This window comes from Ischnura elegans, chromosome 6, assembly GCF_921293095.1.
Source record: "Ischnura elegans chromosome 6, ioIscEleg1.1, whole genome shotgun sequence".
In the NCBI taxonomy this organism is placed as follows: Eukaryota; Metazoa; Arthropoda; class Insecta; order Odonata; family Coenagrionidae; genus Ischnura; species Ischnura elegans.
This window is the reverse complement of record NC_060251.1, coordinates 38,917,952-38,990,040: the sequence shown is the minus strand read 5'-3', so window position 1 is coordinate 38,990,040 and position 72,089 is coordinate 38,917,952. Positions and strand designations below refer to the sequence as shown.

At 37.9% G+C, this 72,089-nt stretch overlaps 2 protein-coding genes across 5 annotated transcripts; one reads left to right on the top strand and one right to left on the bottom strand.

The window, feature by feature from the left end:
* The first annotated feature begins 8,729 nt into the window (after nt 1-8,729).
* On the top strand, nt 8,730-11,980 carry LOC124160196. The gene is made up of 4 exons (XM_046535972.1): nt 8,730-9,002; nt 9,117-9,210; nt 9,365-9,546; nt 11,222-11,980. Exons 1-4 carry the CDS (start codon nt 8,841-8,843, stop codon nt 11,306-11,308), a joined length of 525 nt encoding a protein of 174 aa, XP_046391928.1. The 5' UTR covers nt 8,730-8,840; the 3' UTR covers nt 11,309-11,980.
* A 17,086-nt stretch (nt 11,981-29,066) lies between these two features.
* On the bottom strand, nt 29,067-62,385 carry LOC124160347. 4 transcript variants are annotated; one of them, XM_046536191.1, is made up of 4 exons: nt 62,061-62,385; nt 59,035-59,282; nt 54,856-54,993; nt 29,067-29,455 (listed from the first exon to the last, which is right to left on the bottom strand). In XM_046536191.1, exons 2-4 carry the CDS (start codon nt 59,227-59,229, stop codon nt 29,369-29,371), a joined length of 420 nt encoding a protein of 139 aa, XP_046392147.1. In that variant the 5' UTR covers nt 59,230-59,282; nt 62,061-62,385; the 3' UTR covers nt 29,067-29,368. The 4 variants fall into 4 exon arrangements, with proteins under 4 accessions (XP_046392147.1, XP_046392146.1, XP_046392148.1 ...); XM_046536190.1 differs by having other exon boundaries at nt 59,035-59,273; nt 62,065-62,385; XM_046536192.1 differs by having other exon boundaries at nt 54,852-54,993; nt 62,065-62,384.
* Between the last annotated feature and the right edge of the window lie 9,704 nt (nt 62,386-72,089).

Sequence of the window (72,089 nt, the reverse complement as noted above, 5' to 3'; positions counted from 1 at the left end):
TCAGCAAAGACTTTCTCAGTGTTTATTGTTCTTCGTACCACAGGATCTTTACCACCCATAAATACGTCAGATTTATAATTTTAATACATACCTCAGCCCTTGGGCCACAACCAAGGAAGGGAATGGTAGGTATGTACACCTGAGTAGGTAGAAGCACTGGTAATTGTTCCTGGTAATTTAACTCATGCTGGGTAGTTTGTAGCACAGGACAAGGACGAAAGGGAGTTAGGGCGCTGCGTGTTTCTAAGTGAACAGGTTGTAAAAAAAAGTCTGCCTCTAATATACCGGCCTCTCATGTGATAGTGCCACATAAAAAGTCCCTATCTGAGAAAAAACGTCCAACCGCCTCAATTATCTATCCCACGTGAAAATAGAAAATGATTTACTGTTGTGAATTCCGGCAACTTGGGGACTCGGCCCACTGAGATTGGGGTTGCACCTGATAGATTGCGAGAGGGGACTCAGTGGTCATCACCACGCCAAGTCATCGTCTTAAAGAAATGATACATATTTCCGAAAACAAAAACAGACGTAATAAAATATCATACAACGAAAATTTGAGAAAAATTATTTTTTCTATATACAATCAATGAACAGATCGTATTCATTGCAAAAAATCAACGTGAAAATTATTGTCTTTTTCATTTTTTTTAAATGTACAATTTAATTATTTTTTAATTTTTAATTTCATTACTGTTAAAACATTGCAATAATCTTCCACGCCTTTATGTATTAAATTGATGTAATCATATTCATGTATAGCCATGATAAAGGCATAAACAATATTGAAACGTTGGCCAAACATTTTCCATTTAATTAAAGACATACACTCCAAGATATTAATAAATATTAAAAATTGAGGTGAAAAGAAAGAAAATAACTTTTTATTACCTATTTTAAAAAAATAGTGAAAGGGGAACTTCATATGAAATCAACAAAAATACGCACTTTAAAATTATATGCCTGTTACGTTGTTTTATCAACTTCCTATATCTAATATGCGTTGGAGAGCTATCTCCCGTAGTGAAGTTCAATTTCCCTGAACAACGCTCCAATATATTATTTAAATAACACACTATCCTTTGAAAGTGCTGCCATGAAGGATGGCACAGGGCTAAATACCATTGCGTTGCCGTAGTTGTGCTTTACCGCACGTAGGGAACAAAATAAAGATTTTATCCAAAGGAAGCATTTATTAAAGGATAGAAAATTTATATCACACAGGAAGAAGATTCTTCAGCCGTAACGTATTTTGGAATATGCAATTTTTTTCGGTTACGGTTCCACGGAAGTTCCATTCTTCGGTGAAGCGTGAACATTTCTAGCTGATAAGTACGAAAACATCGCAGTGTTTCTAAACACCGTTATGAGTTGCAGATAAAACAGAGAAAGGTCTCCTTGCCTACACGAATCTCCACTTCCCATCTTATTTTCCTCTGCTTCCTCTACCAAAATTACTTCACGCTTTAACTCGTGTCTAGACTCAGGAGGTTTATGACTATAACTCCTAGACTCTTTTTATGAAAAACAGAAGCTCCAGCAACCTAGCGGTACCTACAGAATTCCTTTTTTCGTCAACAAAGCATCAACAAGATGTCTAGTTTGATTTGACACCTTGTTTGATAAAAGGTGACCAGTTTCAAAACAAAATTATTCAACTACTTATTTTTTGAAAAACGAAAAGTCTTCATAAGCACAGTTCATAGCATAAGGCATCCTAAATTAAGTTTTTGTTTCATTCTGTGTTATCAATATTACGTATGATCTATTTATTCTTTTTGCATGAGTGTAAATGTGGAATTCCTGTAAATGGTAAACAGAAATGATGTTTGTAGAGTAAGCCACCATGAATCACGCTCCAGTCAATTTTTCTTTACATATTTTGTGAACTTGACTCATTTTTTCCCAAATTCCCTTCTGCTATAGATCAACACTGTTTCATGTTGCGCCTCTTGTTGCGTAATAAGCGGTAGTTGTTGCTACGAGTACATGGAATGAACTATTTATTTCTGTTGAATATGATATGACTCTTGTAGTTCTTTAGGGTTTATGGTTCCTTCATTTTTCTAATTGTAAAAGCATGCTAAATTTTTATTTCTGTTAAGTCTTTAGGACTTTTTGGGTCGATGACACGACACGATAAACTTTAATTATTTTGTTTCGCGCCATTTTTGCTTGTTTGAGGCAAGGTGCGGGTTACTCCAAGCACTCTCGTCATTTTATTCGGAATTTAAACATTTTCTGACTATTCGCTATGCATTTAAAATTGCTGAATTTTGTACGGTGAGGAACAAATTTTCGGCAATCCGATAATTTTGAGACCTTAATGCATTGAATGAGGCACTACATCTGTGGCAGAGATAATAATTGATGTGATGTGCACTTTCCTTGATTTCCCTAATCTATTAAATTCCTAATGAAGTAAACATTTTAAAATAATTTTTTAAATTTTTAATAATTTTCCTCGATTACAAAATTTATTCCGACCCAAGTTTTGAGTACATTACATCATCTTCAAAGAACAAGTTTTATAATCGTGGCAAATTGCAAGTGTTTAATGCAATATGGAAAAATTCCACTCCGTTACGCTCAGGTCTTCGGATAACATTTTTAATTTCCTCTTCAAGTTTTTCATGTTATTCCACATTTTCATAATAAATAATAATGGTATATATAACATCGTATCGGCAAATTATTATAATTAAAATCAATTTTCCCAGTACTTAATCCGTTTTCTGACCTTCCCAAACCGAAAGACCAGAAACCGTCAAACCGTGCGAATCCCACGGATTTCTTTCCTTCGATCCAATTGCAAGCACCAGTCCCTCCTACTCATTGGACTTTTCCCACCCTTGTTTACAGCTCTCGCCACTCTTTAGCAATCGGACTGCTTCGTCGGAGATTAAGGTTTAGAGGGCAGTCTCTTACTCTAGCTTGGACCCAAGAGGTTGATCATTTTTGCGAACACTCTCCCATTGCTTGGCGTACTGGCGCGGTGAAGCGCTGGGAATTGGGTAAATGACGAACTGCGGTGCTCGGAACATTTGGATGAGTGACCCTCTTCTCACTTGATCTCGCATTGAAGCGAGCAATGGGCGAATCCAGGACATAATTTCGGCATTCAACTTTCATTTCATGTTACAGTGCAATCACGGTAATCTGACACGTATGTATTAATTTATTTTATTATTATTTCTCACACCACCGAAAAGAGCACTATTCGGCCTTTACAACAGGGTTGAAAGCATTTGACAATCACAAACATCCATGCACTGGATAAGGGTAACTTACCCAGGCGGGACTCGAACCCGCGACCTTCGGTTTGGCAGGCGAGGACTTAACCCCGCCGCCACCGAGGCCGGCAAGCCGTAGTAAAGCCGGATAATCGAAAACGCCGAATTATTGTAAGCGCACAGGAAAAAACATAATGCAAAAAACAGTCTTTATGGTAAAAAAAATTCTATTACATACATATATTGACCCCACCTCTCAATACTGCTTAGGATGTGATACAAGGTTGATAACCAAATTAATAATAACGTTTATGATCGAAAAAGGCCGAATAAACCCTGGACACCCCTGTGACACTGCAAAGAACATTTCTTTTCCCCGATTCAGTGGGTCACATAATCAAAACTACATCCAAATTATGAACTGACGAACAACTATAAGTGGTAATGAATCATGGATCTATAGCTACGAGCCTGAATCAAAACACCAATCTTCAGTATGGGTCTTCCAAATGAGCTCAAACCAACAAAAGTTGTTCACTCTCGCAGCGTTGCCAAGAAAATGGTCGCATCGTTCGTAGCCAAATCAGAGCATGTAGCAACGATTGCCCTTTAAAATCAAAGAAAAGTTAATGATCAATGGTATTCGACCATTTGCTTGCCAGAAGTGATCGCCGAGCTTCGGAAGATAACACAAATCGATGCATTACGCTCCACCAAGACAAAGCAAGCTCACACACCGCTCGAGTCACAAAGTCGTTTTTGGAACAGCAAAACGTCGAAGTTCTTGATCATCCTCCATGCAGCCTGGAGCCAATGATTTTTTCACATTCCCCAGAACCAAGAATATGCCCTTCCAGGCGTCTGAAGAAGCGGCCAATGCCTATACAAAACAGCCATTTTTACTACCCCTACTTCGGAATGGAATAAATGCTATAACGACTGATTCCATCGAATGCAAAAGTGCTTTGACTATCGCGGAGAGTACTTTTAAAAACAATTTAAAAAATTGCGTTGCTGTAGGTACCTCTTACAGTTTTCTTCATTCCCACTACCCTCGTAAACAATATAATTCGACTTCCTTTGGTCAACCCTGCGTAACGAATTAGCCATATGAACTAACAGTTTCTTCTCCGCTGCATAAGAGTACCTCAAGGTAAATATGAAATTAAATATTTCATCTAAAGTTTTCGACGAGGATAAATGCCGACTATTTCCCCAGAATTTGTCCATGGAAAGCTAGTTTAATACTGTTATTATTGGCATCGCATAAATACACCATCTGAGTCATGAATCCATGATAATTCCCCCAGAAAAGTCAAGTGAGTTAATTGATGTGTAATTACGGTAGTGGTGGATCCACTGTGGAATGAGGAATTCTCCGTCTCCAAATACGACAGATAGGGTTTCAACTGTAGCTAACACTTTAGCCCTCCGAAATAGAGTGTCAAATTTAGCATATCGGCCGGACTTCTCCGGATTAAAGCCTTCCATTAGGAAAATGCAAAATTAACTTATGGAGTACATACGGAGCAAGGTGCGAGGAATGAGAAAAATCCTCCAGCTGATGCCTGCGAGGTATTAATGAATTAATGAATAGGAGCGGATAAAAGGACATTCCATCCAGAAAAGTGAGTTTCTGAGGATTCTCCGGACGGGTATAGATATAGTGTCATCTGTAAATTCTTCGCATTGAAATGAGACGATATGGCAGCACAAATGTTCCTAGTGGTCGCATATTATGCAATATCTTTCGCAATTTACTAATACGATTTCACGCGAGATGCATATTATAAGTATCCGTTACTGACATATTGGGTGTCTTCTTAAAAATTCAAGATATTTGGAGGAGGCGACCGACAGCTGAGGTCATTTGCACCATTAGGGAAGGGTATGGAAGGAAGGGTGGAAAGAAACCCGACGTCGGCATTAGCCTGCTCTTACCGAAAGGCGCCAAGGGGACAACGGCTTAACGTCCCATCCGACGGACGGAGTGTTGCGCTTGAAATATCCTCCACACAACCCTCAAGCAGGGATCGAGCAGTCTCTGAAAATTCTCTGCCACCGCCGCGCCGGGATTTGAACGCGAATCCGCCGGGTGGGAGGCCAACACTCTAGCCACCACACCAACCTGATCCCCTTCTTAAAAATATTTGACCTCCAAAGGAACTGATATAATTGGGAGGCAAAATAATGCCAGGGAAGCTATGAAAAAGTATCCTTATTTAATTTTTATAATGAATGGAATGAGGAATTCTCCGTCTCCAAATACGACTGATAGGGTTTCTACTGTAGCTAACACTTTAGCCCTCCGAAATAGAGCGCCAAAATTACACGTCTATACGTTAAAATTTGGCCGCAAAGTCGCCCAAGCCAGTTAATTTACAATTATATCGTACTTTAAATCAAATAAAACGTAACATTTTATCAGTCAATGCCATGGGGAAACAAACCAATTTGGTCTTAATATAATGGTTTATATTTCGTTAATGTGTAGAAATAAAGATGTCTTAACCCTCTCCCTATTGAAGTTTAAATGCCTCATTCTCCGCTCCGTCCTAACCCGGCCGAAACCGGCCGCCAGCATTTAAGTCGCTCCTTCATAAACCGGCCGAATCCGCCCGGCCTGGCCTGCTATACTTGGGGCAGCCTTTTGAGCTTCATAGGCATCTGTTTTATCTTAAGAGTGTTTATCTTTGCTAGCCCAAGCATCCTTCCTATCTCTCGTTTCATTAAGAAGAAGCAGAGGGTCGTCACCATAAGCCAAAATCCCGAGACAATAGGGTGCTTTGTTCCAGCGTGGCACATTAACTGAGAAATAATGAGAGAAGATTTTTAAGCCATTATGATGGGATTTTTAGGAGGGCCAGTTTTGAAATGGTGTGATACGAAAACCCTAGGCCTGTCCTGTGTTATTTAGAGTGACTGTCACGTCTAATGGCGATATTTCTTTCTGTGTGGTCACACACAAGCTCACGCTTTTCCTATCTCACATGGCAAGGAAGCGAAGCTCAGCTCAAATGAAAAGAAAATTAATCCCCCTCAGTTCTGTTTGTGGGTGGTCACAGGCACTCTCACACTTTTCCTATCTCATATGGCGAGGAGGCGAAGCTCAGCTCAAATGAAAAGAAACCTAATGCCCCTCAGTTCTGACCATGGCTTCGTTAAGTGAGGATGCTATCGCAGAAGAAGTGAACAGAAGCGAATTTTCGAGTGATTCAGATAGTTCTAGTTGTTTGAATGGAGAAGAAGGATACAGTGATAGTGGCAGATCAAGTGAAGTAGAGCTGGAGGATGACGTTACCCCAAGTACGAGTGATTTAAAAGGTGATCATCAGGTGCATGACTCTTGGAGGGACACCCTGATTTTTGAAGAACCGTCGGAGTTCAAAGAAGAGAGAGGGCCTATTCATAATTTGGCGATAGGTGACAATGAATTTTCCTTCCTAAAATATATGCTAGGGGGCGAAGATTTTTTTCACAACATTGTCAAGAACACAAACAAATATGCAGAACATCTTCAACATTCCTCAGGAAAGGCTGATAAAGACTGGGTAGATGTTACGTGCGATGAAATGGTGGCATACATTGGAGTGCTAGTATACATGGGAATATTCGATTTGCCTGAAAGCAGGGATTACTGGCATAGCCAAGATATTGACTGCTCAATTGTTCGTGACTGTATGACCTTTGGAAGATACACAAAAATTTCAAAATATTTCCATATTAGTGATATAACTCAGGAAAAAAACAGGGAGAGGAGGGTTTTAATGTATTGCATAAAATTAGGCCGGTTCTTGATGTAATGGAAACTTTTCAGCATAAGTATAAACCAGGTAAGGAATTAAGTGTTGACGAGGCGATGGTTGCTTTTAAAGGACGTCATTACATCAAACAATACATCCAAGGAAAGCCAACGAAGTGGGGATTTAAAGTTTGGGTTTTATCAAGCTCCCATGGCTACGTCCTGCAGGGAAATGTGTACTTAGGGAAAAAAGATAAAAGAAATCGTGAAATGTTTCTTGGGACGCAAGTTGTAATGAATTTAATGAAAAACTATTTAGGGAAAAATCATCATGTGTACTTTGATAGCTTTTTTTCGAGTGTGTCTCTCATGAAATTATTACTTATGAATAACACATACGCATGCGCTACTACAAGATCATCTCGTAAAGAATGGCCTGCGGAATTTAAATATCCAAAAAAACTTAGACTCCAAAGAGGAGAGAGTAGAAATTTACAGAGCGGAAAAGTTACTGCAACGGTTTGGCATGATAATCGGGATATTTGTATCCTTCAAACCAATTGCGATCCCAATAACAAAGTCTATGTGCAAAGAAAAACAGGAAAAGGGAACAAACAAACTATGGTATCATGTCCAAATTCAGTTGCATTGTACACCAAATACATGGGTGGTGTTGACAGAGCTGATCAAAGTAGGTGCTACTATGGCTTAGGTAGGAAAACAAAAAAGTGGTGGAAATATTTATTTGCCTTCGTCGTAAACACGGCTATAGTGAACAGTTTTATTTTGTACAAAGAAACCAATTCACCCTCAAATACTAGGCACGGAGTAACACAGAAGAATTTTCGTTTAGCACTTTACAGGCAGATGATAGGGAAATTCTCCTCGCGTAAAGTAGTGGGACGTAAAAGAATCCTTCCGATGGGCACACTTTCACAGAGACAGCAACACTCTCTTGTAAAGATCGTGGGGAGAAAAAAAGTGTGCGCCTATTGCAGCTCAAAGAAAAGAAAAACTCCTGCTGGTCGGAGCATAGAAACGTCATGGAAATGCATCGGATGCGATTTACCGCTTTGCAAAATAGGATGTTATCATCAATATCACCAAGAAAATGGAGTTGAAGGAGGGAATTAAATTCAATATAAGGTAAGGCCAACTTCTTTCAATAAATTAATATATTCTTAAAACGTATACAAAATTTAAAACAAAACACTTAAATATATTTCAAGTTATTGCAAGTTAATTGAAGTAACCTGCGTCAGTTCCTCATCGCGGAGAAAAATAGGTCTACCAGTGGGGCAAATGGGTATTTAAACTTCGTGCATGACGGGGAAATGTTTACGGCCGGTTTCGGGCGGTTTAGGAAGGAGAGGGTTAAAGAGCTCTCTAGAGATGTTAATAGCCTGTGCAATAAGCAAAGTTATTTTAATTATGAATGTATCTGATTCCTAAAATTTTCGCTTCTAATCATAGTTAGTTACCACATAGAGCAAGGGATTCAATAATATTATTTTTTGTGTTGCATTATTATTATTATTGTATAACTGTTATTTTCCCAAAACTTTTCACCAGATTGACGTATCATCGAATTTTTTAAAGGAATTTCAGCGGGTAGTCAACTTTTTACCCCGAGAATTAACTGTTTTCTGTAAGGAATCATCTGATACCGTCTAGAGGACGATGAAATTCCCGCCAATATTTCATCCAGTCATCAACCTGGCGAGCGGAAGATGAACCGTCGAAACAAGAACGAAGCGTATTTTCATGTGCTTATTTAATTTGTGAATATCCGCAAAAAATCAGAAAAGGATGCTTTGGACGTGATATTGAAAGAGATATATTTCCTTTTGCCTCAGGGTTTCATCATGAAAAGAAAAAAGTTATTAACATACTTGTTAATACTAGTAGGTGCTTTATGTTACGTAGAAATCGACACATCACAATTTGCAGCAGAAAAATCGGCTATTATTAATGTAAATAGTGATGAACTTTTTCAGTTTCTCATATTACCCGATACCGTGGAGCGAGTAAGCATTGTTTTTCTCCCTTTTTTACATCAGCTTTTGTTTGCTAAAAGAGAGAGAAATCTTGCTGTCGGTGCTGTAATTAGCACTTGTTGTGTTACTTTTCATCCTTTGTAGTGGTTCCGAATGGTCACTCACTTTCGAAGTGCAGATATGAAGCCTATGGTTCCGGGAAAGCTTTTCCAGGTCATTTATTCTTTGCCAATGCTAGGTGAGCCGCCATAATCCCCGAGAGACAGTCACGGTTAACTCTGTACATATGAGCTTTCTGTCAATGCAGTGGACCTTTGTGTGACCGAATCTAGTATTAGGTGTGCAAGTTTGGATAATTTTTACTCACGATGTTTACCATCTCTTATTTTAAGGAAAGCATATGATGCTGCTGCGCCTTGTAAAGTTTGATCCTGAGTATTCCCAAGTGGTATTGGAATCCGATTGCTTCTTCAAAACGAGAGTTGAAATAACCGCCGTGCCATATGGACCAAATGAATGCTCCTCTAATCTAACTATGAAACTGACATTCAGGCAGAAGTCTGCCTTTTTTCAGGTAGGTGGAGGCAAATTTACATACTTAATTAAATGATCTTACCTGAGTCATAGGATTAAGTGTAGGTATGGAAAATACTGTACATATTCTTTTGATGTATTTGGAATTGAATGTGATTCAGCCAATAATTTATAATTTTGAGAATAAAGGGCTGCTTTATTGTACTGATTGTATTATTCACGGCCAGTATATGGGTTTCACAAATAATAATATTAATAAAAGCATCTGCCACAAATGATGTTATCACAAGATGTTTTAAGTTAATACTGTGAAGCATTGGCCATTTGCTTTAATGGAGTCCATCCATGGTCTATTTGATCTCAATGTAAAAAATGGGAACTTTGTCATTATGTGGGGCAGAAGGGTGGGGTGACCGTTGTTAGTATTGGGTCACCTCACAGAAAAAAAGTGGAAGTTACATATTTCTAAAGCATTTAATTGTTTGCCATTCTTTTTAAAATTTCCATACCATAATTGGTTCCATTCTGAAGTGGATTCTCCCTTCTATTGTTAGCAATATAACTTGGAGGAAGTTTATTCTGCAATAAGTAGAACACCGATTTGTATTTTTTTTACACATTTTGTACTTCTTGACCTCAACTAATTTGAATGCCTTAGCATCATTTTCAAAAGTGTGCAGGTGACTTACCTTTTGGAAATGATGTGAATGCAATGACATTAGTCAAAGTAAAGAAAAAAAGGGTATAAATTTAAACTTGTGTTTTATTCACTCTGAAATGTCCAATACTCAGTGATAAAAATTAATTATTGCATAGATTGCCACATTAAAATTGCTCGCCTTAACCCTTTCAAGACGGCAGAGTTTTTGTCTTAGCATGACTGCTCTACTGAGCCCCAAGAGACTCTTCTTTCTCATGGTAAGGAGCATTTTTGGAGGACATTCATTAAGAAGGGTCTCACTTAACCTTTTTCGACCCCTCCACGCTGGGACTCCGCATTATCTCGGACTCGGAAATTAGTTGTGCTTCCTCCTTTCCCGGTTTACGACCATACCTGCGGCATTGGTTCGCGGTCAACTTATGGATAGTTTATATGTATTTAGCAAATGGATAATTGCTGCATGCACCTAAATTGCAGACTTTGAATTGAATTCCTTATTTTTTTCAGAGCATTGTCAAATTTTAAATGAAGTTCTAAGGTCATTATAAACGCATTTAATGCAGCAGCAATTCCATGTTGATGTTTATACATAACTCGAGATATAATTCAATAATTATCGTAGAAATTCGTTTAAAAATTGTAAGCGTTGCTCAAAAGACAAAGAATTCAATTATTAGTTTATTTTTTATGAAAAAAGAACAAATATTTATTTCAAAAACTGACTGGATAAACAATTGTACGACCGCTGTCCCTTACGGCTAAGAGGGGTTATACCTGCTCCCGGATTCCGAGGGTAAATCCTAAACCCCACAGGGTTGCGTCCCGAGACAAAGACGACATAAACCCGCGACCGTCCTAAAATGGGGAGAGGTAGAAAACATATATATATGGCTTTCGTAATCCTGGCCAGGCAAATCTCACACGTAAATATACAGCCGTCGTCTCCCGGGTCAGGAAACGTCCACACGTACAGTAGGGAAAAGGTTAAAACCATGAATGCTACCACAAATTCTATGCTTAGTTCTGATAAGCAATTTTCTGTATTTCTTTTTAGTGGACCATAGCTCCAGTACTACAATACCATGCTCTTAATCAACTTAACCAGTCATTCCACCTCTTGAATAAAATGGTTCCTGCATGAAGACAGTATTTATATGGACCCACAATTCTTTGGATTTAATCAACTTGAAATTTTCAGCATTCTAATATAGACTGTTTTTCGTGGTGATTTTGGTATTGTCTATCAGTCTTTTGCTTAATAAAAGCATTTCATTTCTTTTTACTCTGGCATACTTCAAGAATTTAATTTTTAGAGGCCACGAAATATTTTATTTCAATTCTGGAGTGTGTGCGCAATCATTTATTGATTGATTAATGTAAAATATGACTTTGGTTTTAAATGGTTTATGTGCTAATTTTGTATGTATACGTTTGTACAGCCAGGATGAAATGACCTGAAGTTTAAACATAAGGATTCAAAATCATATCAGTTTTTGCCTGGGGCATTTTCTATTGGCATCTTCATATTTGATTTCTTATGAAGCCAATGTATTTTCTACAATATGTCCAATTATTTAGTTTTTCTATCAGTCCCATTCTATTTCCTACTGCATGCCATTATCTGACTGTGTTAAGTTCTTAGCTAAGTATTTTTGTCCTTATAATTACAGATTTGTTACTTTAAAATATTTTTTTAAATCAACTTTTATCCTGTGCTAGGTGATGATTGTTTATACCTTGTAATAGGGTGGTTTCCTATGTTTTTTTATTGCCCAAATCGAAAGATTATTACTCCTGGAGTATGTATTTCACGCTTTTAGATTTTTAAATGGCGATATCAATTTTTCGCGATTAAATGAAAAGTAAAAATTTTCAAGCCCACGAAAACACGACGGCTAAGTATGAATTCTGGGAAAAGCCTTTGTGATGTCATTCTGGCTCCGGCTGCCACCGTGTGAGGCCACCTTGATGCAAGGCTATGAGCGCCGATACAATGCAGGCTGATAGCAGGTAGTGCTTGGCTTGAATAAGGATTATTAATACCCTATCTAACGAAGGAAACTTTCCGACCATTGCCAATTTTAATAAGTGATTATTAAGAGATGTTTCCCTGAGCTCTGTGCCTCATGCATGCATTGGTAATCTCAGACAATGTAAAACTCGTATTAAATCTAGGTCCCTGTGATGTCACGTGGAGTGGCATCGCATGGGCACCAATCTGGCCTTTTTAAAATGAGATTAAAATTGACCATTAAGATTTGTCTAAACCAGTATTTCTAAAACTAAATAATTTGTATGTTATGAATTTACTAATGGTGGTTAAGGTATCGCAATCAATGCCTTTTGTTGTCTTTGATGAAGGAAACTACCCTATTGTGATTTTTTAAATCCAAAGTCAGTGCCAACGAGGGAATCTCTGATTTCACTTGTTTTATATTAGAATCTCTTAACATTTTTACCCCACAAGGGTTGTGAGATAGTGTTAAGTTTTTTTCATGACATGAAAGTCACACAGATGGTATGCCTATCCAATGAAAAAAAACAAATATTTATCTCTTTTTTGATCAATCGTGTGCGTTAAGACTGGTTTATATCTATAAATTAACAATAAATAATCTTCTTAGTTAAAAGAAGCATTGCAATATTTCCACGTTCAATTTATTCTAACACAATGTATTTCATTGTTACAAACACATTCTAAAGTTCAATATGTGCAGCCAAATTCTTTCTTAAATATGTCTAGGAATAATTGTTAATTTGTTCTTTAAACCGGCCTTTAGGATGGAGGTGACAGTATTAATAGAAAGTCTGCTTCACTTGCTACTTATCTTAATGTATTCTCTCCACTCGACTCGAAATATACCTTGGGTGAAAGGAAGGGAAATATACTATTTTTGAGCTTAGTTACCTTTTCCGTAAAAGTGGAGCGGACACTTGAATATTCAAGAATTATGATGGTTTTCCTGATTTTAATTATTTTTTTCTTGCTGTTAATTTTTCCTTTTCTTGGAGTTGGTGCTAGTATATACTGTGATAGAATTTTTTCATGTTGATTGCAATCATCAAATGGAAAAGTAGAAGAGAATGAAATGTGTTACTTGAAAACTGTTTCAGTTCCCTTATCTGTGTTATGTCTCTTTGAATAGTTAATGTACATATGGTTGTATAATAAGTATTGTTATTTAATGAATGATGTTGTACACAACTTGTTGGAATGTGCCTACATTATGATATTGATGTGTGAGTTCAAAATGTCAATTAAAATTTTTAAACTTTTAGTAATATTTCATTACTGATGAACACTTAGTATAGCTTAACGCAAGTGAGAGTGGAAAGGATATTCTAAGCTTTCTTATTACAACTTGGTATTCTAACAACAACTTACATAGGGGCACGCATAATTTGTTTTATAAGTGGGATTTAGCCCTCAGTTTCATGAAGTTAAATATCCAAGTACAGTGCACGCCTGATTATCCATGCTAATGATGGGGAGAGATGGCTGGTATAATTGGAAAACACGGATAACCCAAACCTTTACTTAAATGTCTCGCAATGTTCATAATTTAAGTAAAACAAACAATATAATATGAAGTATTTATGCAGGTATTCTGTTATTTTAGAGTGCTTCCCCGACTCAATCAGAGCTTTCTTTTCCAGTTCACAATCTTTTTAGCGGCGATAACATGGTTGCACTCGTATTATTAATGATCCTTGCAAGGCCTGGTATCAAAAACCACACATCCGTGGCTGTCCCGGATACAGTAAAGTAGGTCCCGAGTACAGTAAAGGTTTGAGCGAATGCTTCAGGAACACGGTGCTCCCATCAATGCAGCTAGCGTGCGATCACTTCCGTTTTACGTAGGGAATTCTAGCAGAATTAATAAGCCTGGTGTATTCTCGCATTAATTTATGAGGTAAATTTTCAAAAGTCTGTTTTTGAATCGACAATTACTTCCATCCTCAGCCACAAGGTCAATTCATAAGAAAAAACCATCACTCACTAGAACTTCATGAACTTTACTCTCACAATTAATAGACATTCCAAATTTATTTGTATTTTAAAATTTAAGATACCATTCTTCCTTGATCTGTTCCTTATTAAACACTTTGCAGTGTAATGATCCAATTAAGAACACAACTGACACCATTTCCCGTATTCCTGACATTTATTTATTGTGCGAACCACTGCAGTACTTAGAGATAACTATTCTTTTAGCACCAAGAATACTTTCACTCATCATTCTGCGATTCTTGACTGCCGGGAAGGTGTTCTCCCTCCTTATACACCTCCATGGTCACCACATGCAGGCTGGGGGCATCAACAGTCTTATAGAACTTCATTATGTAATGCAGGGTAAGCTGCTGGTCATCTTCCAAAATTAGACTGGTCTTAAAGTTCGAATACATATTTTGAATCCAACCCAGCAATTATCTTACTCTTCGGGCCGGTTTCACCAATCTCTCATTGATTTAAGATCACTTGATCGGCATTAATTCCCTGATCAATGAAGATCAAATCTCACATCTGTTTCACAAACATTTGATCCTTGATCTATTACAAAAATTACTTGATCAGCATTGCATGGGATTATTATTCTCATAGATTTGTAAGGAGCTTTTCTATTGGCTGTCTGCAGCGCATGAAAACGGCATTTGTTGAACTACGTGACAACCGTGTCATTCGAGGTAAAAAATCAAAATGTGTGCTTCATGAGCCAATGATTTTTCTGATTTGGAGAAATCTTTTCTCATACCTGACCTGGTAGAAATTCATTTGAATGTAGTAGAAAACAAAGAACAAATGTAACCACGTGCCAAAAGAAGAAGAAAGTGTGGGAAAACATAAGCATTTCAGTAGTCATGTCCTCGTGCAGGGACCCAAACTCGCACTGCAGACTATTGTTAATTAATGGCATAAAAGTCCTAGAACTTCCCTTATGGCATCTGTTTCCGTGAGAAGAAATTGTGCCTTTGTACTGCTAAATTCTTTTTTGAAGAGAAGTACTCTTCACAGCGACTATGCCATATAACTGAGCTCACTTTCATACATTAGCTGGCAGTCAAATTGAATGAGCTGAAAACCAAGATACATATTTCAATGATACAGTTCAACAGAATATTTACTTGACGATTCTCATTTTCCTCATTAAGTGCATGTAATTGCATCTCTTTAGGCCATATTTCTCTTATGTTACCATTGCTAATGGGTTGCTAGGGTACTTAATGCATTGAGTAGACTATGCAAAAAATTCTTGGACTTCAAAAATGAGATAGATAAGGGAACTAATGAAAATACATAACTTTTGTATACAATGTGTACTTCCCATGCAAAATATGCATGTAGTATGTACACATTTCATGCAATGTATACAATTATATAAAATGTATACTTTGTACCTATACCAAATGTGCACTTTGTTTGAATATGGAATAGAAATTGTGTACGTTATATTTGCAGTAGACTCCCGTTTATCCGGCTGCAGTTTATTCGTGTTGCAGATTATCCGTGCATGATTGTCACTGTCGCTCAATTTTTTCTGCGATCTTTATAAAAAATAAAATCGGATGCAAAATCATCGGAATTACTGCATGTTAAGTTTAAAATTGGTTCTGGTTCTCAGTGCAATAGATGATTGGTTTCCATGTTAATTCAGCGTTGACTCATTTTTGGCGGACGACAGTTTTGGGCACATTCCAGCTCCCATTTTCGGGTCCAAATGACCTGCAGAGCTGCAATTCTTAGCCTATAAGGCTAGTTGGGTGCTCGCTGATTCGCTCGGTTTGAATTCCATTGTTGGAGGAGCAATTTGAATGATGCAGCTTAAGAATAGCCATCCTCCCCATTGAAGTTATTTTCATGATTCGCAATTTCTATCTCCTCCCTTATCAGCCGAGGGAAATATCAATTCTCTCTCTGGAGATGATTGTTGATTCTTGGAATAGTATGACGTGCCCAGGTTCTGACCAAGCATGCTCCACAACTGCCAAAAATGAGTTGATACGGAATTAGCCTAGAAACCAATCATCAATTTAATCACCGTGGAAGCTTCCCTAATATGTAATTTTACCTCAGTCCAATATTTTGAACAAAATATTTTAGGAGAATTGGTTAAAATAAAATCTTACCATGCAAAAGGTATTACAATTAGATCATCAAGTGCACTAGTTGTTGGTTGTTACCCTATAAATTTAAGTGATGGTGCTCATGTAGTACATACATTAGACTTTGTCATATTTGCCATTGATTTTTCTCCTGTAATTAGTCTGAAATCAAGCATAAAATCAAATCTTATTCAGATAAATAATTTACAACTAATATAATACTAATGATATCAGATTTCGTTCATTTTTCTGTATTATGATGATTATGCATTGTAAATATTCCTCAAACAAATTTTCAGCAAAATATTAATAAGAAGCAGGAATAAGCCGGGATCCATATGGCACCCATAGGTGTAAACGAGGTCTTTTTGGTCGCAATGGTTTGCTGATTCTCAGGAGAATAAACATGCAATTCAGTCAAAACCAGTCAGTTTGTTATGTATTTACTGTTTTTTAATTTTTTATCAATAAATATTGTACTAAGTTTTTTTATGCTTTCAGTTTGGGTTTGTGACAAAATTATCCACAGAGCTAACTTCAAACTATTTGTATCACTGTTTGTCTCCTTACAGTTTCAACTGAAATTATGAGGCAATTTATTCCAGTTTATTGATATAAATTTCCTTAGAGTCTTTCAAATAAATATTTTTTATTTATTGCCAATGAGCAGGGTAAGATTAGTAACTAGATGGATAGAGTGAGCCTATCCCTCTTTACCTTCAACAGCTAAATATCCAATTTTGATTTTTGTATTAGCAGGATGAAGTAGTGAAAATAAATGCAAAAGAGCCGCTAGTATTTACTGCCTGATTTTATTGATTCAATGATAAGATTGAATTACCATTCCACAAGGTCAGTGTAGCTAAAATAGTAGCCCGGAGTACAGCTAGAAATTAAGGTTTGGGGGGTTTTAGGCGTAAGTAATACTGAGGGGTTTGGAAATCCTGCCTGGGTAAGTGGGGGCCCTCGCCAAGAAAAAATTAAGATCAATGGTTTTTAATGGCGAGTTTTATGGCTTTCAGAAGGAATTTTCAATAATCCTACACTATTCTATAGGTAATATAAATCCAATTAAGTAAAATGGATTAAACTTTTAAAAAATTCTGAGCTCTAGGGGGGGGGAGGCTTTATCCCCCCAAAACCCCCCCTCGCTGCACCACTGATCGCAGCTGTTTTTATTGAATTACTCATTCAATTTCTGATTTACGAAATTCCTTTTTTCCCAACTTATGCTTTTTTTAAGCTAATGGAAAATGAAATGAACACTGCTGCATGAAGACAAAACCTTCACTGAGAATAAAAGAGCAGGAGTAAATGGTGGTAATAATGATCATTTACTCACAGTTTTGATTAATAATGCACTTTTTCTGCAACTGGTTGTAGTGGATATCTCTAGTCGGAACTATTCTGAATTGATCCTCATCCAAGAATTCTTTTGTTCATCATTCTATTCTCCTGAAAATGATACTAGTTAGTGTTCTCCAGCCTTTAGGCAGGTGATACGGTGATCTTCCCCTCTCTATGGCATAACTCTCAGTGCCCAAGTTATCTCTTCAAGGTTTCATCCTTGTCTTTATTCCAAGGAATACTTTTCCTCGGAAAAAGGACAGAATCCAGCTCCAGAATCCAATAGCATTACATCTACTCATATTATTCTCACTACAGTTCCTTTCAAATGACCCACATTTACAACCTGAATTGTTCAATAAGTACCACTAAGTGCTAAGTACCATTCTTTTCCCTCACTTTGTAACCCCTTGCACAAACAGAGATCCTTTAATGCCAGGTTATCCCTGCCTATCCAAACTATACCATTTTACCCTCACACCCTTCCCCTAAGACTCCCACTTAAAACACCACACAATGGGGGCTATGCCTCTCCCTTTCTCTCATATCTTCACCCATCTGTTTTTCGCATACTTATGAAAATATATCATTTTCAGATGAGAATGCCAGTATGTGGTGGAACAGGAGACATGTTCATAAATCAATGTATTTTTTGGACCTTGGTGCAGTACATATAATTTTTTAACTCCATATATTTCTAAAGTTCCCAATATGTGAAGCTGATAATATCACACTTTTGGTGAAAACTCATCCATGCCTTGTGAGCCCAATCAAGCAATGGCACAGCGAGGCGGTACTATAGTCACAGAGAAAAAATATCTCTGAAATTGCATTATGTTCATGCAATGTTGCGAAAAGATAGATAATAATTTTAGACCCTCGTTCAATTTCTACCAATTTATTCTATTAATTTATTCCCCTTTAATATTCTATTAATTCTACAATTATGAGCCTGTTCTCCCATTACGTTGATTCTCTTGTGACTGCATGGAGGATTTCTTGAAAATATAGCATTCCATGTTAAGCTACCATTTTGGGAGCATCAAGTTTATTTTTTCACAGAAAGCCCGATAAAAATTAAGGATGAGTTGCTGGTGATATTGAATGAGGTTGCACTTATTCTTCGAAGTCTAAACAGCAGTATCTATCAGTTCCTTCAAGTCAAATCATTCCATTCAAGTCCCAATTGACGGGGGTTGACCAGTGGCGCAGCGAGGGGGGGTTTTGGGGGATAAAACCCCCACCAGAGCTCAGAGAAATTTTTAAGTTTAATCCATTTTACTTATTTGGATCAGTATTACTTATAGAATAGTGTTAGGATTAATCAAATATCCCTCAGGAAGCCGTTAAACTCGCCATTTTGAACCATTATTCTTAAAAATTTTCTGGAGGAGGGCCCCCGCAACTCCCATTTACCCTGGCGTGTATGCGATACCCCCACACCCATAAGTATTAGTTGCACCTAAAACCCCCCCCTAGACTTAATTCCTGGCTGCACCCCTGGGGCTGACTATACCTCATGAGATCCATAATCTAAGGTCAACACCTACAGGCCTGGTCTAAGGATATGTTATGAATATTTTCCGACCATTCCTGACAGTGGGCATTAACACATTTACGGTAACTTTCTCAGCAAATTTTAAATAATTTAAAGCTTGGAATGTGATTAGTTTTTCCAAAACCTGGGACTTCATGTAAAAAAACAAATTGCAAATATTTAGTATGAGCTATGGTGCAGTACCTGAGATGTTGACATTATTCCTGTAGGTATAGGAGGGAATTGGTATGGTATATGAGGGAATTGGGATGTTATAGGAGGAAATTGGTATGGCATAGGAGGGGCAAAGTAGGAAGATAAGGGATAGGGTGGTTTCCTATTATTTTTTTATTGTTTTAATCGAAAGATTATTACTCCTGGAGAATGAAATTAATGCTTTTAGATTCTTAAATGACGATATCTATTTTTTATGATCAAATGAAAAGTGAAAATTTTCAAGTGTACGGAAACGCGATGGCTAAGTATGAATCCTGGGAAAAGCCTGGGTGACGTCATTATGGTTCCAGCTGCCGCCATGTGAGGCCACCTTGGTGCGAGGTTATAAGTGCCGCTACGATGCAGGCTGCTAGCAGGTAGCAGAGTACCCTGCTAGCAGGCAGCACTTCGCTTAAATAAGGATTATTAATATCTTATCAAACGAAGGAAACTTTCAGACCTTAGGCAATTTTAATTGGTGATTATTAAGGGATGTTCCCCAGAGCTCTGTGCCTATTGGTAATCTCAGGAGGATGTAAAACTCCTTACTACTTGTATAGCATCTAGGTTCCTGTGACGTCACATGGAGTGGTATCGCATGGGTGCCAATCTGGCCTTTTTCAAATGTGGTTAAAATTGACCATTGACATTCGTCTAAACTGGGATTTGTAAAACCAAATAATTTGTATATTATGAATACACTAATGGTGGGAAACGAATCACAATCAATGCCTTTCGTTTTCTTTGATGAAGGAAACTACACTATTGGGATAGGAGAGGAGTGAAATGGGGAGGTATAATTGGAGAAGTGTAAGAGGAAGGGTAATTAAGCTAGGATAGAAGGGCATTGAGATGGTATCGGAGGGTGTATGGGAATATGGATGGGATAGTAGAGAGGCATGGGAGTGGAGGTAAGGGGCATGAGATATGGGGTGTGCATCCCTCTCCTAATTGTTTAAGAATATGAATAAGTTATTTTTGTATATTATCATTATTATAATTGCATTGGAATATCTGTATTGTGCATGATTAATTAGGGGCAGAAATTGTGGGTAAGTGAGGAGGATTTTGCATAAGAGAGAGAATACAGTGGAACCCCGCAGTATATCGAGAAGAGCATATTGTGAGAATTGCGTTATAGTGGGTGACAGTAATTGTACCGATGCGACCTACGTTTTACAAGTAAAATAAATCTGGTATTAAGAGTTCAAAATTTTCCTTCCTTGGTATGCACTCCGTATTAAGACAGATATCTCTCAAGGGCAATGTACCACAGAGCAAACGTTAACTGTGGTGGAGCTTGTTTTAGTGAAGTCGGCTTACAATGGAAATTGTGTTATGACCAGTTATTCACTATGTACTGTGAAAATGCCTATGACTAAGTGTAAAAATATGATAAGTATTTGTCCCACTATGTTCTCGGTATTGGGAGGTTTGAACTCATAAGAGGGGTGCATAAACACCAATCTACAAAAAAAGTAATCGGGATCACTTACTTTACCGGTGACGGTGGAAAGAATAACTCCCAAAAGATGGGCATGAGGTTTATTTCGTCAACCAATTAAGGCTTAAGCATCACTGGCACAATACACGTGCCGATTAATTAATATGCACAACTCAACTGAATGAATACTCGGCTTGTGGGCGCCGAGTCATTAAAATCCTCAAAACATCAGGGGTGATCTGTGGTGATTGGGGGCCCTCACCTTAGACTCATAATGGCCCAGCAGTCCCCTCCAGTGGCGTAACTATGGGGGGATGAGGGAGATAGATCCCCCCCAAAGTCTCAGAGAAATAAAAATAATATTATAAACTCTTGTCCAGTTTTGACATATACATAGTAAATTTTAATTTAACCTTTTAATGAAACCCAAATTTAAGCGCAAAAATTATGTAAAATGTACTTGCAGGCATGTCATTTTTCCAAAATTTTCCCAAAAGGGGATGTGGGGGATGGGAGGTCGCCCTTCCCCATCCCCTCTCATCCCCCCCCCCCCAAAGCTTATTCCTAGTTACACTACTGGCCCCCTTGCTGATTGGCTAATCAGCACCTGATTGTCTGTGAACCTTACCGATTTAAACATCATTTCTTCCACTTTCACTCCAGCTTCCAATTCGTCCCACGCTCCTCTAACCATCTCCTCACCATGTACGCTAAAAAGTAGTGGTGATAAAGGGCAACCTTGTCTCACTCCTTGGCCAATGCTTCCCTACCCAGATTCTTCATCCGCTACCCTCACTAGTACAGTCTGGGTCATGTACAGATTATGAATTAGTCTCCTATTCCTCCAATCTACACCTATCCTCTTGAGAATATCTATTAACTCTACCCAGTTCACCCTATCAAATGCTTTTTCAAAATCCATGAAACAGGCATATAGATCCTGGTCATATTCTAGGTTACTTTCCACGAGGGACCTCATTATCTCATTATTGCAATTGCATCACGAGTTGACTTCCCTTTTATAAAATTACACTGACCTTCACCCAAGTACTTGTTTGCCCTCAATTCCATTCATCTGTTCAATATTTTCCATACCGCTTTTGCCTCGTGCGATATTAGGCTAATTGTCCTAAAATCTCCACATTCCACAGCTTTCTTCTTTTTCGGTAATGGAATTAGAACCATCTTCAGGAAATCCTTCGGCCAACATCTCTCCTCATAGGTCCTGCGTAATAGTTCCAAAACTCTTTTCTTGCTATCCTTCCCTTGATGCTTCAGGAGTTCAGACGTGATATTGTCCATGCCAACTGCTTTCCTAGCCTTCACATCACTAAGTGCTCTCTCGATTTCCGAATCTAAGATTCCCAGTCCAAGATTGTCCTCCTCCACTGCACTTTCCTCCTCTAAAGTCAGTCTCACCAGCCAGTTCCTTCCGTCATACAGGTCATCCTCCTATTCATTCCACCTACTCTGTACTTCTTCTCGCTCAGTTAGCATCCTCCCATCATTAGCCTTAATTTTAGGCATACCTTGTCCTCTTTTGCCGCCTGATAGCAAATTAATTTTGGCATTACAGGTGGTCGCAATTCTCCTATTGGTACCACACTCTTTAGGCTTTTTTGGATATGTAGTTTTAAATACCTCAAGGTAAATTGGTGATACTTCTACATCCTTCTGGAACTTATCCATTTCCTCACCCTGGCTTTTCCATCAAGCCTCCCTTTCCCTCTTAGTTTTACATAGTAATCCAATATTTAGTTCCCTATACATTCTTTTGCCCTGCTCTGTGTCCACTTTTTCCACTTCCTCCTCTCCTCCATTTCCCTTATCATGTTCTCCGTTATCCACAGATTCTTTATCCTTCTACTGTCAACGTAGCCAATTGACTTCTCCGCCGCTTTGACTATTCCCGTTTTAATATTATCCCGCCCTTCCTCCAGAGTATGTCTACTTCCAATCTCCCGGGTACTATTGTCAACTAGTCCCGGATATTCTCTCCTCGTAGTCCCCTTCAGCGCCTCTACATTCCATTTCCTCACCTTCCTAACTTTCATAAGTCTTTTGAAACTTACGTTGGATTTCATGAGCACTAGGTTGTGGTCTGAATCCGCATTCGCTGCAGGGAAGCTGTTCGAGTTTTTCACATTATTCGTAAACCTGTCTTACCATAATGTAGTCTATTTGATATCTCCCCACATCCCCTGGAGGTTTCCATGTGTACCTTCGCCCTTTATGATGATTAAACCGCGTGTTTGTGATGAATAATTTGTTTCTCCTGCAAAATTCTGCTGCTTTTTCTCCCCTGTCGTTCCACATTCCTCGTCCAAATTCTCCTACTTCGTGTCCATCCCTCCCTTCCCTGACTGAGACGTTCCAGTCCTCATCACTACCAGTCAATGGAAAAGTTCCTTTATAGCATCATCACGCAGAGTTTGCATCGACATAAAAAATCCGCTCCTGGTATGTACGTTGATATATTTCACCCGATCCCCGCAGCATGTGCCACCGCCACCTGGTCGGAAGAGTGTCAGTAGCCGCCACGAACAAAAATGTCATCGGCACCCACGTCTGTCTCAAACTCGTCGATCGGAGAGCGCATCACCCTGTTCTTCCACCACTCAACTTGCGTTGTTGGCATTTTGACAAGGAGGAGCTTGCTGTCTTGTGAGCTTAGAATAGCGTTACGGCGGGGAGCAATAATGGCTAAACTTAGGCCCGTTTCACATGGACGCGGACGGTCCATGCTACGCGCGCGGACAAGGTTCCATTGACGTTAATGGAAGCTTACACATGAGTGCGGACCGTCCGCACGCGGAGGATCCACCCGCGTGGCCTCTCCGCCCCGCAGATCATCCGCGCTTATACGGGCCACAGGGAAAGGTCTGTGCTTATACATGAACGCGGATGGCTGATGCGGACGAAGCAGATTTATAATTGGAAATAGAGCGAGCTTGGAGATAACGGCGTGAGTGAGTCTTTTTGCCATGTATAGTGAATTAGTTTGTCTGCAATGGTCTTCTGTTTTGGGAGTGAGCATGCGAAAATAACTGAAAAACTTATATTAAATAGCACGTAGCTCAGTAAACGTGGTCACTACAGCGGCTTTTAATGCTCTTAGAGCCACGATAGAGTTCAACCTAATCCTCCTTTGTCGGGCTTTTTTCTTCCGTTTTTCTGAGCGTTTTCCAAATTTTCCTGTTATCTATCTTCCGCGTTGTCTAATCTTGATCCAACATTCTTCCTCCAACTGCAAACGCCCGGCTATATTTCTCTCCTTGTACATGTAGCTCAACTCAGTGGCGCAACAAGGGGAGGTTTTGGGGGACAAACCCCCCCCCCAGAGCTCAGAGAAATTTTTAAGTTTAATCCATTTTACTTAATGGATTAGTGTTACTTATAGAGAAGTGCTAGGATTAATCAAACATCTCTCATAAAGCGGTAAAACTAGCCATTTTGAACCGTTAATCTTGAAATTTTCTGGAGGAGGGCCCCCGCAACTCCCAATTACCCTGTGGGTATGCAATACCCCCACACCCCAAAGTATTAGTTGCGCCTAAAACCCCCTCTAGCAGTAATTCTTAGCTGCACCCCTGGCTCAACTAAAACATACGAAGGGATCAACTTTAATCAATGTGTCACTAATGGTGGCTTAGGATAGATAGCGAATTTGAATTACGTTTTTCTTTCCAAAACTATGCGATTGGGGAAGAAAAACGTGAGTCAACAGAGAAAAGTTTGATATAAACGCTAATTCGAGAACAAAATAAAATCCCCAGCACCTAGGATGGTATTTAGGGGGTGTCCATTAATTATGTGAGGTGTTTTTGCGATTTTCGGACCCTTCCTCCTCTCCTTAGAGAGATATCGTGAGATTTCGAGGCCCCCCCCTCCTCCCTCCAATCTCCCGTGAGATGGTTCAAAATGCGTATTTTCAGTGTAAATATATACACTTCACTGCATTTGATTCATTAAAAAAAGAATTTTCGAGATAATTTTTTTATTTAAGATTGTTTAAGAATAGTATTTAAAATTACTAAAATCGTAGTCTAGAATCACATTTTACAGTTTCTTGCGGAAAAATACTTACGTGATACTTGCCAGAACCCACCTAGCTTCTATTCGGCTTGAGCCCCTTCCACCCTAAACGCCGTACCCTAACCCCTTGCCCTGAAATGACGAGTCTTTGCTCGACATCAGATTTTCATTGTTTTTGCACTATTCAAGGGAGAAATATAAACATTTTGAAATGAAATTTTGGTACATATAGAAGTCACATTTCATTATATACGATGCATTGGAAGGAATAAAATGATTTTATACGAGTACCAATAGATGAGTTCTCGATGTTTAGTATTCAATTTATATTTCACTCTTCTACATTGATTACAAACGAGGAAATATCATTTCATTACCAACCATGTCATTTAAAAAGAACCACAGAAAAAATAAATAGAGGATAAGAGAACGATATTCAGAAAATAAATAGAAGTGGAAGCGATTATCGTATACACAAGGTTGATCGAACGGTCCCCGGATTACGAGGCTCGAGGCGAAGTCTAGAGAAATATTTCGCAAATTGTTTCGCAAAGTCTTCTCATAATCTGGTCATCTGGTCCTAATTCGGTTCCTATTTGTTTTCATTTCTGACTTTCATATCTTCTGATAAATAGAACCGCTGCTAGTCGCATGAATCTGGTATCAGAGCTCTTTCTCGGCTCCGATTAAGACTGGTAAAAACCGGTAAAAAAAAGTGCTCCACTTTAATCCAATACCAATAAGATATCCTTTCTTGCAACATAAATGGAAAGAGTGGAAGATGTTTGAAATTTCTCTACGGTTCACAGAGTATCGTTTTGAATCTTTAAAGACAGTAATTATCCGGTATATACTCTCGTGGACGTAATGGTATTTTTACTGTAGTGCTTACATCAATATTACCCATTATAGAACAAATGTCAGTTTCTTTTAAACCCTTCAGCCGCAAAGTTCAATGATCTGAAATAGAGCTTTATCGTTTATGAATAAATCGTTCAAAATGAACGTTCGTTTTGAATCAAATTCCGTTTAATAAAAAAATCGTTTCAGATCGAAACAAATCGTTCATTTTGAACGATTTGAGCTGGAAGATTAAAATCCGCCGAATCCAATTCGTTCAAAATGAACGATGGAAAATTCAAATCCGCCGAATCCAATTCGTTGAAAATGAACGATGGGAGATTCAAATACGCCGAATCTAAATCGTTCAATAAGAACGATTTGAATACGGCTTGACTGCGTTGATATTCCCCATGAAAGGCGGTGTATCATCATTATATTCTGACGAATGGCCATACAGGTTGGCAATAAAAATGATCTTTTCACCATAATTGCCATTGATTTGACACGTAGGTATATGCGGTACCTATGTATTTTACTGTAACGGAACTATATGTGCAATGATTTCGTAAAACGTGATAAAAGCTTTTTCACGGAGTAATATTCTTCTGACTATATCAGTGAAATGAAAATTCTCGAGGAACGGGAATTTTTAGATGGACTTAAAACGAATTCTTCACTCTCACAATTAAATGTTTTAATAACAATGTAAGTGTTTTAGAAATACCTACATGTACGCTCCCATGGCATTAGGTTCCATTGCCTTTTATATGTTATTATTCATTTAAATAAAAATTTCTTAAACTTTGCATGTAACTTGATAATTTTTCATTACGGTAAAAGTAAAGTTAGTCAAGATGTCTTTTGCGCCCTCCCTTGAGTTTCTTCTGTATCCGCTACCGAAACAAACATAAGGGAGTAACGAGTAAAGGGGGCTTTTTAATAGGGTGGTTTCCTAATATTATTTATTGCCTAAATCGAAAGATTATTACTCCTGGAGTACGTATTTCACGCTTTTAGATTTTTAAATGACGATATCTATTTTTCGCGATCAAATTAAAAGTGAAAAATTTCAAGCGCGCGAAAACGCGACGCGTAAGTAGGAATGAGGGGAAAAAGTCCGTACGACATATTTCTGGTTCCAGCTGTCGCCGTGTACGGTGATCTTGGGGCGAAGCTTTGAGCGCTGATACGACGCTGGCTGCTAGCAGGTAGCAGAGTACCCTGCTAGCGAGTAGCGCTAGGCTTAAATAAGGATTTTTATTACCCTATCAAACGAAGGAAACTTTCCGACCTAAGGCCATTTTAATGGGTGATTATTATGAGATGTTTCCCTGAGCTCTGTGCCTCATGCATGCATTGGTAATCTCAGACAATGTAAAATTCCTATCTACTCGTATAGAAACTAGGTCCCTGTGACGTCACGTGGAGTGGAATCGCATGGGCGCCAATCTGGCCTTTTTCAAATGAGGTTAAAATTGACCATTAGCATTAGTCTAAACTGGGATTTCTAAAACAAAATAATCCGTATATTATGAATACACTAATTGTGGGTAAGGAATCGCAATCAATGCCTTTCTTTTTCTTTGATGAAGGAAACTACCCTATTAAGTTTTAGACCAGTTTTTCAGTAAAATTTTCCTTAACTAGCATTACAAATATCGCCACGAGTATTTCCCGCGATTACTTCCCTATTTCAATAAATAGATAAATTATATGACAACTCAGTGGGGTGCCATGCCATCTCCAACCGCCAAATCTACATTTCAATTCGTCGAAATTCGCCGCTTTTGTTGAACAGTTGAGTTGTAATCAACTCGTATATTGGAATATATCACAAATTTTTGTTTTTTTTTTTTCAAATCCGCGTGAATGACGATTATTTCGATATGATCTACAATAAACATTTTATATTTCATTTTTGGACGCAAAAAATATTTTTATGCACGAAAAATATTTTACTGCTCAAATCTGTAGGAGTTAAGCTTACGAATTTAATGAGTATCTCAACTGCCGATGCCAATTCGATCTCAATTGCCGCGTGTATTCACTGTTGTTAAAATACAGGCATGAATTAAATCTTGGCAAAACTTCCTTAGGGTCGTGCCGGTTTTCAATTGTCATGAAAAATAATAAAGATTATGTGGCTTCTGATGGAACTTGAATATTTTGATGAGATGAAAATCGGCATTATCCATTACGTACTTATATTCTTAGAGTTTATTTTGACGAAGTTTCATTGACTACTAGTACTTGTTTTGGCTGTCTTTACATTTTGAAAGGTCTGGAATAAATATAATGCGTCTTTTTATGTAAAATACGAAAAATCTACCGTTGTGAAAGTTTATCTCTCCATTTATTTAGATTGGTGCAATTTGAAGACATGATGGCAATCTGTCGAGTAAAACATTTCGTAGGTAAACTGGTCTCCCATTCGAATCTCCTAGCGAGGACTACTCGATACGGTACAACGGTCAAATGCGATGGAACGTTAAGAATAGGGATATGGAAGGTACCACCGCTTCGTTCCTGCGGAATACTAAATAACTTATGGGTGGGAATACGAGGCATTAAGTACTAAGTAATAGTGAGTGGCGAAATAAAGTTGCCCGAAGAAGGAGACTTTTGGAAATAGAGCTAGAGATCAATAAAAACAGGAACGCTAATTCGCTATGTTGTGGAGAAAATAATGCTTACACAGAGCACCGGAAATCATGTGATAAGCAACCTTCACTTGAAGAGAGGTTGACAATTGTGAATATAGAAACCAATCCCGTAGCTACTGTATTGGTTCAGTTACACATGTCTGTATCATATTATGAGGAAGAAGAAATGTAAGGCGTCTAGCAACATACTATAGAAATAATCAGGCGGGTAACAGGAGAGTAAAATCTTACCACTCCGGGCAAATGGAAAGCCGTCCTAGGCGAAGGACAAGACTAATATAACCAGAAAAGAAAGCTAAGGATGTCATTCTGCTCTCCAAACTTGGAAATGTTGGGAAAGTCTTCATAACAAGTCAGTGTTTAGTATGGTCACCTATTATATTGTTTAAAAAATTTGTTTATTTTTCCATAATCGTGCCCCTTTACTCATGAAATTAATCCGGCGAAACGGCCAGATGCGTGAGCGAAGAAATTGAGATCAGACTGAAAATATGCTCGAATGCAAATTTGACTAATTTTTCAGCAACAGTTCAACTATTACATTAGCTTAGCTTTGAGAGTATAATGTCAATCGGGGCATTGTGTTGAAAGAATTGTAGGCACTGGCGGATAACCTCGATTCAATTAGTTAATGTCAGAGTTTAAGTAGTAAGACTTTTAAAGACGTTTAGACAAGGTCATATAAAAGTATATTTACAAAGTTTTATTTAGATTTTTAATAAAGCAATTTCACTGAGTTACATATGAGTCACATTGTATTACTTCACTCATCTAGTATTTTAGTTTTTCATTGCTCGTTTAACAATTTTTCTATGATTCTTAACTCAGCTCCTCATTTGATTACGAAGGAGAAGGAGCCGTATTGAAGAAAGCATTTGCTTTTCTTTTTTAATTTTACCCAGACATGCCCTCTTTCTTAGAAGTTTAGCAATTAAGAAACTTATGTACGAAAAAGGAATCCGTAATTTATGTAGTGATGATACTCTGGTCAATCGAATGATGAAGATTAGTTCGTCAAGCATAACAAAGAACTTCATAACTTTTGTAACTAATTACTTGTCCATTAAATGAAATGTAGCACACGCCATTGTGGTGGTCTACCTGTGAAAGAGATTTTTAAGATTTCATTAGTTGTGCAAAAAAATCATTAAAATTAAACTCTTTTATTCATAGAATGCTATTATGATTTAATGATTCTGTTAAAACAAGTGTTGTTATTCCCACATGTGATGGGTTATGAATGTATTAACAAAATGATTGATAAAAAATTAATTCATTTCCAAATATAAAGCACATTCACTTTTGGTAACTTCACGGCATACCATCCTCGGCTATTGAGGCATTCTGCGTGACCTTGCTCTAGAGCGCATCGTCCAATTGAAAACGTTGCCCTCAGCCACAGTCTCTTTCCAGGGGCCTAAGTCTGTAACTTGAATTCTCCTTTCTCCGGAGAAAGTGTTTTCTACCTTAGTTTTCTCTCGACTGAAGTCTGTAACTTGGCGGAGAAAACATCAGTTCCTGGCCGCTACCGGAGAAAACTCTAATTCTCGGTATCGGATAGGAAGACCAGGTAGTTATGAAATATATTGAATCCGAAGCCGGCGATACCGTGAAGAACCAATAAAAATGCTTTGTTTCAAACAAAAAAACGTGCGGGAAATCAAACGATTCTCACTTGTAATAAGGACTATTCATTCATCATTAAAGTTAAACTTGCAAATAAAAGAAATTGATGCATCGAAATTATAATTGGTTATTGATAAATCTATTTTAATCCATCGCAGATATGTTTGTTCGCTATTACAAACAAAAGACCATTGAGAAAGGATTGACTAATGCGTAATACCAAAGTACAGTAGATTCCGGTTAATCGGGACATATCGGGACTTGTGCACTTTGCCCCAATTAAGCGGCTGCCCCAATTAGGCGAACTATCCTGTTTATGGGTATAGACAAACGTTGGAATGATAGAAAGAAGACTAAAGAATGTTTATAATGCAACATAAGTTTATTAAACTATTAATTTGATTAATAAATCAGCGAATTTTGTTAATTTACAATCAATTTTAAGAATTATAACCATTTAGTTAAAAATATTTTTCACAGCCTCGGGCGACGCTGAATGAATGTCTTTTACTAGGTCCTATAAAAGAAAAGTTCTATCCTCTTGCGGATAGTAAAACAACAGGAGCTTTCAAAATAGGGCAGGAATAGAAACGTTTTTTGAGGAAAATAAGAGGAAATCAAAAAAGGAAAATACAAAAAGTAGTATTCTAAAAACAAAAACATTTAATTTCGTCGCGAGCATATAGTCTATGTCTCCGACTCATGGCCCAATAAAGCGGCATGCTGTCCCAATTAAGCGGAGAATACTCTGGGATATTCATCTATTAGGTTCTGTTCTTCAAGATATGCCCCAATTAAGCGGCTGCCCCAAGTAACCGGTGGACCCATTAAACGGAATCTACTGTATTTGTATGTTTTAGATGCAGGTGTTCTTGGCCGCTGTATTCATTGATGATATATATTGCATATTTTTTGCACTTCGGATGCTTACTTCCATTGGTGAATGCGTAATGAATATGGAAACACATAATTAGCAACGTCAGTATTAGATGCATTTATACTCGAAAAGCTAAAATACATAATGTTGGAGTGGAAAAGGGAAATTGAAAAATTTTACTATACAGAAAAGAATCGTAAAGAAAATAACGTTACGGTAAATGTGTGAATGGTACACATTTATTACTTTGCAAATACCTACGTGCCAGCAATTAGTAACATATGTTTGCAAACTCCCAAAATGTTGTAGTTAAGGAAACACAACAACCTGCCTCGCTACATTTAAAATTATCAAATACTGACAGCGTAGAAGAGCGAAAACATGGGGAAAATAGATATCTAGAGGAATTTATATATAAAAAACAGCAAAATTACCCTTACTTGTACATATTTATTGCTCATCATATCACATATAGCACTACAACGCACACATTTCACGAGCTGTATTTTTGATACTTATAATCAGTATATTCCGAATCAACTGTTTCAACGAAAAACTTGGCTCACAATAAATATAAAACACTATTATGTAACACTAATAAAACATGATAATCGGCTTTACAATCACTCTGCTGGCACTAAAAGAATTTGCACTCCTTGAAGTTCGAAAGGATTCTTCATGTCTCACTTCGCACTCATCACTAACGACTTAGAATCACTTTACGTTATTACAAATTAATAATGCGAAAACAATTAAATGAATAGACTGAAACAAATTGCTACACCAGTTATTGTAACATCAAAAAACTTCGAATGTCACTATCACTCTCACCGTAACAAAAATATGACCAAAACAGCCCCATGACACTTCCTATCCCACTCCATTGGGAACCCATGGTCTTTTATTGAAGTCGTTTCCTCAACCTGCCGCACGTTTGCCGGGGCGGCGCCACGTATTCTGGAGGGCAAGAATTAGCGGGTAAGTTAATTTCCGTATTGTTGAGCGCATACTACAGGTGAGTGGAAATAGTCATTTTTGTAATTAATTAAGATTTAGTTTTCATTGATGTATTTTCGAATGTTAGTCTTCTGCATTATTTCCTTATTGTTCTACATTAATATTTCGTGGATATATATCGCGGATTTACTGAAAAAAGGAAAATGCCGTGGACGTGTGTGGTACCACTGGTTATGGCCACAAGACTTCGGGGATTTCGCTTTTTAGAGTCCCCAAGGACCCTGAGAAGCGATGAAATAGCTGTGCGATTCCTTTTTTGGTGTGCTAAAGCTCCAAAATTTATACATATTTTAAATTACAGGTTCTGCTGTTCCAGTGGTCAATGTCATTCACAGTGGAGGAATGAAGTAACACTGAGAAAATGCAAGATCTGCGACGGCTTTCATCAACTATTCATCATTCTCTCCTACTAAATTGAATCTCTTAGAATGATTAGTAATTAGAAATAGAAATTAGTAATAGAAAGAATTAATAGAAATGTTAAATTGTGAGTACTTAAAATTTATTTTTCATGACATTACCTTGCATTGATTGTATAAATAATCTCAGTTTCAATAGCATTGTGTAATCATTCTGGAAATGTAGATTTGATGTGTGTGTACATTATATAAGTTGGAAAAATGTGAATCGTTTTCATTCTTAATACCTCTTTCGATGATTTCTTTTAATGCAGCTGTTATCGATGGTGCGTGCAACTCTCATGAAAAGTACATTTACCGCGTATTAGCAGTATTAGTCTGTGGTTTCTGTCGTACTACTCATCTTATTTTTGGGCGAGGGATAATATTTCAGATTTGCCAGCACCTGAAGGTGATCAGATATCCGCAAATCCCTCGGATTATATCCATTGCACTGTTTTCGTGGAAGTTTATTCGGAAATCTCTTTCGTTCTTATCTTTCATATGGTATTTTACTTCCTTAAATCTCAAATTATTCCTTTGGTGAGTAGGCAAGCATCGTTATAAAATAGCCTTTAACGGTAATAATGGTACTTCCGGAAATTATTCACCTTGTTCAACGATTAAATATGCCTATTCTATACCCGCAAAACGTCCCTAGGATAGAATCATTTTTTTTAGGTTTGCTGTGCCCTGCCATTATTATTATCACTTGATCGAGACTCAGGAGATTAAAAACATTAACATACGTCACTTCATAAGAAGTATTTCACTTCGGCCTTGGTAAGAAGGCGTTTGCGTTTCTGATATTATATTTGTTAATAGTGTTTGAAAGCAAGGAATAACATCTATATTCTTATAAGGCCGTGGAAACATGCCGATGGGCTCAGAGGCAATGGTGTGTACGTAGCTTCTATGACAACTTATATCAACGTTTACCACAAGATAGCTATAAATAATTATTTCCTTAAAAATACCTTTCCTCACTACATAAGGTTTTAACTGCTGACAATCTTTCGTTATGGCTGTAACTGATTTTACAAAGGTATGGAAGCAGACGAAGCTGAAATCCAATGCCTTCCATTTGATTAATACTCACATATGAGAACGATTTCTAGGTATTTTTCGCTATAAGATGTTAAGTGCATATGAACTTGTTAACTAGTAACCACTGTCGATGTGTTTATATTCATTTTTGCCATAAATTAGTTCATAATTACTGAAGTATCGTATACAGAAATGTTACAATAACTGGTGTAGCAATTTGTTTCAGCCTATTCATTTAATTGTTTTCGCATTATTAATTTGTAATAACGTAAAGTGATTCTAAGTCGTTAGTGATGAGTGCGAAGTGAGACATGAAGAATCCTTTCGAACTTCAAGGATGGCAAATTCTTTTAGTGTGTGCAAAGTGATTGGAAAACCGATTATCATGTTTTATTAGTGTTACATAATAGTGTTTTATATTTATTGTGAGCCAAGCTTTTTATTGAAACAGTTGATTCCGAATATAATGATCATAAGTATCAAAAAGATAGAAATGTGTGCGTTGTAGTGCTATATGTGATATGATGAGTAATAAATATGTACAAGTAAGGGTAATTTTGCTTTGTTTTCTATGTGAATACCTCTAGTAAACCATTTTCCCCATGTTTTCGCTCTTCTACGCTGTCAGTATTTGAAAATTTTAAATGTAGCGAGGTAGGTTGTTGTGTTTCCTTAACTATAACATTTTGGGAGTTTGTGAACATATGTTACTAATTGCTCGCACGTAGGTATTTGCAATGTAATAAATATGTACCATTCACACATTAACCGTAACGTTATTTTCTTTACGATTCTTTTCTGCATAGTAAAAATTTTCAATTTTCTTTTTCCACTCCAACATTGTGTATTTCAGCTTTTCGAGTACCCAGATAACACACACTTCTGTAATACAGCTGTAAGAATACACCAGTTATACATATGTATCTATACAGCTGTATTACACATGTATTACTCGCGTATTTTTACATGTGGAAATGATACACATGTAATACAGCTGTAAGAATACACCAGTTATACATATGTATCTATGCAGCTGTATTACACATGTATTTTTCGTGTATTTCTACATGTGGAAATAATATACATATGTAATACAGCTGTACGTATACACCAATTATACATATGTATTTATACAGCTGTATTACAGTTGTATTACATGTGTATTTTTACATATGTACAAATACAGCTGAATTACACGAGTATGAAGTCATCATCGCCTCTAATATTCTTGAACAAATATTCAGGTAATAATCATTTCATAATAGGATTTATTTTCGATCTATAATTGTATTTATAATGCCGGTACCCTTTTTGGAACCCATATTTAAATATGAACGCTGATGGTAATGTTTTGTTGTTAATTAATATGCTTAACGTACTATGCTGCGCCATGGCCTCCTGCGCTCAATCGCCATATTATTAGACAGAGTCCTCTTTTTTTTCTCCGCACTCGCTGTTTACGTTGTGAAAGTTAATGTGGCCGGCTGTTGCTCGGCAAGATTTTCCGTTAATTGTAGAAGAAATACGGCACAATATGTTGTAGCTCGGCTCCTAATTGCTCCATTAGCACCAAGGACGTGTTTAAAAAGTTTAGTTTCCCTCAAAATACTGAGAGAAGAGCGAAATGGCTTCAAATATGCCGAAGGGACAAGTGGCACCCGACAACGTCTTCCCGCTTGCGTGAGGTAAGTTTTTATACACATAATGGTTCCTTGAATACAATAACCTTAAATTTTTAATAGTGTTGATCCACGTATTTCAATCATTTGGTTTGAACTGAGCACAAGTATTAATTAAAAAAAATGTATTCCGGTTCAGATAATCCGGCGAGGTTCTTGACGAGTGTTTTAATGGTTTTAATGCTTCTTTATTTTCTATTCATCAATAGAATGTGTGAAATTTTGTGATTAAAATACAATATTTAGTCTGGGTTGCTGAGATGATCGTCGTAGTGTTTATTAAGTACCAGAAAGTGTAACAATAACTTTTTAATGATGCTAATTTTGTATTCAATAAAAATACTTGTTTGTGTCAATGCCGGTATGAAGTAATCTTACGGTCATTTACAACAAATAAAGGCAATTACGTTTTTTGACTAGAATCTGCATATCCCGATACATATTAATGAATGAAACTTCGCTTTTCATTGCTTTATTTGTGTGTTGTTCATGAGAAGATTGACTATCATATTTCGAAGTAGTATGAATGCTAAATTTTAAGATGCAATTAAAATCTCGACGAGTCGCTTTTGCGACGAATCTTTTCCTTGATTCATTCCGAATTTTTTAATTCCAGTTTTGTATTAATAGGATTACATTCCTTCGGCTGGTTAAAACGGAAAAAAGAATCAACACCGAAATTTTGTCGTGGCCCAGGGCTGATGCTGCTGTCTGCTCCTGTGCACTTGAAATTTTAACATCTTTGGCCGAATAATTACTTGTGGTACGTATTCGAGCTTAGTAACTAATTGTAAGATTTGAAAATTTACAATTAATTAGGTTTTTTTTTAATGGTTTCAGTGATTATCAAAGAGGACGGTGCCATTCATGCCTAAAAATTTAGTCATTAAAAAATATGGCTTTGGAAAACTAGGAGTTTTTCATTATTTCTTCGTATATCATTTCAATTTCAAAACGTTATTGTCAGTGTATATTATTCATATACATTTTTCTAGGACTTATTGTTTTACTTATAGATTTCCTTTTATTAAGCCTATGTGTTTAAGTGTGCTTTTATAAATGACATGTAAATATAGTGATTGTGAAGAGTGGAAGCTTATTGTTAATGGTTAGATATAACTTATTCAAGACCTGATGTGGTGTTGTGTGAAAATATTATGGTTTTAATGATATTTTGGAGATTTCATGTGCATTGTGCAATTAAAACTTCTTAAGACATTTCTTAGCGACATGTTGTGATAAACCTTGGATATTGTTCTCCTAAATCCATTTATGGTGTTTATCCTTCCTTGTAGGGGGATTTTCTGCCATTTTATTTTGCATTGATCCTATATTCTAGTGATTAGTTATGTTCACCATTGGTATAAATTAATAAATTTGATTTGCATGATCACTTGCATGTTGTTGCTGCTTTTCATGCAGGTTCCCAATTTTATGCATTGCTACTTCTGACCTGAAGTTGCCAGCAGGATGTCTGGAGAAACTGTCGTCACCTATGGACAAAGCAACGCGGAGGAATGCCCGGAAGCCAAGACTCTTATGATGTACCTACTTCAGTGTATAATGAACTTTAAATTAATTGAAAATTTTCGAATGACAGAATATGCACAATTCTTGTGATATTAATAATGTATAAATTGTATATCAAATGATAATTTTATATGAAAGAATTTGTATAGTTCCTGTTATATTTAATGATGTACATATTTTGCATAAAATGATAATTTTTAAATGAAGGCATTTTTTGTCTTCACTATATTCGTAATATGCATTACAAATGGTTATTGGATGCATTCCTTTCTCATGGAATTCAGGATTCAGAGCATGACATTCACTTTGTCATTGGTCAGGAATTGCTAGGATTGACTTCTTCATTGTCCTAACCTCCACTCTTCCCTGTGCTAGTCCTCACTGCTTGAAAACTCATCCTATGTACTTCTCTTTCTTTTATCCGTGAACTTCATAAAATGTTTTCCATTGAGAACTGTTCCATTTTCCCTTCAACCTTGCTCTTCATGCACTCAGGGTTTGTCCAATCAATTTTATTCCTCTCTGGTATCCTATATGGTCCACCTTTTTTACTACTCTGTAAAATTTATTGTTTCTGGCTGTCCATTTTATATTCTCAATGATGTTCCATCTTCAGGTTTTGAGGGCCATCACGTTTTATCAAGGAAGATTGAGGGCCTCTGCATTTGAACTAGTACAGCTGCTACTTAGAGTAGCTATGGTAAGATGATGTGTGATCAAGTGAAATTAGAAATACAGAGCGTAAGTAAGTTTTAGTCAGATTAGTAATTTTTCCATTGACTGCCTTTATAAGTCAGAGAAAATTCTTCTATTTATTCCCAGAGCAGCTAATATTAGAGGAATCAGCTTGTTTAAGATAATGAGGTCAGCTAATGAATACTATTGAGCAAGAAACATAATTTAGATGTATCCATACATAGGATATACAGCTACATACATGAGTATATGTACATGTACAGCTGTAATACACGTGTATATGTACATATACAGCTGTAATACACGTGTATATGTACGTATACAGCTGTAATACACATGTATATTAGCTGTATATGTACATATACAGCTGTAATACACGTGTATTACAGCTGTATGGCAGGACTTTTGAGCTACTTTAACACGTGTAATACAGCTGTATTACAGATGTATACATCAGCTATACACCATGTATAATGCATGTAGTACAGCTGTATTACAGGTGTATTACATGTTTTGTGTTATCTGGGTATAAATGCATGTAATACTGACGTTGCTATAGTTATGTTTTTCCATACTCATCATGCATTCACCAATGAAAGTAAGCATCCGAAGTGCAAAAAATATGCAATATATATCATCAATGAACATTGCGGCCGTTTGTATACAAAATTACCTACATCCAAAAGCATAAAAATGCTTTGGTGTTACGCATTAGTCTCTCCTTTTTCAATGATTTAACCTAGTCAACACAGTATTCGTAATGAGGTCTTATATGAACTCATACGCAGGACTCCTTTAAGATTCCACATTAAGAGACATAAAAGGGTCTTAAAGACCTCACACTTCATGAGATCACATGAACGATGTCTTAAAGACCGCATACTTCATGAAGTCTTGAAGACCTCACACTTCATGGGGTCTTCAAGATCTCACACACATGAGGCCTAAAAAATCAAGTCATGTATATGTTAATGAATTATAATTTCAATCGTAATTATATATTTCTGCGTGTATAATATTTTTTCTTCCTTTAATTAACTCTTTATATTAATAGATGAGTTCGTAAACTTCTCCCTCCGATTCTATTAAATAATCGGAAACTTCCACTTTCCGCTAGGTCCGCCATTGTGTTGTCGTGTTATTCTACTGCCTTGAGCTCAGACGCCTAGTTTATGATTAATATAGTGTGTACTCCATGTCCTAGTTCTCGCTCGTGTCTACGAACGTGAATCAGGATTCCATCAGATCTGAGATCGGCACGAACCTTCTGGGCATCATGATGTGTTACGTGCACGGAGACTTGGAAGGTAAGGTTCAATGATTTTATGTGTACGATTCTTTATCCACTTGTGAATGAGAAAATCCATTAATTATACTATTTTCAAAGCTGGTTAAGTTTCATGCTTATAATTGAGTATCGGTAAATATATTCATGTAAAATATTTAGGCGGAACAAGTTTTGTAATGTGCCTTTGTTGTTGTTCATGTTTCATTTCATTCATTCATCGTATCCTTATAAATTTGCTGTTATCGCATTTTAAATTATCTCCGCTAATATACACTATCTCGATTATATCTAATATGTGTTCAAGCAGTGTTATTATTATGTCGGGTTCATAAAACAGTTTTTCCTAGGATCATTGAAATTTATTAACTTCTCATAATCATGACGTAAACAAACAAAAGTGCTAACCGATTTGTAATTTGCTTGATTTCACTTCGTAATGTAACAAATGGAACGATAAAGCATGGAAATAACGTTCACAATGCATCTAAGTTAACTTCTTAGTGCATTCTAATGCAAAAGTAATGTAATTAAGTGTAAGAGTTTATCAAAAGTATAAGTTCACTAATTCGGTTACTCCTAAAATTAACCAAGTTAAAAGGGTAATCTTCGGTGTTGAAACCGACCCTGGGAGTATTTAGGGACTGCTAATGAGATACATAGTCATTATCTGGTTTATTTGATGTTATCACAATTACAACTCTCAACAAACTTAAGTTCAATCTTTTTTTTCAGCCTCCGTTATGAAATAGAACCCAACATCAGCAAGTAGAGAGCTTGGAGAGAGTGGGGAGGCAGTGGCTGCATCAAGCGGAGACCGTGTAAAGTATGCAGAGAGGAAGAATTAAAAAACTAGTGATGTTTGTTTATTGACTTAATATTATGAAGAATAAATTTATAAATATCATGAAGTTGTCTATTCCATTTTGTTTTTTCTGCCTTATTTTCACCTATGGTTCTCATATAATGTATTATTTTGCTTTATTTTAATTAGATACATCGGATACTTATGTCACCGGAGAGTGTTTTCTTAAATTGGGATGCGTTAAGTATTTTTAAATGTTGATAAATGGGCTGGTAGGGGCCCTGGCGTTTTTGTAGGCTATTTCAAAGCCATATATCGGAATTCTTACGAAGCGGGTCATTTTTCTGGTTCTCCAGGTAGTTCCATAATCAGACACGTGGAGACGCCACATTTGCGCCTATATCATATTGGATCTCTGATAAGAGTCCTTTAAGACCGCTTGTATGAGCTCTTTCAGCGTCTTGGGAGGCCTCAGCCAGATTTCCTATACGGTTGCATATGACCTCACGGAGACGACATTATGAGGTTATGTGGGACTCATTTGCAGGAGTCGTACAAATTCGTTAGACTTCTTAATGAACTCATGCATGAGTCCTACATGTTTACTGGGAATATACTATTTTGTGTGTAATAATGAACAAATATATCTGCGATGGATTTAAATCGATTTATCCACTACCAATTATAATTTCGATGCATCAATTTCTTTTATTTGAAAGTTTAACTTTAATGATGAATGAGTAGCCCTTATTATAAGTGAGAATCGTTTGATTTCCCTCTCGTTTTTTTATTTGAAACAAAGCATTTCTATTGGTTCTTCACGGTATCGCCGGCTTCGGATTCAATATTTTTCATACCTATCTGCTCTTCCTATCCGATACCGAGAATTAGAGTTTTCTCCGGTAGCGGCCAGGAACTGATGTTTTCTCCGCCAAGTTACGGACTTCAGTCGAGAGAAAATTACGGTAGAAAACACTTTCTCTGGAGAAAGGAGATTTCAAGTTACGGACTTAGGCCCCAGAGGGGGGCTCATGCAAGCGATTGGAGAAAGTAAAGAACCTTCTTAATAGGTCTGAATTAGATTATCGCAATGCCATGTTGTGCGCAAGGAATATGTTTTTGGGAGGTCGCAATGCGACTTTCCCGTGACATGGATTATCCGAGACTTCGCACGTAGCGGGTACGTTGCAGTGACGTAATCGACGAAGCTGATCGCAAAGCGACGAGATCGTCCGTTGCCTCGGAGTGGGTGATCAAACGACCCTTTAAAAGTGCTTAAGGAGCAGTTGTGTTCCACCAGCGCTGAGAAGATGTGCGTTGTTGCGAACATATAAGAACAAATCCAGAAGTCACTTCTTTTGTTCCTCATGCTTCGGCGCAATCGGCGTGAATTTTAACTTTAAGAGCTGAAATCATCGTTGTCCTCTACACTCCACAAGGAACACGCCTTGTTCATCCAAAAACATGGGATCATAACCTTAGGTACCTTGCACATAAACCGATTGTGGACGGCCGGTAAAAAACCGGTATGTATTAAAGGAGGCATTCTTTTACACCTTTTCTGCACTTAACCAAAGTGAAAGAGATATGGACTCCCACACTCCGGATGGTGAGAAAATCAGAGAATTTAAATGCAAACGCATAGGCATTGCTCATGGCTGGAGGATTGTTCCCTGGTGAACAAGAAACATGGTGGACCTCGATACGTTTAACTCCATGGAAATTCTCACTGTGCTGAAAACATGAACGTCATTTTAAGTTATTCAAACCTAATTCAACTATTATTACGGTTAAAACTACTGAGCATTATGCCTGGTTAAATTCATCTAAGTGGCTGAGCGTGTGTGGCTAAAGAAAGCTGGGGTCAGCGGAGGGTAAGTTTCTTGGCAAGTGACTTTCCCTTTGGCAATTAGGTATCAGCATGGTCTCGTGCTTCGGATCAGTCGCGTAACTATGGGGGGATGAGGGAATAGATCCCCCCCAAAGCATCAGAGAAATAAAAAAGTTACCGTCAACACGGGCTACTTGAGCGCAAAACTGAAAAATGAAGTTGGTTCTCTGCGTGCTCTCAACATCAGTATAGCTACGTAATTCAGAGCTTTTCTGGTATAGAGCGTTCCACATTTAGTTGACAGTACGGGCCTTATGGATAACAGTGTTGCCAAGCTTCCGCTCCGCCGGCAGGCATCCTAACAGCGTATGCAACCACACATAATAGAGCGCCAAAATGTTTTAGTTCAAAAAGGAGTTAGGGATCGCACGAAAGACGACGTAAATTAAGGAATTTTTTAGCGTAAATTACAATAACTTTGCTGCAATATAAAATGAAAAGTCTTTTGTTATTTTATGTACGTACTTATTCAATGCACAAGCTGAATAATGAATAATCTGTAATGCAAAAAATAACAATAAATTGAAGGATAATAAAAATTATCGCCACTCTTGAATGAGACAAAATTTCTATTCCTTCCATATTATGCAATATTTTTTGGCTCTGGCTAATATTACATGAAAGGTGATGCTGTATAAGACATCATCAATCTTTAATTTTTCAAAATTTTTCCGTACACTTGGTTTACTGTATATTAAAGATTTCTTTTCAAGCTGACATCTTCAAAGCTAATTTCCTTAATGTTCTCTTTCCTCCACCTTGTAGTAGGCAAGGATTCCAATTTCCTTGAGTAATAAGAGGCATTATCTACCACTATAATTGATCCTTCGGGTAAGTTTGCAAGAAGTGAGTGCTCAAACCATCTCTCGTAACACTCGCCACCCACTTCTTCATGCTCATCCATTGAGTTCTTTTTGTACAGAAACACATGCGATGCTCCTTTTATGAACCCATTTTCCGTTCCCGCGTGTATAATTGCAAATCGTCCACCTCGGGAAGTGGGGGCCAAGCCACTATTTAGTCCAGCAAGGAAAGCTTGACGCGGATTTTCTAATTGTTTGCTTCGCAAACTAATGTTCACTATTTGTCCAACATTAATCCAACTTTCGCCTGTGAATACACTACTCCTGTGTCCGCGATGATATTTTTTAGCGGCCTTAAATAATTAATTGTGCCACCAACGAATGATATCATCCCTTTAGATAATGATGATTCTTTTCCCCATGCGTTCGTACACGAAGCCTTTGTCCAAAAGAAGATTAGTAGTGTTGTCCTTTTGTAATCTGGAAGAATACTATCCATATTTACCGAGTTTAAGATGGATTTTAAAGTCGGAGGAATATTTTCACGAAGGATTCATGTACCTTCCTTCTAATTCCCGATCTCACCAAACCGTCGAAAATCACTGCTCTCGAATTTTTGTAAGGCTGTCTAATTTCTTTAGTTTTTGAAGGAGTTACTAACGGACCACGGGAGATTTCATGTCTAACTCTGTAAATAGTGAACTCCTAGCCCCCAGTAGCCTTCGAAGCTTCTCGGCAGACCTCACTAATGCTGAGAGATTTCCTTAAGTACGAGAAGACTTTGAGCACCAACTGTCTTTCGCGGCTTATGAGCTTCTCACCTTTTCTCCTCTTCTTTGTATCGGACATATTGATCGGGCGTGTTACATTAAAGATAAGTGTAAAACACACTTTACAATTCTCAAATTCAGCAGACCACACAACACTTGTTCACTCCAAAAAAATGCAATGACAAACTGAACGCCTTCGTAAATTCTTCCCACGGCCCCTTCGGCTAGGGTCGCTTTTGGTGCAGGTTTTATGTTACCCTATGAAAGAAACTCAGAAAAAACCCAAGCCCCCTTTTGTAAAAAGCATGCACTGGATGGGGTAGTGTTTCGCACAGATTATGATATATTCTTTTCTTGGTTTCCGCGATGGGACCTAAACAACCAAGGCGAAAGCGTCTTATTTCCAAGCCGCTTGCTTACTTTCGTGTATCAATGTATTCAGATAAAAACACTGCAGTTACGACGTATGAGTATTCTCTGTTTAGGATATCAAACGAATAGATAAATACATTTCATAGTATGCATTGACAAAAAACTCCTTTTCCGCCCGAGAATTTTCCCTCTTCGCGCAAGAAAAAGCAAGAAGCCCGGCCCAGCGGCACCGTAATATTTTTTCTTAAGATCAAAACCTTGTAACTCGCTTCAGAATTGATGTAAGTTAATGATTTTTTCACCAAAAATAACCTTTTAGTTTTATTCACATTTGACACGCAGCATGTAGGGACCTATGACGTAAGAAACGTAAGTTAGTAAGCGACTACATTTTACCTTGCAAAAATCAAAATTTTATTGTCCTAAAGGGTGTTACGTCGGCATAACAACGTTTTAACTCAATATTGGTACAATTGGTGAAGACCTTCAAGGAGAAAATAGTGTGAAAAATTATTTGCAGAAGATTCAATTCAATACAGACAACGGTCAGGCAGAAATTGCGAGAAGAAGATAATGTAAAAAAAACACGTTTCTTACGGAAATTTATGGAAATTTTTTTTAACGATTCTCCATAAGAGCCCATACTGTCAACTAAATGTGGAACGCTCTATAGGCATATGCAGTAGGTAGAAAATAAATGGAGTCTAGGAGGTTAAGGAAGTCACCACCGAGAGCAGTACTGAATATATAACTTGCTGAATTATAACTATAAGTGTTTGTTGTTTATTTCACTCTGCAAACTTTCGTCTGTGCAGACATCAGGGATAGCCTAAAACTGGAGATAAGTGCATATATTTCAATGTAGGTTTATTTTCACAGCAATTCGAAGCCTTTTATGTAATAAATAGGTCATAGACTGTACAGTATGTTGTTAAGTTCAAATGGTACACATTATCTAAAAACTCGGGTTACTTGAGCCCATGTTCTGCTACACTGCTACTTTTCATGCTCTTCAGTGTATCCATACAAAAAAATCTGTGCTGTGACTGCACTAAATCTGCTCTGTAACTGGACTAAACTCTGTGTTTAGCACAGTCACAGTACACTTTTCTGTACTAGATTGTACTATGGCAGCTAGAATTTGAGAAGAACTGTACTGTAACAGTGCTGGATCACTGTGCTTGAACTGTGCTAGAGCTCAGACTGCACTGTGACTGGGCTGGGTAACATGACTGGAGCTGTACTATGGCTCAAACTGGACTGTGACTGGGCTGGGTAACTGGACTAGAACTGTACTATAGCTCAAACTGGACTGTGACAGGGCTAGAAAACATGACTGGAAGTGTACTGTGGCTAAAAGTGGACTGTGACTGGGCTGGGTAACATGACTGGAACTGTACTATGGCTCAAACTGCACTGTGATAGGGCTGGACTTAAACTAGTCATTGACGGGAGAAAGTATTTCCTATTTTATTTCATATTACGATCAACTATCATTTCCATGAGAAAATGAATGCGTAAATTACATAAAAAAGTTAGGTTGATGTCGCTCTCGTGGGGACTACCGATGGTCAGTCGCCCTAATGAGGGTTCACCCTCGACTCCGAGCCTAATCCGACCCTTTCCCGGGGTCCGAGCTCGCGATGGATGGACCCAAAACACCAGGAGGGCCCCCACCCATGTGGGCCACGTGTAGTACAATTTTGATTTTATAGTTCCTCTCGTGCTATCAACAATTTATTGCCTTTATCGTCTTCTTGATGACACCAGAAATACGGTCCTTTTTTGATCGTCTTTCTACGATGATTGTCAAGAATTTTGTCCAATGTGCGCTAAAAGTCCCCTTTTGACTTGGCAACGGCGCAGCCATCATCCGTGGGGTGAGGTGAGAAAGCCCTATCGGGCCCAAAGCGTCCGACAGCCAAGAATGCCAAACTGTGCCCTGACCTTGGATTTGGAAAATTTTATGCTTACTAACTTGAATGTAGGTGGAGATTTTAACATAATTTATATGGAATGGGAGACTTTCAGCTTTATTCGTGTCCTGGCGTGTTTGGATATAATGAGCAGAAGCCTCGACATTTGGTCTACTTTACATTCTTCGATTTCATTTTCATTATGAATTAATAGTCTCTGGTTTACGTTTAGTACCTAAATTAACGGTCACACTTGGTCGTATAAGGAGATTTTTTAGTTTCCTTGCCTTGCAATCAGGGATGCCGACTTAGGAAAAATATTGGGGGGGCCCAAACCAGGGATATTGCCCCAGGAAATTTTATAAGTATTGAGTTTTATATTTTTTAAGCATTATAGAAGACTCATATGATCAACATTAGAACAGTGATAACTTTAATCTCGATATCTGGACACTCCGGGGAAAATCAAAAGGCTGACACATTTTTTTCTCACACCCATACCGAATTTTTGAGGGGTCTCGGGCCCCCTCAAGCCCCATGGAGTCGGCACAACTGCTTGCAGTATTACAAATGTGATATGATCCTATTTCTGAATTTTTGCTTTGTGTAGCTGCAACCGACAGGTTTTGATTTCAGTCGGGATCTTCCCTCTCGATCTGTTGATAGTTCCAAATAAACTAGTAAGGTTACTCTTCAGTCTCTGCAAGGTAAAGAGAAGTAAATGAACAAGTTATAATCCTTCTTTTTCATAAATAGGTGGAAATCAACTATATTACCACATGGCATCCGGGACGCATATCATTTGGCAAGAGATGATATTTTCCAAGATAAGGAAAAAGCATTCATGAAGTAATTTTTATCCGTATCCACAGCTACCCACGCTTTTTGAATGTACTTACTGGGCTTTCTCGGAATGAATGACGAAAATGGATAACGGGTTTTAGTGGTGAAAAGCAATTGTTACGTAGGGCCCCAAAATTTAGAATACACTACAAAGTCATGTAATCTATTTGTTCTGATCCTTGACAATGCCCGTCACCTCAGAGCTGATGCAGCCCAATAGCTCCTTTAGCAATTTCAATGGGACGTTTTCGAGCACCCGTTCAATGTCGACATAGCGCCGTGTGACTTCATATTTACGCTGAAATGAAGAATTGGCTAGGAGGGAAGCGTTTTCAAACGGGCGATGAGCTTCAAGGGAAAGGCAAAATTCGCAGCAAGTCATTGGCGGCAACAACCTATGAAAAAGTATAGTAAAGCTCGTCCACAGGCTCGATATATCCTTAATAGCCGAGACGATTCTGTCGACAGGATACCACAATTTTACTCAACATTTAGCTATGAAATAATTTTAAATCAATCACTTCGTCTTCTGTTCATGAACCATTGGAGGTTGAAAACATACGGGCCCTAGTAAATCCTCGGGTCCAGACGAAATCCCTTCTCGCTTGTAGAAAGAACTAGCCACAGAAATTTCCCTCTACTTGCAGTCAATATTCAGTAAATCCAACAAGGAACACGAAGTACCTAATAACTGGAAAATTGCCTAAGTTAAGTAGTATATGATTCCTTATTGCATGCGGGAAAAACATCTAAAATATTTCGGTTTTGCAGTTAATTTCTCAAACCTTATCCTTGTGATCGTTAATACCATAATAAATTTTCACGCTCATGTATCTCCAGGTTTGTGAACAACTTTTAAAATCCGTATTATTGGCCAAAGTAGGATCAAAATTACGTTTATTTGGAAGCTGTATCAATTAAAATACGAATGGGGTACCACAGAGGCGTAACTATGGGGAGATGAGCGGATGTATCCCCTCAAAGCTTCAGAGAAATCAAAAAATTATTAAAAATTTTGTTTGGATTGGATACATAATAACTGCCTCTGTTTAAAAATAAATTATAAGCGCCAAAATGATGAAAATGCTTTTTCAGGCATGTAATTTTTCAAATATTTTCCTGAACTCTCCATTTCATGGGAGGGGGGGGGGGTTACCCCCACTAATCTTCCTCATCCTCCTGCAAAGTATATCTCTAGTTACTCCGCTGGGGTCCCAGATGGACCCCATTTGGTAACCAACGTTCTAGACAGAATGTTTGACTGTTTTGAAAATGTTTGAATGTGTAACTGAATCTTTATTAATTAATTATTAATATATATATTAATTCTTTTACATAACTAATTTAATTATAAACAATTGATACTATTAGGCATTATTATTTTTGTGTCCTGTCATCAAGATTGGGATTTTGGCGATTTTCATGAGTAACATCTAAATCTACATCTACATAATACTCTGCGAGCCACCTCTAGGGTGTTTGGCAGGGGGTGATCAATCACCAGCATGCAGCACGCATTTGGACTCCTACATGCACACCACACCGTCCAAAAAACGTCCCGTATAATAACAAACTATACTACTATATGCTGTTACAAATAGAATATAGAATAGAAATTCAGAAACATGCATTAAGTTTTACATAGGTTAGTAGGCTACTCTACAAGTCATGCAATCTATTTACGAGTTCTATTGCTGCCATTATAATCTGTTATTGATCGTGGAAAAAATGACATTCGGAATCTGTCTGTTCTGCAATCTATCTCTCTTATTTTATTTATATGATCTGATCTTCCGTAGTACGTTGGCGTCCGCAAGATATGGTTAACTTCGTCAGAAAAGACACTGCTCTTGAATTTATCTAAAAGGTTTAGTCTATTTTTCAATCTACGGTCCGACAGAGATTGCCATCCGAGTTTATCTAAGAGGTCAGTTACACTAACAAGACTATCGTAACGACCTTTCACATACCTGGCAGCTCTTCTTTGCACGCGTTCTAACTCTGTTATTAAGCCTTTTTCATGAGGGTCCCAAACACTGGCAGCGTATTCCAAATGTGGTCTAACGAGGGAAAAGTAGCTAATTGCTCTCACTTTGTCGTCGCACTTTCCTAATATTCTTTTAACAAACCCCATTTTACGATTAGCTTGACCGGTTATTTCTCGAATATGTTTATTCCACGATAGATCATTATTGAGTCTAACCCCAGAATTTCACGGATTCAACTGCCTTTAACTGGGTGCCCCAAATGATATAGTTACGCTCTAAGGAGTTATTCTTCTTCCAGAAATTCATTACGACGCATTTTTCCAAATTTAATTCTAACTGCCAAGCATCGCACCAAGCTTGGATAGCAGCAAGGTCATTCGTTAGTTCATCTATATCTTTGCTGGAACGGATTTCTCTGTAAACTACAGCGTCGTCTGCAAATAATCGTAAGTTACTCTGCACTACTTCCCCAATGTCGTTTATATAAAGAAGGAATAGGAGTGGGCCAATGACACTACCCTGAGGAACGCCAGAAGTGACTCTAACCTCATTGGAGACTGCACCGTCTAATACTACTCTTTGGACGCGGTCGCTCAAAAATTCTCTAAACCAGGAAATGACATCTTCGTCTAGACCATAAGATTTCAGTTTTATTATTAACTTTCCGTGGGGTACTTTATCAAATGCCTTTTTGAAATCAAGAAAAATCGCGTCTACTGGAATGTTGTCTTCCCCGGAGACTAAAATACCGTGGGCGAAAAGCGCTAACTGAGTTTCGCACGATCTGCTTTTCCTGAATCCATGTTGAGTTCCCATTAATAAGTTTTGCGCGTCTAGGTGTTTCATTACCGAGCTGACTACGATGTGTTCAAGGACTTTGCAAGAGATGGACGTTAAAGATATCGGCCTGTAATTAGATGGCTGTTCCTTGTCTCCACTTTTAAACATTGGCGTTACATTAGCGATTTTCCAGTCATTAGGTACTTCGTGTTGCTTGATGGATTTACTGAATATTAACTGCAAGTAGGGGGCAATTTCTGAGGTTAGTTCTTTATATACGCGAGAAGGGATTACGTCTGGACCAGGTGATTTATTTGGACTAAGCGATTTCAATATATTTTCTATTCCGAGCGTACTAATGTCAATAGCTGGCATCTTATGTATACTGGGATTGTCATCGGTCTCGGGTGAGTTTTCGGAAGGCTCCGTAAACACGCTCTTAAAGTAGGAATTTAATAAATTGGCTTTATCGTAACTGCTTGTCAACACATCTCCATTGTCGTTTCTCAGCGAACATACGGTAGATCGTTTACCTTGAAATTCCCTAGCATATGATCAAAATGCTTTTGGGTTATCCTGTAACTGCTCTACTAGTGTTTTTCTTTTAAAATTCGTGAACGCATTCCTGAACGCTTCCTTCGTGGCGGCTTTAGTCAACCTATATTTTTTAATTATTAGCTCGCGTTCATTAGCGGATAAATCCGTGCTGACTTTTTTCATTTTTGCATGACACGCTCTCTGTCGCCTCAATGATTTTCTCACTTCCGCGTCGTACCATCTCGGTTCGCTGCCTTCTTTTACTATTTTACTAGGGATGTAGGTATTTATTCCCGAAGTTACGAGCGAAAGAAAAGCTTTCCAAGTATTCTCTACATTTAAATTTAATACTGATTCTTGAAACTCGGGGAAAGCATTTTTCAGATGACTCTTAAACCCATCAAAATCAGCTCTTTTAAAAATGAAAACTTTACGCTCTTTTTTAAAGTTTACAGCGGTATTTAGAGAAATTTTGCAGTTACTACCCGATGGTCACTTATTCCTTCGACAGTGCCAACATTTATTACCTGATGTGGTATATTTGTCGCTAATAAATCAAGAATATTTTCTCCTCTGTTTGGTGCGGATACTATTTGAAACAATGATATAGATGTAAAAGTTTGTATTAAAGCCTCTCAGATCTATTTATCCCTCCCACCAGGAATGAAGCTATAAGTCTCCCAATCTATAGAAGGTACGTTGAAATCTCCACCCACAATCAAGTTTCTTATAGGATACTTGGATGCTATGCTGTTTATTTGATTTTGAAAATCCAACATTGACGTTATGTGTGTAACATGTGATCAAGAAAATTTTTATCATGGGGTTGTGTTTACTTATCCTACTGTCAGTCGTCTCACACTGTGTGAATGTTCTTAGAGTAATATTACAATTATCGCACGGTCCTCTGTCCTGTTTTACGTTCCTTCACTGGTGATCTTTAGTACATGTCGTCCGTTCGTAAAATCCGTACATTTTCCCGGTGAAATACTGTTTCGTCGTATCGGACTACGCAAAATTGGTGAAATATGTAAAATATATATCTGTGATTGAGAGTTCGTGTTCTTCACAGTGGTAGTTCTCTGCTCGTTTCAGCTATATCCCCTATTACAGTGGTAATTCACAGTCAAAATAGTAGACTCGATTTTTCTTGATTTCAAAATAGCATTTGATAAAGTACACCACGGGAAGTTAATAATAAAACTGAAATCTTATGGCCTAGATGATCTGATGATGATGTCATTTCCTGGATAAGAGAGCTTTTGAACGACCGCGTCCAAAGAGTAGTATTAGATGGTGTAGTCTCCGATAAGGTTGAGGTCATTTCTAGCGTCCCCCAGGGTGGTGTCATTGGCCCACTCATATTCCTTCTTTACATGAACGACACTGGCGAAGTAGTACACAGTAGGCTACGATTATTTTCGGACGACTCGGTAGTAATAGACTGCAAATGAGAGATATTGAAATCGTTATTCTTCCCTCGTACTATCAACAATAGCAATGGTGTCTCAATTACTAGAATTATTCGCGTCACTCCCTCGGACGACTCTCTGCATGTTCTCTCTTCAAGAGCAATGTCTTTTCTGACGAAGTTAACCATATCTTGCGGACGCCAACGTACTACGGAAGATCAGATCATATAAATAAAATACGAGAGATAGATTGCAGAACAGACAGATTCCGAATGTCATTTTTTCCACGATCAATAAGAGATTATAACGGCAGCAATAGAACGCGTAAATAGATTGCATGACTTGTAGAGTAGCCTACTAACCTATGTAAAACTTACTGCATGTTTCTGAATTTCTATTCTATATTCTATTTGTAACAGCATATAGTAGTATAGTTTGTTATTATACGGGACGTTTCTTGGACGGTGTGGTGTGCATGTGGGAGTCCAAATGCATGCTGCATGCTGGTGATTGATCACCCCCTGCCAAATACCCTAGAGGTGGCTCGCAGGGTAATTTGTAGATGTAGATTGTAGATGTTTTGTTTTTCTTTTTAGGTTTACACTTGCATGGAGTTTCGTCTTCACTGCTGCATGTTGAAGATTAGTCGCCCCCTGCCAAACACAATGGTGTTAGGTGTAGATCTAGAATTTACTAATAGGTTGACTTGTTGTGTATCCTACTGACTTATGTATTCCTTAATTCATGTTTCAGAAATTTTCCTTTTTTTAAGGCCGCTTAACACGGTGAATTTTATTTCGCAAGATCATTCTAATGATCTTTCGAATGACCATCATTAACCGTGTGTAACGGAAATTTCCTGCGATCGAATGATCATTTGAGGAAAATTTTAGGCCTGTTCTAATTTGCTTCTACATCTACATTATACCCTGCGAGCCACCTATAGGGTGTTTGGCAGGGGGTGATCAATCACCAACATGCAGCATGCAAGAGGACCGCCACATGCACACCACACAGTCAAAGAAATATTACGCACACTAGAAAAATATACATGCTTATTCATTAAAAAATTGCTAATGGTTAGTAATTCCTAGAGCAAATACATGCAAGGTTAGAACTACGAAAAACATGCAATGGGTGATCCTAGCGAGCGTTGCCATTAATGCTTTCAATTGAGACAACATTGCTATCCTTAATAGCACGAGGGAAGAATGACATTTTAAATCTCTCTGTTTTGCAGTCTATTTATTTTATTTTTTTCTCATGATCGCGTCTACTATAGTACGATGGTAAACGAAGGATATGCTTCACGTCGTCTGAGAAAATATTATCTTCGAGTTTCCTAAGTAAGTTAAGCCTATACTTCGATCTACGCTCCTGTAAAGATTCCCATCCTAACTCGTTTAACATACTTGAAACGCTGCACTTTTTGTCGTAACAACTCATCACAAATCTGGCCGCCCTGCACTGTACTCGATTAATTTCACCTGTTAGTCCTACCTCGTAAGGGTCCCACACGCTAGCAGCATATTCCAAGTGAGGCCTCACTAGAGTCAGGTAGCTTATTTCTTTCACCTTTTTTGGGTATTTACCGAGAATTCTTTTTACAAATCCAAGTTTACGGTTGCTTGAATGATTTCCGTGAATGATATGAGCGCACGGCGTCCATCTTGCCGTTGGCATACACCTCGGAATTTTAAGATCATATTTAAAATTTTGGAAGCAAAGTAACCATATGCAAAGCTCAAATAATAATATGTACTTTGAGAGAACATAAATTCACAAACATCAATTGTCTAAAATGGGTAATTCGGAAATGACATTCGGGATATTCAATGAATAAAAACGTCGTTTTTCTCCTCGATTGCTTAAATATTTTGTGTAATTTACAATTATTAAAATATATTACATGAGATGAGCGCTGAAGTTTGGGTTGAGAGCCCCAATTAATGACAAAATCTCTGTTTATTCGGTGAACACAGTAGAACGAAAATGAGCCGTTACGTTATCTTGGCTCCCCTATGAAATCACAATATTGCCTATCTCTCATCATTGAAGGTAAACATAAGAATTAAATTTCAAGCATTTCCCAATTTGCTTGAATGATTCCGTGAATAATATAAATGATATGGTCATTTGAAGAGTAAGTTTCCTTGTGATCATGTTCTAGAGCGCACTATCTTGAAGCAGAATGATCGTTGCCCTTCAGCGAAAACAACTTATTTTAACTTATGTACTTCGTTACGAGTTCACAAAACGCACGATTTATGAAAGTGGTTTTCCGCTATCAATTCGTACCGTTCTAATCTCTACTTAGTACGTCATAACCCACCGAAAGACGAATGAATTTAATTCGAATGATCTTTCGAATGAAAATTCACCGTGTAAAGCGGCCTTTATGCCTTCTCATCTTGTCTGTATGAGCAGTTGGCAAGTTTTTCCTTTGCATGAATGTGGACGTATTTGTTAGCATGCAATTTTCAATTCTTTGCAACTTTCCAATTCCCAGGTCAGAACAGGGTTTGCCATTGTTGAGCGTCGAGAGAGAGGGCTTTCCTATCCCACCCCAAAGTTGATGGCTGCAGCGTTGCCAAGTCAAAAGGGGACTTTTAGCGCACATTGGACAAAATTCTTGAAAATCATCGTAGAAAGACGATCAAAAAAGGACCGTATTTCTGGTGTCATCAAGAAGACGATAAAGGCAATAAATTGTTGATAGCTCGAGAGGAACTATAAAATCAAAATTGTACTACACGTGGCCCACATGGGTGGGGGCCCTCCCGGTGTTTTGGGTCCATCCGTCGCGAGCTCGGACCCCGGGAAAGGGTCGGATTAGGCTCGGAGTCGAGGGTGAACCCTCATTAGGGCGACTGACCATCGGTAGTCCCCACGAGAGCGACATTAACCAAAATTTATGTTGACATTACCGCGGCAATGCATAGCTCCAGCTTGCTTATTATTTTGGTAAAGTATGGTCAAAAGAACAACTTCCGCCGATACTCAGCCATCTTTGTTAGACAGCATTGGTGTTGAACCGGTTGTAACATTACTTGTTTACGTGCTCTCATCCTCTGAATTCTACGCTGTAGAATGGATGCGTCGGTGTAAGATCGACGCTAAGAACGAGAAGAAGTGAACTTTACTTCAATTACATCAAAATTAGCTACTTAGCCGGGAATTTTTCTTGCGGGTGAAGTCATATCGTCGATTTTGCTGAAATCCGTGTCGTTCGCGATGAATCAACTTTCCACGATTGATTCCGACGACTCGCAATCTACTTCTTGCGAAGCACGAGAGAGTTGAAAAAAGACATCTTTATTTATACTCTGCTGCTGGGGGTAAGTACTCAACTTCTCTAAAATTAAATTCAGACAAACTTAAACAGTCAAATTTTGACGTAACACTTGATTAGATATCAGTATGTAATGTGTTTTCCTTTTAATTTCAGGAAGGAAGACAAAGAGGCAAATGAATTGAGCGGCCATGCCTCAACAAGACTTTCATTTTTATGTTTATAATCATGAGTATATTTGTATTTTATAAATTTCTTTTATTTTCGTATCTTATTGTCATTTATTGTGCTCCACGGCGTTAGTACTGAAACTTCATCAACAAAAACTATCGAGGTGGGCATATTTGTGGCAACTAGACAAATAGCACTGAAGTAAATTTTGGTGGTTTTTATGTTGAGTGCCCGTTGATGTGCAGAATAGGATTTTTCAATTTTTCTCATAGAACCTAAGTGCTTCGATAGCAATATTTTTAGTACCATAAACTTTGTTCATATTAAGGAAATGGAACGTAACAAATTCAGTTAATTTTAATTTTTTACAAGTTAATTTTTTTACCGTATTCTAAACATTGCTAACTGGAAATCTACTTTTGTTGGTAAAATATATTTACAGTGTTGCTCTAACTAATATTTCAAGTGCATTTTTGAAATTAATATTTTTAAATCATGTTTTTAATAATAATTTATCTTTAAACTTACGTTTTTAAGCTAACGGAATGATTTAAATAATCGTTGCTCTATTTGAAGCCAAACTGCCTTCAAATGGTTATTCCTATATGGAAATTATAATCTAGGGTCAAGTAATACAGTCTTAAGGTTAACTTGTGCCCAAATAAAATTTAGAAAATAAAAGTATGTACTATGTCACAAGCAATGTATCTTACAAGTTAAAATATTCATAATTAACTATACTTTAAATATATAAAATACCACCTGCCTTTCCGACAGTAATGGTTCCCTTGTGGTGTACTCGGCCGATGAACGTATCTTCCTCATCCGTGACTGGCACACTGATTGGTACAAGACCCTCTGAACTCTTCATCCACACGAAGTTTAAGTTTGATCCACACAGGACCTAAGAAAAGTAAGAGAGTATTTTCATTAATTCACCTTTTATCCCCTGCTCATTATCAACGACAATAAAGTGGTTCACTCTTACCCAAAGAGTTCAATTTATTGATTCTGAATATTGATGTGAAAATAGGTTGCAAAAGAAACAATATCATAAAATTACATGCTGCCCTTCAAGCCCCCTCGATGGTCATGCGTCGCCGGGTATTCAGATGTCAGCTGATAATAAATTATTATTAGAGTATTCTACCGATTAAGGTAGGTTAGCATGGAGTACTAAAGAAGTGATCTGGGAGCCTTCCTTTCCTTCCATTACCGCCTTCTTCAATTCACTATAAGACCTACTCCCCTTCAATCTATCCAAAATTCCTACTCTTTTCCTTCCCCTCCCTCGTATCCCTAACATTCTACCCTCTAACACCTTTTTCAACATCCCCTCCCCGCTGAGTACTCCCTCCATCCATACCTTCTGTCTCCTCCGTATCTCATCCAAAAGCTGCCTCTCCTCACCCACCATATCCAGCACTTCGTCGTTCCTTTTCCTCTCCGTCCATTTCACCCTCTCCATTCTTCTCCATACCCACATCTCGAATGCCTCCAATCTTCTCTCATCTTCTTTCCTCAGTGTCCATGTTTCGGCACCATAGAGAGCTACTCTCCAAATCAAACTCTTCACTAACCTTTTCTTTAAACTCTTACATAACGATCCTCTAAGAAGCTCCTTCCTGTTCATGAACGCCTCCTTTGCTAGTGCAATTTGCTTCCTGATGTTGATAATAAAAAAAGGAAAAAAATTAGAAGAGGAATTTCAAATAGTGACTTCTCTTTAGAGTCTTTCGGGGAAAGAAAAAATAGATCAGTACTCACTGCAGTGACTGACATACAGCGCATTTTCTCAGGTATGGATAAGTTTTTTTACTGATCAGCGAATACTCTATAATTTTTTTGCAAGTAGTTAAAACACCTAACACAATAAAAAACCTCACATTGCCTTAAAATTATAGATCTTCACCATATAATTAAAAAGTTTACTTTTAACAACCGAATATGTTTCAAAACCACGCATTTCCTTTGGTAATTTGTTAAATAGTTAAGGTACACCAACCGCAAATTTTTTCACCACATTCATTAAAATATTAGGGGATTTTATACTGATATACATTTCGTTTTTCCAGTATTCAGGCATTTATTATCATGGATAGTTATGCGAATCTGTTGAATGTTAGCTGCATTATTGGTGATGGACATTGCTTGGGACTTCTTCATGTTGACTGAGAGGTCACCGTCGTGTGACCATTTTGTTAAGTTATTGAGATCATATAACATGTAAGCAATGGCAGTATTTATATCTCTATGAGCAGATATCATTACAACATCATCAGCATAAAGTAAAATATCACAGTTTAAAATACATTTAAATATACTATTGATATTCACAGTAAACAAAATTGCCCCTATAATAACTTTGAGGTACATCATATTCTACATTTCCTTGGTTTCCAATACAGGTATTAAATTTCACTCTGATACTCCTCTGGAGGATATAGCTTCTAAACCGTTTCAGTACACACCCTCTAATTCCAATATCCTGCAGTATTTGCAGCAATGTAGGCAAATTGACAGAGTCAAAAGCTTTTTTATGATCCACATATGGGACACCTACTTTATTATTCTTATCTAGGTTGGTATTTATTGCGTCGGAAAAATTTTCAAGTTCATCTTAAGCACCTATACCTTCCACAAATCCATATTAGCAGTCTGAGATCATTATATGTTTTTTAAGAAATTTGTAAGATACTATGAAACTAGATAAATGTCACGTATTTCTCCATAATGTTATTGATAGCTGGTAGTAAGTAGTAAGGAGATAGGTCTGTAGTTTGCAAAATCTTAGTAGGAGCATCCTCTATAAACAGGTCTAACTAATGCAATTTTTAGTCGCTCGGGCACTATTCCTTGGGTAATGCTTCTTCCTACAAGAGTATTTATAAACGGAAAGGATAGGGTTTGCCTTGATATATATTGAAAACAAATCCCCAGGAATAGATGGCCTGACCCCTGAATTTTATCTCAGATTTTGGGATGTATGGAAAAAGCCCTTCTTACGAATGGCTCATGCCAGTTTCGAAAGTCGACAACTTCCTCGAACCTCATCTATGTTAATAACAACGCTAATGCCTAAAAACTGATAAGGTGGAGACAGTTGATTCGCTTAGACCTTTGTCTGTTAGTAACACGACTATAAAATCTTATCGAAGGACCTTTCCAATAGATTATCGAAAGTTATCTCCTCTCCGGTATCTGGGGAGAATTCTTATTGCATTCCTAGGAGAACCATGTATGAGTCCATTGCATGTACTCGAGATCTTATTAATATTCACGCCAATGGCTAAGAACCTTTAGCTGTTATATCCTTAGACTAAAAGAGACTTTTGGCAATGTAAGCCACGCCTTTTTTTCACAGTCATGGACAAAATGGGGTTTGGTGTGAATTTTAGTAGGTCTAAAGATGGCATCAAATGCTTAGGCGCATGGATAGATGAGCACCCGGAAAGGCAGCAAGAAATTCTCGATACTGACATTCGAGCCATTACCAGAGCCAATAGAATGTGGGCCCCAATAGCAGGACCTATGTCTCTCAGAGGAAGAGTATCAACATGCAATTTATTTATAGCACCTACCAACTGGCATATTTTACACTAATAGTCTCCCTCTGAAAATGTAGTTCGGAGGTTCTAGGCCATGCTAGTAAATTTCACATGGTCTGATAGGAAGCATTGAGTCGATAAAGAAATAGTGTCAACGCCTTTAAAAGAAGGAGGTCTTGTATTGGTTGATATCTCATCTAAACTGATTGCTTTTCGGTACCTAACAGCTAAGGCTATTGCCCTCGGTACTATGTCAAGTATGAGGAGGGATCTTGCGCTGGAGTGCGTTGGGCGTGAGTGGGAGGTGGATGATCCATACACTCTGTTCACTCAGACCGAGAGAATCGACCAAAGTCGTCTCTTTCCGAATGACCAACTCTATCATAGAGTCATGGCATGGAAAATATATCGAGTAACACCTAATCAACATCCACAACTCAGAATACCTGAGCGTCCTGCCCCGACCGGTTGGCCACCCCCAAGTCCTCCACCTGCTTTTAAATATCATAACCGCAGACAAAACACAAGTATCTTTCTGCCACTTGCAAAATCCATCGTATATCAGGAATGCCTTTATAATCAATATAGTCACCTTTCTCTGCTGAAGGGCAAACATACTCACGATGAAATTTTGAGGCTAGCTTGGAGGAAGTGGCCAACTTTGGGAGTTTATTAGGGCATTGCTTGGCGATTGTGTCACGGGGCATGGGCCGAATGATAGGCGATGATAGGTGCCCCTGGTGCCCAGACACAATAGCATCGGCATCACACTTGGCCTTTTTGTGCCAGAAATTAAGGATAGTTAGGATAGCAGCTGTATCTTGCGCTAAATTACTATCGGGCATGCACAGCATGCTACTCTTATATCTGTATGCTGGAATTCCCCTTCCTGCCTCGGTTCAGCAACGTGGCATAGCATTAGCTAACTATTTGTTCTCTCTTGTCAAATCGACAATCCATAGAGAGTGGTACTATACTGTAAAAAGAAAATAAATGATGCACAATATACAGAGACCCTTAAAAAAAAGACTTCTCAAGAGGCTGCCTTATAAAAGGCCTACCACTCTAAAAATGGAAATGAAAAATGTTTCCGAAGCATAGGGGCACATAATAATATGTTCATTGATCAAAACACCGAGAATGTTAACGAAAAGTGTCCGTTATTTACGATACATTAACGGCTAATATAATATCCACCTTAATGAATTATGTTTTAGATATTTTTCGTATCATCCTGGTCGTAAAGTAACTATTAAGTATTGAGAAAAAATCTATACTTTTGAGGCTTAGGAGAGTTTACGTACTATCCTAGCTTTGAGTAAAATAATAACAATAACAACACACCCACAGACAAAAAGTCTTCGTAGTACCTAAGGGAGTTAGGGGAATTGACTCACCTCATAGTTACTCTTCCCAATCTCCTCTCCTTCATACGCGATATAGCACCTGCGGTGGCGCGGATTCAGTTTTCCGAGCATCCAGCCGCCATTGTGTCGGGCCCTCGCGATGTACAGGATGCTGTCGACATCTTTGCCCCCGACGAAGGCCGCAGGGGGCACACTGCCATTACAACCCGGCTGCCAATCTTCCATCTCGCAAACTGAAGGGGGTGTAATCACGAACTGTTTGGGTTCCTCTGGAGGACCTGGTGAAAATAAGACACTCCGTTTAGATTCCCACAAAAAAATAGGGGTGGCCCCAAATTCCCACCACCTCTGCTACAAGTCGGTGGCAACCATGCGCCTCTTTTCTCCTCGCTCTCCTACGACGCTACTGTCGGTACGCGTATGGAAACATTTATATAAATATTAAGCGATGTTATTTCTATTGGAGAAATATAAATGCAAATAGTGTACGTACTAGCATTTCATTTACCGTACATTGTATATCAGTGCCAATAAATTTTCAATTGATCCAATGGCTTCGAATTTAGCAGAGTTTTGCATTGCTTACTACAAATGTATCCAATTTAGTTAAATTAACAATTTGATTTCAGCATATTTTTAATGCTAGATATGGATCTCTTGTATCAAAATCTACGGGAATACCAAGTGTTCAGTTGTTCATCTTGATTCTACGCACAAAAAACGGATACCTTATCAAGAAATAATTAAATACAGGAAACACTATGTAATCGGAAATTTTTGAAATAAAATAATCCAACGTAATAAAATCTCTTGCCTATGATTGTTGATGCATTGCAATTGATTACTCTAAAAATACGATAGTGCTCCTAAACTCGCGTGTCTTGCTTTTTTAACAGACAGTAGCCTTACGTTTGTGTTGAGTCCAACGGTGCTGCTTTCGGAAAACTGAGGATTACTGCTGGCATGCTAGACTGTCGCAAGAAATTACTCTTTTGAGAGGTTTTATTTGAAGGGGTATTTAGGGGGTACATTTCGGGTAGAAGCGTCACTTGGAGGGAGTACTCCTAAAATCATATGCCTAAAACATTTCGGAAAGAGTAGTTGGATCTCAAAACTCTCATCCTCTCGCGATACGTTATAGTGAGATTGTACAGAATAAAATGTTGTGGAGGGTCTAAATATCCCGAGGTCCTTGTCACCTTGATCCAACGCCGAAATGTCGCACGCCTTGTAAAATTCGTGCAGTAAATAAGATACCGGTAATTCTCGCAACAATAAACTCGCAAACTCAGTTAAATCCGAAATCAGCTAAATAAGCCGCGCCAAATGGGAAAATCATGTCATGGAACTTTTTCTTAAATCCTGGAAAATATCCCGAACTTATGTACCACTCCAATATGGCGGCCAATAAAATCATTGAAAAACGCTCGAAAAATTTTCCCATTCTACCTTGTATTCCAAATCCCTTTCCGATTTCAACTCCGATTCCTATCCGGCTAATCGTCGCTGCTCTCCCCGGTAAAAAAAGCTCCCAGTCTAGAAAATATTTACAACCTTTAGTTGAAATTTGACATGCGCTCTCCCAAATTTAACTGTCTACTCTCCGACTCCTTTAATTCTTTATATTTCCTCCCTTATTTTCCCACGAAAATGCCAACGTAATTTTGGAAGTTATTAAAATTTTATATTATTGGTAAAAAATAATTAAGAAATGGATTATTCTTTATCATATTCGGACTGTTTCCACATGGTCTACACATTGTATATATTGACAGGCCATTTATTTGTCCATAAATGACGGACACATTCTAATACAGCCTGTAGACTAGGAATGGGTATAAATTAACTTCTTACGAAATCAAATGTTGGGCGGATAAAAAAATACAGCCTAACGCACAGAATAATAATGCAGGAAGGAAGTGGAATACGATAGCCAGATTCTCTCGTATAAGGCAGCAGTGGTTCAGCGAGGGGGGTTTTGGGGAATAAATCCCCCCCCAGAGCTTAGTTTAAATTTTTAAGTTAAATCTATTTTACTTAATTGGATAAATATTACTATCAGAATATAGATAATATATCCCTCCGATAAAAGTCAATATAGATAAAATATCCCTCCGAAAGCCGCAAAGCTCACCATTTTGAACCATTTGCCTTGAAATTTTTCTAAAGGAGGGCCCCTGCACCTCCCGCTTACCCTGGCGGGTGTATAACCACACCCTCAGACCTCCCAGTATTAGCTGCGCCTGAAACCCCCCCTGGCCTTAATTCCTAATTGCGCCCCTGTGAGGTAGAATCAAGCCGAAAGAGGAGGACAGCCGTTGGAAATCGCTGAGGAGCAGAGAGTTAAGCTGACGCGAGCCGGCCCGTTACGTTGCAGCCAGGGTCAACATTACCCCCCAGCGCTGTGGCGCAACTGTGGGGATTCACGCCGCGACTCCCTAAGCAGCACCAGCAATTCCTGCTTCAACAAAAATCAGACAGAAGGTCGCTGTATGTGACCCATCCAACGCTCTGGTAATCCAGATACGCCTTCACTTCCCTGGTCAAGGAGTTAGAATCTCCATTCCTTTTTTTTGGCCCATCTATCCTCAACGAGCTTTAGATAAAGTGATAACAAAATAAGGCGGTGAACTATTCTTGTTGATTAAGAAAATTAATTTAAGGGGGCGGGTTAATGTCCGCCCAAATGAAAGCTCAAATTCATTCATATTGGAGGGGTGGGGGAAAGCTAGGTCGTTTTCTTACCATGGTTTTTGTTTCATGCCTGTTCCTCTTTCGCTTTGCTCATCTTCATCTGCATTTTCATTATCAAACATTCATCTTCATCAGGGTATTTTTGTTAATTTTGTACGTGAATTTTTTTTATGCCTTCGATATACAATGGATTTATTAAACCAAATTGCGCACCCCATTGGCCACCCAAATTTCGACAAGTTGGCAATCCTTCGGAATGCCGAAGGATTGCCAACGCCACTTGTTCCACTACAAACGGATCGCAGAAGCTAAACTTATCACTATTTTCTGCCCAATTTGGAACCCGATAATTGATATTCAACTTACTTAGATGCTGGTTAACAGCTCGGTGTCTTCTTTGGAAATGTAATTTAAGCAAGGAACAACAGCCAGCCAGAAACAAACTTAAAAAAATAATGAATGTGTTCGGTCACTACACAACTAGTTCTCGACACTTCCAAGGCGATGCAGTAACTGATGAGAATGCATTCGAACGCGTCTAATATATATCCTCGGCTCAAGGAGCCATTTCCGACAGAAAGCGTTGCGAAAAGTAAGTGGTTGGGGTTCCGCCGCCTCCTTAGCTCCGTTGATACCGCTGACCCTGAGCTTTGCCCTCCGAATTTAGAATCTGTAAGGGAGGAAGAGAGTATGTCATCTTATCAGTCTATTTCACGATCAAACGTATCCTCACTTAGTCAACGGGCATGTGGAACATATCTTTGATTATCTTCGCCTCGAGCCTCGTAATCGCCCCTGATTACGAGGTTTGAGGAAGTCTAGAGAAATATTTCGCAAATTTTTTTCGCAAAATTATATCATCACCCGGTCTAGTTTCTGACTTTAATATCTCCTGATAAATTTACCGTTGATAATTAAATGGATATGGTATCCGGCTCCGATTAAGACCAGTAAATATCGGTAAAAAAAAGTGCTCCACCTTAAGTCAATACCAATAAGATATACTTTCTTGCGAAATAAATGGAAAGAGTAGAAAATGTTTTGAATTGCTCTACGGTTCACAGAGTATCGTTTTGAATATTTAAAGACAGTAATTATCCGGTATATACTCTCATGGACGTAATGATATTTTTACTGTTGTGCTTACATCAATATTACCCATTATAGAACAAACGTCAGTTTCTTTTAAACCCTTCAGCCGCAAAGCTCAATGGTCCGAAATAGAGCTGTATCGATAATGAATGAATCGTTCAAAATGAACGTTCATTTTGAATCAAATGTCGTTGAATTGCCGGCCTCGGTGGCGCCGGGGTAAAGTCTCCGACTGCTAACCTAGAGGTCGCGGGTTCAAATCCCGCCTGGGTGGATTGATCACCATCCAGGGCATGGGTGTTTGTGATGGTCAATCAAGTTAACTATAAAGGCCATTTTACACGGGGCACGGAATTGCGCAGGTTAGAGGTGCATTAATTTCTAAAATGGCGTGGAATTGCGCGAATACATGAACGAAATTTGAACAGGGGCTATTTTGCCGTCTCGCATCCACACATTCTCGCATGTGTTCTAGCAATTCACCGCTTTACACGACGCAATTTTGAATGCGTCTCCGCACGTACGTCAGATTGCGCAATTCCGAGTACCGTGTAAAATGGCCTTAAGAGAGGACAATGCTGTCCTAAATTCGCTTGAAAAATTAAAGATGAAATTTTTAAGATGAATTTAAAAATCGTTTTGAATCGAATCAAATCATTAATTTTGAACGATTTGAGTTGAAAGATTCAAATCCGCCGAATCCAATTCGTTCATAATGAAAGATGGGATATTCAAATTCGCCGAATCTAAATCGTTGAATAAGAACGATTTGAATTCGGCTAGTCCACGTTGTTACTACCCATGAAAGGTGGTGTATCATCATCATATTCTGACGAATGGCCATACAGGTTGGCAATAAAAATTATCTCTTCACCATAATTACCATTGATTTGACACGGAGGTATATGCTGTACCTATGTGTTTTACTGTAACAGAACTAAATGTACAATGATTTCGTAGAACGTGATATAAGATTTTTCACGGAGTAATCAGTGCTATAAGTATTCTTCTGACTATATCAGTGAAATGAAAATTCTTGAGGAACGGGAATTTTTTAGATGGAATTAAATTGAATTCTTCACTCTCACAATTGAATGTTTTAATAAAAATGAAAGTGCTTGAGAAATACATACATGTGCACTCCCATTGCATAAGATGCCATAGCCTTTTATATGTTATTATTCATTTAAATAAAATTTTGTAAAACATTGAATGTATCTTGATAATGTTTCATTACGATAAAAGTAAAGTAAGCTCAAGGTATCTTTTGCGCCCCCCCTTCAGTTTCTTCTGTACCCGCTACTGATACAAACATAAGAGAGTAACGAGCAAAGGGGGATTTTCAATTAAGTTTTAGGCCAGTTTTTCACTAAAACTTTCTTTATCTAGTATTAGAAATATCCCCACGAGTATTTCCCGCGATTACTTCCCTATTTCAATAAATAGATGAATTATATGAAAACTCAGTGGGGTGCAATGCCATCTCCAACCGCCAATTCTACATTTCAATTCGTCGAAATTCACCGCTTTTGTTGAACAGCTGAGTTGTAATCAACTCATATATTGGAATATATCACAAATTATAGTTTTTTTAAATCCGCGTGAATGTCGATTATTTCGATATAATCTACAATGAACATTTTATATTTCATTTTTTGACGCAAAAAAATATTTTTATACACGAAAAATATTTTACTGCTCAACTCTGCTGGAGTTAAGCTAACGAATTTAATGTGTCACTCAACTGCCGATGCCAATGGGATCTCAATTGCCGCGTGTATTCACTGTTGTTAAAATACAGGCATGAATTAAAACATGGCAAAACTTCGTAAGGGTCGTGACGGTTTTCAACTGTCTTGAAAAATATTAAATATTATGTGGCTTCTGATTATACTTGAATATTTTTATGAGATAAAAATCGTCATTATTCATTATTTACTTATTCTTTGAGATTATTTTGACGAAGTTTCATCGACTACTTGTACTTGTTTTGGCTGTCTTTAGATTTCGAAAGGTCGGGAATAAATATAATGCGTCTATTTATGTAAAATACGAAAAATCTACCGTTTTGAAAGTTTATCTCTCCATTTATTTAGATTGGTGCAATTTGAAGACATGATGGCAATCTGTCGAGTAAAATATTTCGTAGGTAAACTGGTCTCCCATTCGAATTTCCGGACGAGGATTACTCGATACGGTACAACGGTCAAATGCGATGGAACGTTAAGAATAGGGATATGGAAGTTACCATCGCTTCGTACCTGCGGAACACTAACGGCCTTATACATAGATTTCCGATCTGACACGCTAGTAGGGCGACTAACTTAGTCGGCTACTAAGACCTTACAGTCGACTACTAAGATATGGGATAACTATCTAGCGCCTTTAATCGTAAGTTCGGTAGTGTTATGCCCCGTTTACACAACGATCCTACCGACGTTGATACGTACGCGCGTAACCTGAAAACGTCGTGTAAACGCGCAGAGTTACCATCGTAGGTCTTAGTACCTAACACTGCCGAACTTACGATGGTTAGCGCTAGTGTGCCAAGAAAAAAGAGTTGGGAAATGAAGATCGATGCATATACTATTCTTCGCGCCGTTGCAATCTTGATACAATAATTGATATTTCATAAATAAAAAAAATATATCTAAGATATATGGCAACGATTGAAGACATTATTGAGCAGGTAATGGAAGGACGTCAGGGGAAAGTTTTTTCTGATGCTCTATTTAGCAAATGACATCGGATATTCTATACTATACCAGTTTAATGTATTTATTTATTTACAGGTTAACCCACAACCATGTATCCTTACATTATACTTCACAGATGATGGACATTAACAAACATACTCAAAATATTAACCAATTAAAATCGTTGTATGTACAGGATTTCACGATAAAATTCGCCACAAATAACTAACATTTAGATGAAGACATGGAAAAATCAATACTTTTGCCGAGTTAAGCCGATATCGAAGCCTTTTCTAGTAAAATAATAAGAGAAATATGTACTGTCTAACGCGTGAATATTCTTAATTTTTTTTACATATTCTCTCGAAGAATCTAGATTATTAAAGGCTTCACGGACTGTTATGACTAGTTTTAGTTATACCTCATCATTCTGGATAGCTTATCATATACCTCATCATTCTGGGTAGAAGAGTTGAGGACATAATTTGCTCTATGGCAATTAAAAACAAACAGGTGAGGATTTGTATAGTTATGATGGGATCCATTAAAATTTACTAATAAAGGATATAGGAAAAATCTAAATAGGAATTGATAATTTTGTAGAGGAATAGGCTATTGTTGGAGGATCCTGTGTCGAGCAAGAGTTTTCAAATTAGGGAAAGGGAAAGAATACATGAAGTGTCGTAATCAGACAAAGAGATTAATAAATCGTAATTATTTAATTTGAAAAATTTATTTTGGACACGTTCAATCCGGATTGAGTCGATATTATAATAAAGTGACCAGTTAGCAAAATATTCCAATTTGGAACGTAGCAAGGAGACATATCTACTGTCTTTACCGCATGAATGTTGCTAAACTTTAGACAGATTCCCATAAGGAATGCTACTTCCTTTAACGTTTTACCGACATTTCAGTCTAGCTTCAGTTTTAGCACATGAAAAAATTAATATTCTTTTGCTTCTTAATTTCCAGGATTTCAAATTTCTCACGCAGTGTCGTCGTCAGTTGTTATCTGACACAATTCCACAACGAGGGCAGCACTGAGCTACGATGGTAACTTTTAGATGTGTAAACGTGCTGTAGTCGCGATCAACGTTGGTACGATCGTAGTGTAAACGGGGCATTAGGTACTAAGGTCTACGATGGTAACTCTGTGCGTTTACACGACGTTTTGAGGTTACGCGCGTACGGATCAACGTCGGTACGATCGTTGTGTAATGCCTCATTCACATTACGATAGTCCGAGCCGTCGTCCTAACTATAGTTGACCGAACTAGCCGTGTGAATGCAAGTCCTGACTATAGTTGACTTAGTTCCGAACGTTGCCACTTTACTATGGTTAGGCGCTGGGAGACCGGAAACGGAAGCGACAAGAGAAAGACGAAAAGCTCGTGAAGCTCTATTATTTTCATGGATTTGTCCTAGGAAGGAAGAATATGAGCGGAAGAAAAATTATTCGGTAAATACACGTTGAAAACAGTAATATCATCGAAGAAGGTGGTAATATCTTGTCAATGCAAACCTCAACAGCTTTGCTAATCATCAATTTCCCGTTCACTTTAGATGTCAGCACTAGAGAGCAGCACAGGTTTCAACCATCGTCCAAGGTCGGTAAAAGCCAGGTCGTGACACGCTCCCATCTTGGTTCCCGCCTGTCTGTTGTTTACATGGTGTTAGCATAGGGCATGTGAATTAATTTCAACAAATTGTGTGTTGCAGTGCTCCGCATTGCTCCAATTCCACGAAAAACGGAGTAAGAATATTTCGTTTTCCTTCTGATCCTAAAAGAATGGCTCTGTGGTCGATAGATTGCAGAAGAAACAAATGGAAATGTACAATAACATCGCGCTTTTTGCTTCAGTTATTTACATCCATGATTGTCTTGTCATTGTTAATTGTGTGAGTCTAATTGCTCAATTTGGAATGCATTTCCTTCGTGCAGCATTTGCTGCCTCAAAATCAGTGATTGAGTTTGGAATCCATCCTATTCTAATTAATGCTCTGATGTGTATTCATTTATTGCTGTTATTTGTGAAATCTTAAATGTACCTAAAGGCTCACCTGAGTGCACACTGACATTACTGTGTCACATTATTTGCCATGATTCTTGGAATATTTGCATGCGGATTATTCTAGTATTACATTTATTATTGGGATTGGCAATATTTACAATTTCTAACTAATCAACATAGGCCTCAACTTAAGACAATTAATAAGCATTCAATGAGAGTATATTATTATCATATGGAGAAATCATATCATTTTGAGTTTAAAAAATGTACAGGGACCTTGTATTACGAACTAAGAAATAATATTACAGTAGAGTTATCAGTCTGGCGAAAAACCTGACCAAAATATCATGGTAAGTAATAAAAACCGATCCCATGCAAATGGCAGTGTTTGCCAATCAGTACCTCGCCAATGTGCCCCTATGCATGCAGAATTCAATAATATATTGGGACAGCTTTAATACTGACCCCTGTCAACATATAAGGTCCTCAATGGCCCTCTTTCCGGTAACAGAAAATGAGGTATTGAAGCACATACATAGCCTAACGTTGCCTTCTACGTATATATATTCATATACCTACCAAGGTCTGTAATAACCTGCCTTCATGCTTAAAAAATGCTCCTACGAGGGCAAATTTCAACTACAATCTGAAACTCTTCCTTGTTAACAAAAGCTATTTTAGCACAAATAAGCTTCAAATGTGTATGTATTTTTTGTATTGACTTGTACTATATTTAACAATGTAAAGTCATGGGACCAATAAGAATAATAGGGTGGTTTCCTATTATTTTTTTATTGCCTTAATCGAAAGATTATTACTCCTGGAGTACGTATTTCACGCTTTTAGATTTTTAAATGACAATATCTATTTTTCGCGATTAAATGAAAAGTGAAAATTTTCAAGCGCGCGAAAACGCGACGCTCAAGTATGAATGCCGGGAAATATCTCCGTACGTCGTATTTCTGGTTCCCCCTCCCGCCCGGTGAGGTGACCTTGAGGCGAGGCTTAGCGCTGATACGTCGCAGGCTGCCAGCGGGTAGCTGAGTGCCTTGCTGAATGGTAGCGCTTGGCTTAAAAAAGGTTTATTAATACCTTATCAAACGAAGAAAACTTTCCGACCTTAGCCAGTTTTAGTAGGTGATTATTAAGACATGTTTCCCTGAGCTCTGTGCCTCATGCATGCATTGGTAACCTCAGACGATGTATAACTCCTATCTTCTCGTATAGAAACTAGGTCCCTGTGACGTCACGTGGAGTGGCATCGCATGGGCGCCAATCTGGCCTTTTTCAAATGAGGATAAAATTTGACCCTTGCCATTCGTCTAAACCGGTATTTCAAAAACCAAATAATTTGTGTATTATGAATACACTAATGGTGGGTAACGAATCGCAATCAATGCCTTTCGTTTTCTTTGATGAAGGAAACTACCCTATTATTATTATATCTATGCTGAAACCCTAATATATTAGTAATCAATCCGGAAAAAGAAAGTAATTAGTGAATCCTAGAACCTATGCGGTAGAGCAAAGTGTATAATTGCCTATGGCCATGGAAAATTCCATGCACCTTACTTTCAAAATAAAGTAGAAAAATACATTAGAAACTATTCACACAGAGCACTATGATGGGAATGTTTTGTCGCGTGAGTTGGACATTTTTTCAGGGTTGAAACAAGGCCCTGAGACTAAACAACCGCCCAGATTAGGAATTATACTATAATTCCCTATGGCCGTGTAAAATGTCATGAACCTGAGTTCCTAAATATGGAAATGAGACATGGTTCCTTATACCTATGCACCCGGTGCGCTGTAGGGCGAAATTTTTTTTCGCGTGGGTTGGGGATTTTTTCAGAGTCGAACCGAGGTCCTCAGGGTCAAAAACCGCCCGTATTATGAAGTATACTATAATTCCCTACGACCGTGTAAAATGTCATGCACCTGACTTCCTAATTAAGGAAGTGAGACATGGTTCCTTGTACCTATACACACGGAGCGCTGTAGAACGAATTTTTTTTTCGCTTGATTTGGGCATTTAAAAAAAATCAAATCAAGGTCCTCAGACTAAAAATCTGCCCGTATTATCAAGTTTACTATAATTTACTATCACTTTGGAATATTTCATGAATCTAACTTCATAAATAAGGGAATAAAACATGGTTCCTTGTACCTATTCACCCGGAGCGCTGAAGTAAGAAAATGTTTGTCGCGTGGGTTGGAAATTTTTTCAGAGTCGAACCGAGGTCTTTAGGGTAAAATGCCACCCGCATTATCAAGTAGACTATAATTCCCTATCTTTTTGGAAAATTTCATGAATTTAACTTGATAAATAAGGGAATAAAACATGGTTCCTTGTACCTATGCACTCGGAACGCTGAAGTAAGAAAAATTTGTCGCGTGGGTTGGGAATTTTTCCAGAATCGAACCGAGGTCTTTAGGGTCAAAATCCGCCCGTATTATCAAGTATACTATAATTTCCTATGACCATGGAAAATATCATGCACCTGACTTCCTAATTAAGGAAGTGAGACATGGTTCCTTGTACCTATACACACGGAGCGCTGTAGAGCGTATTTTATTTCGCTTGGCTTGTAAATTTTTCCAGAGTCAAATCGAGGTCGTCAGACTAAAAAACCGGCTGTATTATTAAGTAAACTATAATTTTCTATAATCTTGGATGATTTCATGAATCTAACTTCATAAATAAAGGAATAAAACATTGTTCCTTGTACCTATGCACCCGGAGCGCTGAAGTAAGACATTTTTGTCGCGTGGGTTGACAATTTTTCCAGAGTCGATCCGAGGTCTTCAGTGTCAAAAACTGCCCGTGTTCGCAAGTATATTATAATTTTCTATAACCATAGAAAATTTCATGTACCAGACTTCCTAAATAAGGAAGTAAGACATGGTGCCTTACAACCCATGCATCCAGAGCGCTGCAGTGCGAAATTTATTTTTCCCGTGAGTTGACAATTTTTCCAGAGTCGAACCGTGGACCATAGACTCAAAATACAGACGTAATAAATTTTCATTTTATTAACTATCTATAACAAAACTTCCACTTCCCTGCATTGATTACGTTGTGAGAAAACCGTGTTTCCTTTTACCTATGTCTCCCGTTTAAATGCACGTAAAATTTGAATTCCCGCCGCGCTAGAGACTCAAGATGGCGGATTACATTGGTCAAGTGCGTGACACGACCTGGCTTTTACCGACCTTGCCATCGTCGTGTGAATGCACGATAGTTCCGACGATGGCTGGAGCTATCGTAATGTGAATGAGGCATAAACGGGGCATATTGCCAAAACAAAAACAACAGCGCAACGAAATGCATGAAATGTAAACACTGGTGATAAGTATCTCACGATGAAGTGGCCAGAATACATAATAAAAGCTAACAGAACTTGTAAGCCAACAAACGAATGAAAATTAAAGCGCGTTCGCTGCATTCATGAGGAACAACTACTTCATATGTGAAACGTATCCTCTTCTTCAGTTCGATACCTTTGATGGAAATGTATACGGTTGATTAAACCAGTATGGAAGGAATAAATAAGCTCATACAATCACAAATCACTTCACTTGACGTTTCACTCTTTAATTCATCGTCTATATGCAATCAATTCACTTAGGGGCGCACTGAATGCAAAAATTGTGTTCACTTACACTAGAGGCACGAGTTCACTGCGCGTCGTAGCTTCCTCGCAGCTACACAAAACTTTCAATTCCTGTCAACAATTACACTACATACGTTGCCTGCCTTACTTGAAGAATGGATTCTCGTATTCCATTTTGGCACAAATGCGTAAAAAGTCTATAACAGATTACAAATAAAACCGGAGTTCGATCATCCACAATGGTCAGCCATATTTAGTAGCTACCTTAGACAAGGCCGGAGGGCGACTAAGAACCAGCTACTAAGATAGTAGCATACTAAGCTTAGTAGCCCTTACTAACGCTCTATGAATACCGTTTTGCAAGTATGCTACTACCTAGAACGCTACTTAAGCGGTATTAGCTTACTAAGGAAACTATGAATAGGGCCGTAAATAACTTATGGATGGAAATGCGAGGCATTAAGTACTAAGTAATAGTGAGCAGCGAAAAAAAGTTGTCTGAAGAAGGAGACTTTTGGAAATAGAGCTAGAGATTGATAAAAACACGATCGTTAATTGGCTATGTTGTGGAGAAAATAATGCTTACAAAGAGCACCGGAATGCATGTGAAAAGCAACCTGCACTTGATGAGAGGTTGACCATGGTGAATATAGAAATCTAACCCGTAGCTACTGTATTGGTTCAGTTACACATGTCTGTATCATATTATGAGGACGAAGAAGTGTAAGGCGTCTAGCAACATACTATAGAAATAATCAGGCGGGTAACAGGAGAGTAAAATCTTACCACTCCGGGCAAATGGAAAGCCGTCCTAGGCGAAGGACAAGACGAATATAACCAGAAAAGAAGGCTAAGGATGTCATTCTGCTCTCCAAACTTGGAAATGTTGGGAAAGTCTTCATATGAAGTCAGTGTTTAGTATGGTCACCTACTATATTGTATAAAAAATTTGTTTATTTTTCCATAATCGTGCC

What these genes read in the sequence shown, in the direction of transcription:
- LOC124160196 (XM_046535972.1), top strand. Translation starts at nt 8,841, where the DNA reads ATGAAAAGAAAAAAGTTATTAACATACTTGTTAATACTAGTAGGTGCT. An exon ending in TACCCGATACCGTGGAGCGA is followed by an intron (nt 9,003 to 9,116) that starts GTAAGCATTGTT and finishes CATCCTTTGTAG; the next exon opens with TGGTTCCGAATGGTCACTCA. An exon ending in AGAAGTCTGCCTTTTTTCAG is followed by an intron (nt 9,547 to 11,221) that starts GTAGGTGGAGGC and finishes ATTTCTTTTTAG; the next exon opens with TGGACCATAGCTCCAGTACT.
- LOC124160347 (XM_046536191.1), bottom strand. Translation starts at nt 59,229, where the DNA reads ATGGAAGATTGGCAGCCGGGTTGTAATGGCAGTGTGCCCCCTGCGGCC. An exon ending in TTGGGAAGAGTAACTATGAG is followed by an intron (nt 54,994 to 59,034) that starts GTGAGTCAATTC and finishes TACTTTTCTTAG; the next exon opens with GTCCTGTGTGGATCAAACTT. An exon ending in GAACCATTACTGTCGGAAAG is followed by an intron (nt 29,456 to 54,855) that starts GCAGGTGGTATT and finishes TCTCTTTCACAG; the next exon opens with GTAGACCACCACAATGGCGT.